At 43.0% G+C, this 60,948-nt stretch overlaps 1 protein-coding gene across 5 annotated transcripts; it reads right to left on the bottom strand.

The window, feature by feature from the left end:
* Nucleotides 1–1,668: 1,668 nt before the first annotated feature.
* On the bottom strand, nt 1,669–36,415 carry NFYA (nuclear transcription factor Y subunit alpha). Of its 5 annotated transcripts, XM_082247793.1 has the most exons (12): nt 35,969–36,269; nt 33,819–33,836; nt 20,495–20,594; nt 19,946–20,029; nt 9,572–9,715; nt 9,315–9,446; nt 9,090–9,195; nt 8,727–8,893; nt 8,473–8,646; nt 6,709–6,822; nt 2,431–2,471; nt 1,669–2,350 (listed from the first exon to the last, which is right to left on the bottom strand). In XM_082247793.1, the coding sequence occupies exons 3-11, from the start codon at nt 20,567–20,569 to the stop codon at nt 2,454–2,456; spliced, it is 1,014 nt and encodes a 337-aa protein (XP_082103919.1). In that variant the 5' UTR covers nt 20,570–20,594; nt 33,819–33,836; nt 35,969–36,269; the 3' UTR covers nt 1,669–2,350; nt 2,431–2,453. The 5 variants fall into 5 exon arrangements, with proteins under 5 accessions (XP_082103919.1, XP_082103918.1, XP_082103920.1 ...); XM_082247792.1 differs by lacking the exons at nt 33,819–33,836; nt 35,969–36,269 and adding an exon at nt 36,283–36,415; XM_082247794.1 differs by lacking the exons at nt 33,819–33,836; nt 35,969–36,269 and adding an exon at nt 36,283–36,415 and having other exon boundaries at nt 19,949–20,029.
* Nucleotides 36,416–60,948: the final 24,533 nt, after the last annotated feature.

Below are 60,948 nucleotides of genomic sequence, written 5' to 3'. Positions count from 1 at the left end.
AACCAGGCGGGTGCCAACTCCTGACAGTACCCCTCTCCACCGGGGTGGAAGGGCTGTCGACCAATACGGACGCCGTGACTCATGGTCATTGGCGTTTAAGCGAGACGTTTAACTCGCAGGGTCAGTCCCCGTCCAGTGGGACTATGTCGCGGCCGACCCAGCGCGGAGCTATGGCCTGCATGCGCTCGTAGGCTGAACTGGGGTGACCACTGGATCTCAACATCCAGCCCGTCGCCCAGTTCCAGCTTTCTTGCTTGAAGATCTCACAGGAACACTGGAGAAAAAAGCTGTCTAAAAAATCTAAGAAAAAAATCCTGCCAGGACCGAAGATCCTAGCAAGGCATCTAGGTCCTTACTCCTAACTAGACAGAAAAAAAAACTGATTTTCTGTAGCAGGAAGTGAGAGGATATACCCTCTGGGACTGCCCCTAGGGTGTGGCCAGAACGTTTTCTTTCCTGTCTAGTCCTACTCCTGTAGAGGGCAGTATAACCCGAGTTGTTATTAATCAACGAGGACTACGTCTGTCAATGAGCGACAGAGAAAATCAGTTTACAAGGAAAAAATGCCAGGAACAGAGATCCCAGCAAGGAGCTAGGTCCTTACTCCTGACTAGGCAGAAAAAAAAAAAAATTAATCCTAGAGCAGGCAGTGGGAGTATACCACCTGGGACTGCCCCATGGGTGTAGTTAAAGTTCTGTTACTTTAACCCTTTTCCGCCTAGTGTCCTACTCCTAAGAAGCGCAGCCCATTCGACTAATGAAGATACTGTATGTCCGTGAATGATCGAAAAATAAAAATTTAGTGCGACAGTGCTGAAAGCGCCTGTGTATTGGTGAAAGTGCCTGGTATTAAAATGGTTAATAGGATTCTTAGTGAAATGCAGAGATGAAAATTCTAAAAAAAAATAATTCTTACTGTAAAAAATAATATAATATAAATAGGTACTAAAATTTTTTTTAGGTACAGTTGATCCAGGGAATATCCGATTGCCTCTCGGGGGATCAGGAAGGACTTTTTTCCCCTGCTGTAGCAAATTGGATCATGCTTTGCTAGGGTTTATTTTCACCTTCCTCTGGATCAACAGCGGGTATAGGATTGTGTATATGGGATTGTATGGTTGGGTTTTCAATACTATTTTTTTTTGGTTGAACCGGATGGACTTGTCTTTTTTCAACCTGACTAACTATGCAAATTAGTGGTTATAAAAGAGTTAACTACTTCATGACATTTAGGTTTTCTCTATTATGAAGTACAAGGTAGGTTATGCCTATCAATTTATAGGTAAACACTATAATATATATATATATATATATCTAAAAAAAAATTCAAATTAAAATCAACCAATTGTTTTATTAGCTGGGCAAGGTACACAGTACTTACAAATACAGCTAATTAAAAAAAATCTGAAATACTGTATCATAAAACAAAACAAATTATGTACAAATAGTTTCTTAAGTAACAAATTCACAAGTTTATGCCTGTTCTAGTTCTCAAGACATAAACAAAAGTCAGAAATATAACATTCCCGCATGCAAATAGCAATGCCTGTGAGTATATTAAAAAAATGCTGTTATAGTAGATTCATTGTACTTTTTCAGTGAAGGGTTAATATCGAACAGAAAGGTAATGGCATTTTATGCCAGGTTTTCTCTCTCCCCCCCCCCCCCACCCATTCTGCTCCCCCACAAAAATTTAAACATCAAAATATTATACTACCTCTGTAACCCAAATAAGTCCCTAAAGCGAATGAGACTTGAGAAATATATAAAACAAGACCTAGAATCAATATAAATTTGATAAGTTATGCAATATATGAAAAGTCTCTTTCCACCATTTTCTTCACACAAAAGAAGAATATGAAGAACAGTAAACCAGAAAAGCAGACCACTACAATGCATATTTCCAAATGAGGAGTCCAGCTTCTTGTATGATCTGAAGAAAGACAGAGCCAGCACTTCACCTCAGTGTAAAACCACATTGAGTCTTTTAAATACTGACCAAACTTTTTTTTTTTTTTTCTTCTTTCTTCTTTTTAAGCACTTTCCTTAAAAAATATGTTTTTTTTAAATGTCCCAGAATGACTGCAAACCCTTTTCTTTTCTGCTCTACTTGTATATAAATCTGGATGAAAAGGAGAGAAGTCGTGATTTATCAAGAAAAGGATTGGCTAGGGTTTTCTTGGTGGTAGGTGCACTTTAAGAACAAGTCCATTATGGTAATGCTGGGTTGAGGCATGTTAAAAATTTGAAGTCGTCTTGGAGTTGTAAGGTGGCATCATTTTTGTTGTGTTTAGGACACTGCCAGAATTGTTGTATCATCTGTGTAAGCATCTCTTCCCTGAGATGAATCCTGAAAGGATAAAACAATAAGACAATGTGCTTGTTCGCCCACACACATGCAACAAAGCCATATTCAGGAACCCTTCTTACCGTTTTAACAGCTCTGCCTTTTATTAATGAAATTCCACTTCCTGGGAAAAAAAAAAAAAAAAAAGGGTGGTTGGGAATGTTTTTTCCTCATTGACTTACATACTTCAAATCAACATTAAATCATAGATCAGGGCTCAAAATTTCAAGTCCTGAGTTACTAGCCCGGCCTTAAGGGTTACTTGCCACCAGTTGCCCCACCCAACCCCTACCCTCCCTCCCCTCAAATGATCTCATGAGAGGACACTGGTAAATGTTTTATGCAAAATTAAGTTACAAAATTAATGAACAACAAAACAACTTTATCAATGCCCATGAATGCAGCCCATAAGCGTATCCTCACCAGTGCAGGGGATCAGAGAGAGAAGAGGAAGAGGAGAGCCGACCAGATCATCACACAGAGCAGGGATTGCCCTCTGTTACAGCTTTGATTTGAATCACCTGACGCTCGCAGTCACAAAGTCCCGCCTCCTATGATCGACATCACACATCAGCATTTGACCAGCATGCTGTCTATTAAAGAAGCCAGTCCAGGAGACGGGATTTTGTGTGACTGTAAATGCGGGGCAAGTCAAATCAAAGCGGTCACAGTGGGCGATTCCCACTCTGTGTGATGACCTGGCCGGCTCTCCTCTTCCCCTGGGTGATCGCTGGGAGAACAGCTCCCATTCAACCCCGCCTGCCAGAGGCGCTCGCCTCCCCCCTCTGAGGCAGTCCCACACTCATCCTCAATCTTTTTCCACTTGCCAAATATGAGTGGAAGCAGGAAAGTGGACATCGGAAAAAACAGGGAATCCCCCCCCCCTTAGTGATATGGGGGGGGGGGGGGGGAGACAATAGCGTACTTAAAAGGATAGGTTCACCTTTAGTATATTTGGGGTGTAACATGTTACTATATCATCTGCTGCCACTCCGACCTGATTTCCCATTGTGACAGCACAGAGCTCTGTGAATGAACTACAAACTACCATCAGACATTGCAGCTAATGACTTGTAGTTCTCAATGAATTACTAGGGCTCTGGTGAGCGTTCTAGTAGTTCACCGACCTCCCTGCACCTCAGAAACTGCCCGTCTGTATCAGAGGTACAGGCAAAGAGCTCTACTGACAGTCTCCAGGATCCGGACATTGCACCCATGATCTGTTAATCAAGGGTGCAATGCGTGTGTGTGTATATATAACACAAAACACATACACACAAACACCATTGCCTTCCTTGAAGGAGAATGTATGTATGTAGCTGGCAGTTATGGTACAACCCCCAAAGCCAAAAAAGTTGGGACTGTAAAATCTACATAAAAAAACAGAATGCAATGATTTGCAAATCTCAAACTTCTATTGTGAATAAAATACAAACATATTAGAATGTTTACAAAAAAAAGAAAAAAAAAAAAAAGAAAAAAAATAAGGTAAAAACGTCTCAAGAAAGTTGGGGCAGGGCCATGTTTACCAGTGTTAGCATCCCCTCGGATATAGAAATCAAACTGCTCAAAAGTCCTGGATATTCTTGGTCATTTTTTTAATTTCAAGATGCGCCAATATTTTCAACCAGTGAAAAGTGTGGACTTCAGGCAGCCCAGTTAAGCACCTGGTCTCTTCTACAATGAAGCCATGCTGTTGTCATAGATGCAGTAAGCAGTTTAGTATCGTTCTGCTGAAATATGCAAGGCTTTCCCTGAAAGAGACACCTGGATGGGAGCATATGCTACTCTAAAACCTAGGTAAGTCTTTAAGCATTGATGGTGCATTTCCAGATGTGCAAGCTGCCTGTTCCATACACATTAAAGCCCCCAAATACACCATTAGAGATGCAGGCTTTTGAACTAAGCACCAAATAAGCTGGAAGGTCCCTCTTCCCTTCAGTCCAGAGAATGCGGCACCCATGGTTGCCAAAAGAACGTCAAATTTCAATTTGTCTGACCACAGAACAGTTTTCCATGTTGCGACAGAAAATTTTAAAATGAGCTTTGGCCAAAGAAGAGGGCGCTGCTTCTGGATCATGTCCAGATACGGCTTCTTTGCATTATATAGCTTTAACATGCATTTCTGGACAGCAATGCAAACTTAGTTCACAGACAGGGATGTTTAGACCTATTCCTGAGCAGTTATGTCCTTTACAAACTCAGGCCCGTTTTTAACTGCAGTGCTATCTCAGGTCCTAAAGATCAGACATTGGATTTTGTGTTTTGGCCTCATCTATAGCGCAAGGAGATTCTCTGAATCTTTTTACCATTTTATATACATAGGTGTGCGCAGCCTATTGCATTAGGGTGTGCACCCCAAAGTTTAAATACACATGCATGTGTTTGCCTACATGTATATGGCCCGGTACATTACTCTCCCTGCTGGCAAAGTGAAATAGAAGTGTGTGGCACTTCTCTTATGGCAGAGCAGGTCCGAGGGAGATCTTTCCCATCTCCTCACTGGCAAACAGAGCGATAATGCTAATGTGCCCTAGGTGATTAGGGTGTGCCCAGGCACATCCGGCACACCCTGTGCGCACACCTATGTTTATATACTGGAGACTATATAAAGTCTTTGCAATTTTACGTTCAGGAACATTTTTTTTGAAATTGCGTAACAATTTTTAGATGCAGCTTTTCACAGACCGGTGAACCTCTTCAATTCAGAGACACTGACTCTCGAAGATGACCCAACCCAACTAGTTGCAAAATATTCTTCCAACTCTTTGTTAGTACTGTTTACTTTGCCAGCCTCAACTGTGAGATGTGTTGCTGCTAAAAATTTAAAAATTTATTTTTTTTTCTTATTTTTTTTTAAATCGCAGATTTTAGGTTTTCTATTGTAAATAAAAAAAATAGGGTTTATAAGATTTTCAAATCTCTGCATTCTGTTTTTAAAGATTTTACACAGCATCCCAATTTTTTTGCAATTGGGGTTGTACAAGAAAAGCTTACATTAGAAATTTAGATCTAACTGGCTAGCGATTCCTATTTCCAAATTGCGTTTTTTTTTTTTTAAGTGCTTCTAAAATATCTCACATTTTATTCAAAAATACTGGTAAGAAAATAAAAATAATTCCAACTCTGTACTGAGGTTTGCACTACTCTGCTCTCTGCACACATTAAGAGCCGGATCACACTGGGGCGACTTGTCAGGCGACCTGGTCGCCTGACAAGTCGCCGTGGGTCGCCTGCCATAGATTAGCACAGGACCCGTTCTAATAGGAGCGACACAAGTCGCTCCAACTTAGAAAAAAGGGTCCTGTACTACTTTGGGGCGACCTGGAGCGACCTGCATTGACTTCAATGATATGAAGTCTGTGCATGCCGCTCCGAGGTCGCGGTGGGCGCTGTGCACCGCGACTTCACAGGTCGCCCCGGCAAGTCGGGTCACTCCTATGTGAACTGGCTCTTAAGCTGTATGAAACTCAAAGCCAAGGTATCCAAATCCATCAAAACAATATATTGCTTTGTATTGTGCGTTATGTTGATCTGTGGGATAGTAAGGCCGTTTCTGTGAAAATAAGGTATAAAAAAAACAAAAACAAACTCAAAGCCAAAAAAGTAATGTATTGCAGCGTACCAGTTCTTAGATACGGTGTATGCATTTGTTTTTTTAGGTCTTCTCAACCCCCAACCCCATTTTCGCCTACTGAACTGGTCAGCTAACACCTCCTGTATTAGAATGCCCCATGCTGGACGAAGGAGCACATGTGCACCTTTGGACAGAAGCATTGTCAGTCTAGGGTGAGGGTAGCGTTAGATGTACCAGCACATGTAGATACACTAACATATTGAAGCCAAACTCAAGCCCACACTGCAGTTACACATGTAGCTAGAGTTATTTTTTTTCTCTTTTGGGATAAAGGTTTTACATGAATTAAAGCTGATCATTGTAAGCAAATGGTTGGTAAATGGTCTCAACACTCTAAACGGATACATCTGTAGGAGAGCTTGTTCTGCTAAAATAACAGATTTACTGGCTGGATCACGAGATGAAAACAAAAAGTCTAAAAAATACTAATGCAGTCGTCACATCTAAGAATTGGTAAGCTGCAATATAATAAAGGTAAAAAAGTAGTGTAGAACATCAGATGTGTTCTTTGACTTTTTACAGAAAAGCAGCCATAACTACACTGATGAAATTTGATATCCAAGCACTTTTTATTCATTGTCTCCCACAGAGAACACTCTTTATGCAGATAGCATTTGGCAAGTAAAAGTTACAAAGAAGCAGAATTAATACTTAAGAGGAAAAACAAGCTAAAGTGAATGTTAGGCAAAAAAAATAAATAAATAAATAATTCTAATTTGAGTACCTGTACATTTACTTGTAAGTGGTGTTCTTCTTTTTCTTTAGGGGAGAAAAAACGTCCACCGTCTCCTCTCTTTCTAGCCATAGCATGTCGATGTCGTGACTCATGCAAGTATTTCTGAGATTTGAATATGAAGGCAAATGCAAACATTAGATTCACAACAGATACCTGACAGCACTCTGTATTGTACCTATTTCCTTTTGGCTAGGTTATGGTATTAAAAAAATCTGTACTAACTGAAATACGGGAGGCTGCCATTACTACTCTCCAAGAAAAGCAATTAAATGTTAAATGCATGCACAGTATCTACTGACCTACTTTTTTTCAGGAAACCAGCAGTTTCAGAAAATTAGTTCAAAAGTGGCAGAACGAAAAAAAGAAGAAATGATTACCGATGCTTTACTATAAGGCCCCTTTCATACAGGCAATCCAGTTGGATCCGCCTGTCAAGCTTTTCAGGCCGACCTAATCGAACCCTACACACATTACTATGAACTGGCTAGTGTAAAACAGAGTTATATCCATTAACATCCACCTTCAATCCAATCCATTAAAAAAAAAAAAAAAAATTACATAAACACGAGGGGGATCCCTCCAGAGGGCAGGGCAGTCAGGTGTAAAATAGACAGTCCATTTGTTTCCAGCCGCCAATAGAGTAGAATGGGCTGTGTCCATGTCCGCATAAACTGAGTGGACGCAGACCTGGCATCTGTCCACTCTGCACAACAGGGGAATCAGCGAACAGATCCCCTACTGAGCAAAGCTGATTCCACCCCATGTGAAAGTGGCATTAAAGCGGAACTTCACCCAAAAAAAAAAAAAAAAAAAAAAGAAAGAGAGGGGGGGGGGGGTTGGAGCAGATATCTGGTTTTGAAAAGGTACCCACTCCCACTTCTGGTCAGTTTGCTGCGGCGATCGGTGTGGAAGTTCAGGCACCCCCCCCCCCCATAGCCTTCTGGGACTTATTGCAGCTCCCAAAAGACTGCAGGACCACTCACAAAGCACAGGCCAGCTTGTGCATGCGCAGTAGGAAACCCGCTGTGAAGCCACAAGGCTTCTTTACCGGTTTGCTTTACTTAAGATGCCGGTGCCTGGACCCGAAGCTAGTTTAAGAATCGGCTCGGGTGAGCACATCACTGGATCCCTGGTCAGGCACATCTCCTTATATTAAAAGTCAGCAGGTACAGTATTTGTAGCTGCTAAGTTTACATTTTTTTTTTGGGGGGGGGGGGGGGGGAGACTGGAGCTCCTCTTTAAATCAGAGATGATGTATTCTCCCTAACTGCCATTTTCCTGCTTCGTTTTATTATCCCCATCTGTAATAATTTTTGAGTGCCCCACAAAAAAAAAAAAACCATTATGTATGCCACTGCCTACTAGAACATTGTAAAACAAGTGACCAGAAGCTGCAGTACATAGTTCCTACTGCTCTCATATTTGCAGAGCACAACTGCCAACTCAAAATCATCAGGATGAAGGAGCCTTTACAGGTAGAGCATGGAAACTAGTGTCTATTAAAACCAGGGAACTGCAATAGAGCACGCTACAGCTTGTAGTCACAAATGCATGCATCAGTTACCACATCTTATTTTAAACAGTGCAATGAAAATACTTGCGAAACTCAGTAAGTTAGAATTTAAACAGAACAGTTATCCCCCCCCCCCCTCTAGTTTACATATGTTAAATACAATTATGATGAACCTGCATTTGTCAGATCCACTGAATTTGTGCCACACAATTTAACACATCTCAAAGCAGGACACTCACTCTCCTCTCTTTGGGGATTTTACCCTCTGCCTCCAATTTGGCTCTTGCCTGCCTTCTCTTTAATATTCGGTGATATTGTTTGGCATTGACATACAAAGGTTCTTCCTCCAGCATTTCAGCTCCAGGAAGTGGTATTCTTTGCAGCGCTGGAACTGAGCCTGCACCAGGTACCATCTAGTTAAGGGAGGATACAATGTAAGGTAGGAAATGCCACTTTTGATAAATTTACACTGTACACAACACTTTTTACTTACCATTACCATACCCCCTGAGTTCATAACATTTCCTGTCACAGGCAGGGTGACAGTAACTGTCCCTTGATTGCTATTGGTTGTATTGGTGTTTGCTCCAGCTTGAACAATCTGAGCCCCCGCCAGGCTAGCAGCAGGTATGGTGATCATTCCAGTAACAGGCACTGTAACTTTAGTAAATAAAACAAGTATGGGAAAGAGAAAAGGAGAGAAGTTACTTCCAGAAACTGCAAAAATAGAGTAGGTGTTATTACCTATTATGCAAATGAGAAATGAGGATGAAAAGCAGGCAGGATACTACAGAGATGGGTAAAGCTTGATTTGGCACAACAAAGAATTGCAAGTCCTGGGCAAGTACAAACCTACCTTGCTGTAGAATTGTTCCATCTGCATTTACTGGTTGGTAAACGATAGTTTGTCCTTCAGCTGTCTGTGCCACCTGTTGACCCTGAACAGCAATCTGTTGCTGACTCTAACAATTGGAAAGAAAAAAAAAAAAAAAAAAAAAAAAAAAAACAACAAATCAAGCCATGTAAAATAAATTTCAAATAAAAAAGCAAAACATTTTCCACAAATGTCTGCACCTCATACCTGACTCTGGCCTGCAGTGACTGCTGTCTGTGGTTGCTGAATAATTATTTGTTGAGTTTGCCCCTGCTGTGTTTGAACCTGCACCGCTTGCCCTCCCTGGATCTGGATCTGCCCAGGCTGCACCAGCTGTATCTGTAACATAAGACAATTGAACACTATGACAAACACTGAACTAAAAATCAAGTAAGCACAACATTGTGGGGGGACAAAAAAAATTTCCACAAACAAACCCAAAATAAAGAAGGTGGAACACTAACCTGTTGAAGTCCTTGGGATCCAGACACCGGAACTTGCATAAGAGTTTGACCTTGCCCACTCATAGCTTGTACCATAATAGGCTGCCCTGTTGATGTAATTAGCTGTCCTCCACTGACTTGAACCATGAGTGGCTGGCCTTGTACCTAAACAGTGGGTGGAAAATAAAAAGGGGGTCATATAAAGAGACAATGCTATATGCATACTCCTGTATGCTATGAAACTATAAACAAAATGTGTTAAAAAGGGGTTTTCCAGCTGCAGTTAAAACATTGCAGTATGAGGAATTGCTACATTCTTAATATTGCCATGTCATGCCATGCCAACCGTCTGGGTTTTTTTTTTTCTTTTTTTAAACACCCAAGCAGCTTTTAAATCTAAAAATGATGATATGGCCAAGACAAATGACCACAAGAAGTTTTAACTCCTTGATCTTTTTCAACAGAAATTGCTAACTGTAGGTTGTAGTAATCTGGTTAAAATTTCCAATGGCCTACGTAATTTAATTGTACATCAGCTTTCAACATGTAGCCTGCATTTTCCCTCAAATTTTCGCAGCAGTTTTAAATTTAGTCCCCCTGACAACTTGAAATGAACCCCTTTACACCTAAGGGTAAAACCAACGTTTATGCCTAAGCACAATTTTGAAATTTTGACATGTGCATCCAGGTGGATTATACCATTTTTTTTTTTTCCCCCCAGGAAAAATTGGGCTCTCGTTTGGTGGTAAATGGTAATGGATATCTCCTGATTTTTTTTATTATAGGAAAACCAGCCCAAAAAAAGTAAAAATATATTTCTTAAATTTAGCTGTATAATTTCTTGTTACTACCATAACCTACTGCCAAACAACAACCCAAAATAAATTTTCCTGCTCCGGTCGAGCACAAAGATACCACATATGTAGGTTATTTGTGGTCTGTACCCGTAGTACAACCCAAAAACAATAGTGCGCATTTTGCTCATCCTACCTAAAAACACAACGACACCCAAAAACCCTTGGTCCTGCCCTAGCTATTTTTTTTTCTTTTTTTCCACAAGAGGGAGAGGGCGAGACACGCGCACACACACATATATTATATATATATATATATATATATATATATATATATATATATATATATATATATATATATTTGTCGTCTCCATTCATAGACCGAGAAACACAAGGGTGGGCTTAACTGTGACTGATCAGAAAGTGGCAACTGACAGTCGCCAGCTGTCTGCCAAAGGAGCCAGTGAAAATCGAGCAAACGGCGGTGTTTGATCGTTCGGTTCTCAGTGTTAGAGCTGGCGGGGGGACCTGTGCTGCATCCACCTAGGTAAGTATAACTCTGCAATTAAAAAAAAAAATACCCATACTTCGCTTTTAAAGTGTATGTAAACCTTTACAATGAACATCTCTTATCTGCTCCATTTAGTTTGCTATACCTGTTGCTTTTTCCATAAATGGTGTAAGTTCCTGTGCTTTCCGTCTGTGCACAAGGGGGATTTATGAAGGCAAGTGAGGAAAGGGGTGTGGAAAGATCCTTTTTTGGTAATGCATCTTAAATTACATAGGTATATCTTAACATGTACTTTGGAATTAAGAAATAAAAACACCAACGTGTTATCATATCAAAAAGACGGTTAGCGCCGGTTCACACTACCGCGACGCTACTTTAGGTGGCGACCTCCGAGGTCGCGGTGCGAGCAGCGCGCCGCGACCTCGGAGCGGCCGCCACGGACTTCATAACATTGAAGTCTATGGCGGTCGCCTCCTGGTCGCCCCAAAGAAGCTCCGGACCCTTTTTCTAGGTCGGAGCGACTTGTGTCGCTCCCATTAGAACGGGTCCGTAGCTTCCCTATGGGAGGCGACCTGCGGCGACCTGTGAGGCGACCAGGTCGCCTCACAGGTCGCCCTAGTGTGAACCGGCACTTAAGGGCACACTATATTTTCAGCACGTCAACAGTTATTTTTCTGTACTTGCAAAGTGTTTAGGGATAAAACATGTATGTGCATATATTGCAGAGGTGTAAGAAATAGTTTTTAGGTGCTCATCCGCACCCACACGCCTGTCAAATTAGGATGAGCAGCTGTGTCTCCATTGAGTTACATGGGTGTGCCTGTATGCAGCGCCAGCTGTATTAACACGGTGTACAGGCAACAGCACCCATGTGGATGAGGCCTAAAAAGGGATAGCAGATCTATTGGCAGGATCAATAGGTACTAAAAGCGTTAGAGGGGTTTAGAAAAACAAAATAGAAGGTCTGTGTTCATGCTAATGACAGACTGCAGTAGAGCGGCACGATTAATTGTAAAAAAAAAAAAATTGCGATTTCGATTCAACCCCCCCTTACGATCTTAATCCAGCATTTCCACAATTCAGTGCAGAGCTGTTGTCAGCTCAGAGCTGTCAAAAAAAAAAAAAAAAAAAAAAAAACGTAAAATATATTATATATATATATATATATATATATATATATATATATATATATATATATATATATATATATATATATATATATATATTACACACACACACACACACACCACACATACATACATACATACACCACGCATACATACATACATACATATATACACACACACATACATACATACATACATACATACATACACACACCACGCATACATACATACATATATACACACACATACATACATACACACACCACGCATACATACATACATATATACACACACGCATACATACATACATATATACACACACACACATACATACATACATACATATGCACACATACACACCGGCAAACGTTTATCAACATTGCTCAGAGCCGAGAAATAAATGAACATTGTATCGTTTGGTTCTTTTAGATCAGAGGGATGAAAATTTTATTTTTTTTAGCAGAAACCCTAGAGAATAAAATGGCGGCACTTGCAATATTTTAGGTCACACTGTATTTGTGCAGCGGTCTTTCAAATGAAATTTTTTGGGGAAAAAAAAAATACGCTTCAATGAAGAAAAAGAAAAAAAAAAAAAGTTAACCCAATTATTTTGTAGAAAGATGATGTTACACCGAGAATCGGGATCTTTATTCTAAGCAAAAAAATTGGGATTCTCATTTTATCCAGACTTGTGCAGCTTTAGACTGCAGTATATTTCATATTTGACCCTGTGCTTATATTGCAGAGGTGTAAGAAATAGTTTTTAGGTGCTCATCTGCACGACTGTCAAATTAGGATGAGCAGTTATGTCCCCATAGACTTATATGGGTGTGCCTGCATGGAACGCCAGCTGCATAATCATGGTATACAGGTATCAGGCATAAAAAGAAGTGGACAAATAGATCCATTGGCAGGATCAACAGGTACTAAAGGTGTTGAAGGGGTTTAGAAAAAATAAAAAAGGTCTTGTGTTAATGCTAGTGACAGACTGGAGTATATTTCAGATTTGACCCTGCAGTGTTATATAGTCATCAAAAGTTTTTTGTACCCGATTTGCAATACTTTACTGTCCTTTCACAATTGGAATAAAATAGATCAGTTATAGCAGCATGGTGCACAAGTCTAAAGACAGTGTGAAAAAAATTCTGTAAATTAAGAATGCTTTCAGGAATAGAAGTGTTAGTTTATTTTTACGAATTAACAAAAAGTAAATGAAAAGAGAAAGAGAAATCCAAATGAATCAATATTTGGTGTAACCCCCCTTTGACTTCAAAAGTAGCATACATTTTTCCAGGTACACTTGCACACCATTTTTGAAGGAACTCGGCAGGTAGGTTGTTCCAGACATCTTGGAGAACAAACCACAGATCTTCTGTGGATGTAGGCTGCCTCAAATCCTTCTGTTTCTTCATGTAATCCTAGACAAACTCAATTAAATCAGGGCTCTGTGGGATTCAAACCATCACTTCCAAGACTTGATCTTTACACCGAAGATAGCTCTTAATAAGGTTTGCTGCATGTTTGGGGTCGTTGTCCTGCTGCAGAAAAAATTTGGTGCCAATCACACACCTCCCTGATGGTATGGCATGATGGATATGTATCTGCCTGTATTTCTTAGCATTGAGGACACCATTGATCCTGACCAAATCTCCAACTCCATTTGCAAAAATGCAGCCTCAAACTTGCAAGGAACCTCCACCATTGCTTCAATGTTGCACGCAGACACTCATTGTACTGCACTCCGGCCCTTCCGCAAACTGTCTCCTGCTACAGCAAATATTTCAAATTTTGACTCATCGGTCCACAGCACCTGCTGGCATTTTTCTGAACCCCATTTACTATGTCTTGTGCATAGATGATTCACTTAGTCTTGTTTCCATGTCCTATGAAGGAAAACAAATGTTTTCTGTGAAAGCTTTACTACTTTGGGCAATATTTCTGGATCTTGAATGACATTGAGGAAGGAAAGGTTTCTTAAAATTGGAACTTCACGGTCAACATTAATTTTAATCCTTATACTTTCCTATCTGTTTACCAAGGCTAACAGCACATTTACTTGATTTTAAAATGTTTCTTCAGTTACTTCCTAGTTGCCATGCCTAGGCAAATTTGGTCATACATCCGAGGAGTCCTTAGGAAGGGAGAAGGAGTTCTTAGCTAAGCACACCTTTCCGCCTGTATGCATGAGCTAGGGGCAGATAGATTCCAGGAAGTAAATGCTACATGAAGCTTTGAAGATTGCCATGTCCAGAAATGCTAAGGGAGTGTTTATAACATAATTTCTTAGCAAAATTAAGAATGGAGACATGGGTAAGAATGCTTTGAATAATACAAATTAAATAGTATTTTTGGTTTGGGTCGAAAATTTGATTGGGTCTTGCATACCTTGTGAGTTGTAGTTACGAAAACTAGGAAATCCAGTGAAAAGGGAAGAGGTTTGATATAAGCATTACCAATAGTTGCAAAAGGAGAATTGTTACGTATTTAGTACGGTCGGAAGATCCCAGAGATGTACAGAAAGGGGTCTGAATCTAAGTAGAGGCTTGGCTGATAAGCAGATAGCTAGCTAGATTACTATTCAAGAAAACAAAGAGCAGCAACAAGCTTTCAGAGTACTGGAAATTATGCTCTTGCCCAGCTCTCTGCCAAGTTATCAATTTTCTTCTGTTTCTAAATAGTAACCGAGGGAGGTTTTTGCCTGCTTTGGGCACAAGGGCAGGATTCATCCCAGGTCTTGGAGCAAATGCATTACTTCTCGTGAATTAAAGTGGTTCTAAAGGCAGAAGTGTTTTACTTTAATGCGTTCTCTGCATTGAGGGGGGGGGGGGGGACCCTTCTGCATGGCAGCACCCCCCTTAAAAACATACCCAGAGCCCGATCTCGATCCAGCAATATGCACAAGAGCAGTGTCTCTCTCTCTCTACCGCACTGGTGTTAATCATTGCCAGTGATCAGGGAGCAGGGCCAAGCCACACTCTGGGTGTCAATGGACAGTTGGACACACAGAGCCTGCGCAGAAGGAAGCACGTATGAGTACCTCATAGCATATGGCTTGCTATGGAAACTCTCAGTGAGGAGGGGGGCACAGGACCTGAAAAAAAAGGAGGAGGAGGAGGATTGGGGCTGCTCTATAACAAAAAAAAAAAAACATTGTACAGAGCAGGACAAAGCTCTTCTCAAATCCGGACCATAGCACGGCCGCCAGCGCAACCCTCAGGAGTAGGACACTAGGGTAAAGCCACCAGCGCCTAGGCAGAAAAACTCAGCACCACCTTTGGGCAGTCCTAGCTGGTATAAGCCCCTCTCTGCTATAGGCAATCCAGTTAGTTACAAAAACAGTGTTCAAAAGAAAATTCCAATGGAGGGGTGGGCGTGGTGCCTGTCAATGAACTCAAAGAGAGGGATTTTACGATAAGTACCAAAAACCCCCGTTTTCTCTTATGTTATTTGACGGACACGGCTCTTCTCAAATCTTGACCATAGGGATGTCCCAAAGCAGTGCCTCAATGAGGGAGGGGTGGGCAAACCAGAAAAAAAGAAAACAACAGGAACAACCAGGCAAACAGAAAAACCAAAAAAAAAAACCTAAAGGGGCAAACAAGGAACAATAAACAGCAGCCTGCAACCATGCAGCCAATACAAGCATCAGAAGAAGCAAACAACTTGGCAAAATTTGCAAGCATTCACAGATGACCAGGCAGCCGCCTTGCATACCTGAGAGGTCTAGACACAGATGCTAGAAACTACCAGAGGAACTAATAGCCCTAGTGGAACGTGCCTAAAGGGAAAGGAAGGAGCTCGCCCCTAAAAGAGTACTCCTGAACAAGCGGCTGCGGATTCAATGGGAAACTGTGGCAAAGAAGTGCACCAGACCTGCCCTGAGGCCATCCATGAACATCAAAAGGAGAAGGCGACCTCCAACAGGAAGTCGCAAAGGACAGGCACTACAGACCCACAGCCCAAATCCAGAAGTGGAATGCAACCTCCGTTGGATGCAACACCTGTGATACAAGGAAGGCAGGCAGGACAACATCCTCATTTAAGAGAAAATCCAACACCAACCCCGGGAGAAAGGAGGGACACAGTTAAAGAACCACCTAAGCCTTGTGTAGAACCAACTAGGGAGGTGTACAGTGTAAGGCCGCCAGCGCATACATCCACATAAGAAGCAGAGGCAAGCAAGAAGGCAACTGCATGAGAAAGAGTAAGCAGGGGAATATTCAGATACTTGCCACAGGAAGGCTTCCATAAAAGCAAAAAATAAATAAAAAATATGGATTGCATATAGCAGAGAGGGGGTTTATACCAGCTAGAATGGCTCATAGGCAGTGCTGAATTCTTTTTCTGAAAAACGTTGTGCCTTTAGAAATACTTTAAGTTGCCTAGTACCAACTCCATGCTTCTTTATTTGGACCACAATCACCTCTGAAATAAATCTTTTACAAAAGACTCACAGTGCTGAGGTCAGCCCAAAGGGATAGGCCTGTAACTGGACGTGATATAGCTCTTTTGCATTGCTGATTGCAAACAGCAAATTTTGGTGTTCATATGGATAGAAGGGTAGATAGGCAATCTTGAGGTGTAAAGTTGACATGAAGACATTTGGAGGTAGCAGGTCACTCACCATGCACACGCTCTTCATCCTGAACCTTCTGTAGCATACTGATTTAATTTCTTTAGGTTGATTATTAACTGGGACTTCCAAGGTTTTTTTTTTTCTGTAGGAAAATTTGAGAGGAGAAATTTTCCCTTTGCGAAAAAAGGCTTCCTGTTGTACTTGTATCTTTTGATGGGAAAGCCCCTCTTTTTCATTCGTTGATCTTTCCAGATATCTGGTCAAAGATTGGACTAACATTAAATGGAAGTCCACAGTTCAGACTGTGACTTACAGACTTCCAGCTCGGCAAATTGAGTTTCCTAAAACAGTGGTGAGGGCAAACATCCTAACACCTTCTGCAGAAGCATCGGTCAAATACCTCTCAGTAGATGAATTAATAGATTCCACTGCATATTCTCTGGCTGATTTTTGTGAGACATAAAGATGTAAATGCTCTATCCAGAAATCAAGGATTCCTGGCAATACAGTATCTAAATACTGAATACTGGATGCAAGCTTTAAAATAAATTTTTACATTGTATCACTGATCTGAGAGTCCACTGTCCTTATTTTCAAAGGAGAATACTTAAAAAGTAATGAATAAGACTTACATAAAAAAAAAAAAACTATCACTTATGGTGAATTCATTGCTGTCATTTAAAACACATGCACTGGGAAGATACACATGTGCTGAAGGTTTGGTGAATGTCAGATTGACCGATTATTATACCCCCTATTGTTAGTCCCCCTCTTAGCTCAGCCTCTTACACACTGTACACATTGTACTGAACCTCAGCCATTCCTGGCAGAAAAAAATGCAAGGATTGGCTGTATATCACTTGCGTGTATTGCAGACAAGCATAGAAATTATTCTAGCTTTATTTTGATTAAGGATGTTTGGCATGTGTATACTTGATTTGCCAGTCAGTAGTTTTGCATGTATATGTGCAAACGTGCACAGATTTTTTTTTTTTTAAACTCGTCTATATGCAGCGCATTTTCAGGCAGCAGTGTGCAAGAGGCCTAAAAAAATTGTACACATGCCACAATTTAGATTTTCCCCCAGTCAACAGATTTTAGTAAATAGTACCGAACTAAAGAACTATGTCCTCTGTACCTGTATTGTTGACTCCTTGGCAACAAAACATGCAATTTAAAAAGGGTGGCCCTAACTTTTTCAAGTGTACAATAAGTCAGCAGCAGAGTGCCCTAATAGTTCCAGATATAGAATGCTTTTATTCTAGGTCCATAAACAGCAGGACTTAGGAGCAATAAAAATGAAACTGTTATGGTCTAGCTTGGGACCTACAATGGTGAAAAAAGCCACTAATGTAGAAATGATCTGAAGAGGTGTGATATAGAGAATGTACTAACAGACATGTCAGGAATTAAATGATGTAAAGTTAAAAACTTACTTGCAAATAGTTCCTTAAACCTGGAAAACCCCTTTAAAATTTGTACACAGCTATGAAATATATATATATTTTTTAGAGACACTCCAGCCACAGAAACAATTACACTACTAACAGTAATGCCGTTACTATTAATTGCACAATAATAGCAATTATTTTTTAACCTCAAAGTTGAAATACGTTTTCCTTCTTCTAGCTGGCAGCCCAGTCCACAGACCCCTTATAAAAATTCCCAAATCCTTAAAGTGATTAGAAAGTCTTTTTTTTCCTAACAAACATTTTATACTTCCCTCTTTTGTACAGTGGTTTTGCACAGGGGAGCCTAGATCCTCCTCTTCTCAGGTCTCTGGCTGGCGCTCCTGGCCTCTTCCTCCTGTTGAGTGCCCCCCACATAGCAAGCTGCTTTCTATGTGGGGGGCACCTGAGCCGAGCTGCAGCTCTGTATCTATTCAGACATGTAGCTGCCATTTGGCCCCACCCCCACTCTCCTGATTGTCTAACTGAGTTTGATTGACAGCAGCAAGAGCCAATGGCACCGCTGCTGTGTCTCAGCGGAGAGGGGGAGAGAGGGAATGAGGGATGGCTGAGGCACTCGTGGACATCGCTGGATAGAGAGGGGGCACAGGTAAGTATTAGGGGGGCTGCTGCACACAGAAGGCTTTTTATCTTAATGCATAGAATGTATTAAGTTAAAAAAAAAAAAAAAAAAACACAACACCTTCTGACTTTACAACACCCTTAAGGTGTTACTACTGTAAATCTTGACAGACAAGTAAGAACACAGAGTTCTGTGTACCACTTGAGCAATAAGCTCCAGTGTGGGACTTGTTTGAATCCTCAATACTGACATTGCTGCCAACCCTGGAGATAATACTCATGGCCAAGAGCTATTACACAACATAGAAGCTGATTAAAGAGGAAGTAAACCCTCCTCTGTAACTTGTACCTATAGGTAAGCCTATGATGAGGCTTACCTATAGATACTGTAAATATCTCCTAAACATGTACCGTTTAGGAGATATTTACCTTACATGCATGCAGCCAGTGACATCACTGGCGCATGCGCTCTGAAGGAACGGCCGCTGGTGCCTCTCCTTCAGAGCCCCGTGACCATCAGGCTCCCACTCACGGGAGTGACGTTACCGCGGCTCCGGCCAATCAGATGGCCGGATGTCGCGATCCCAGAAGACAGGCGACTGAACATGTCACCCGTCATACAGGTAAGCGGGCAGCACGGCGGGGGCTTGTTCTAAAATAAGTATTTCATAATGAGCTAGTATGCGATGCATACTAGCTCATTATGCGTTTCTCTTTCAGGGTGAGAAAAAAAAATTGGGTTTACAACCTCTTTAAAAGGTTCAATTAAAAAAGGTACCAAAAGTAGCTGAACAAAAGTATAGACTGCCGTTCTAGTTACTTTATGTGGGCTCTACCAGGGGATGGTGTTTGTTTTGTGTCTGGAGTTACTCTTTAAAATACAGATTTTTGCATTAAACACAGGATTACATCAAAATGACGGCAAGTTCTACATGGTTTGCATATCAGCCATGCTTCTTTTTCCAATGCTCAGAACAGAAACAAAGCAAGCTGACAATGTAATAAAATGATAAGATGGATACAAATAGCAAAGGCTTAACCCTTTCGTTGCTGGAGACATTTATTTTCCTTTTCACGTGTTAAAAAAAAAGCACATGCATCTTGTCAATTCTACATGAATGTTTCTCTCTCCCAGAGATTTTTACAGGTTGTAGTAGGCATGTCGGCAGCAGCAGCGAAAAGGTGAATAGCAGTGTACAAATACTTTGTAAACATGCTGGTTTAAAAACTTACAATGTCATGCAAGAGATAAACTGCAAATGGCACTTTAGACAATGTAACTGATCCATGCTAACATGACTGATTGGCAATGGCAAGTTCTATACGGTGCCGTTTACATTCACCTGCCAAACACAACTACCTGGAGGGTCTGAACTTGCTGCCCAGAGGCTGCTCCCACTTGAGCCTCAGTCTGTAACTGGACAGCAGTGACAGCACCAGACTAGGAAAAAGGGAAGGAATAGAGAGACAGCCTGACCATGAGAAAGTGCCAGGAGTCACACACTCAAACGATAACACTTTTTTTGTTTTGGGGCCATGTCGACTGGCTTTTTGCTCACTTCAGACAGGTATTGATACCTACGCAAGTCTATAGGAGTACAAAGCAAGCGTGAAGCAGGTCAAAATTTCAATCAAAGATTAAATGCACCCGTCAGAGAATTCTGCATGATCTCAGAAGCGTCTCATTAACGTCAAACCGATGCCAGTGACACGGCCCCAAAGCACACAGGCTCTTATAAAATATTAGTTATTAAAAGTGAGTTTACTAAACAAATTTGGAATGTAAAATGTCAATTAAACTTAGAAATGATGGCTAGTATTATTTAGAAATTTAAACAAAGCATTATGCCAACTGAGAATCATTCTACACATTATTACTTGCATGCAATCCACCTCTAATTCTCACCTGCTGCTGTTGGATTTGCCCAGCCTGCACCACAATCTGCTCTGGTGAGCCATTGCTACTTGCGTACTGCTCCATCTACAAGTATGCAATCTGTCTATGCCTGGAATGATTAAAAAACAAAAAGCAACAGAAATCAAATATTTTGAGAATAAAAACATATAGTACAATTTCATTGTTCTTCCTTTCCCCCCAAACTATTCCCATCCCAAACAGTTCAGACACTTCCCAGCATTCCCCAAAGGCATTTACAGTTCTCAGAAACCTTACATACAGTATCTCACAAAAGTGAGCACACCCCTCACAGTTTTATAAAGAATTTATATATCTTTTCATGTGACAACACTGAAGATATTACACTTTGCTACAATGTACAGTAGTGAGTGTACAGCTTGTATAACAGTGTAAATTTGCTGTCCCCTCAAAATATGCATTCTCTTCTAGCTAACGGGGACATGGCGCTTTAATTTTTTTTTTCCTATTTATTTTATCTATTATTTTTTACAGTTTAACTGTTTTTTTTTTGTTTTTACACAAAGTTGTCACTTAACCGACTGCCCTCCATAGTATTACTGCGGCAGGGTGGCTCGGCTGCGCAAAATCACATAGTGCTACGTGATTTCATGCACAAGGTCTCGGCGGCCCGCTGGAGCCACACTCCCGCGATTGCAGCCAGCCTCTCACAATCGTCAGATAAACTGACAGAAGACCCGCCTGCTTATGTAAACAAAACAGGAGAGTCTTCTGACAGACAGGCAGGGAGAGATCAGAAGTTTCAGCTAAGCTGAAACTCCGATCTCTCTGTGCCGGTCACAGAACCATTCCCCCACAGTGAGTAAGCATTGTTAGGCATACATTAAACCCTTTGATCACCCCCAGTGTTAACCCCCTCCCTGCCAGTGTCATTTATACAGTAACATTGCATATTATTTAGCACTGATTACTGTATTAATGTCACTGGTCCCCAAAAAGTGTCAAAAATGTCAGTTAGGGGTCAGATCTGTCCGCCGAAATGTCGCAGTCCCGCTAAAAAAAAACACTAATCGCCCCCATTACTAATAAAAACAAAAAATAAATAAAAATTCCAAAAATCTATCCCGTAGTTTGTAAACGCTATAACATTTGCACAAACCAATTAAAATATGCTTTTTGGAGTTTTTTTTTTTACCAAAAATATGTAGAAGACAAATTAGCCTAAACTGATAAAATTTGATTTTTAATTTTTGTATTTTATTGGGAATGTTTTATAGCAGAAAGTAAAAAATATGGCGTTTTTTTCTTTTTTTGTTTATAGGGCAAAATCTAAAAACCACAGGAGGTGATTAAATACCACCAAAAGAAAGCTCTATTTGTGGGAAAAAAAAAGAACATCAATTGTATTTGGGTACAGCGTCACACAACCGCGCAATTTTTCGTTAAACAGTGCCAAATCGCAAAAAATGGCCTTGTCATTAAGGGGGTAAAGCCTTCTGCACCTGAAGTGCTTAAATTATATATTGTTCACACATGCCATGGGTCTTTGTGAAATGACACCCCAAAATACATTATGCTGCTTCTCCTGAGTACAGGGATAACACGTGTGAGACTTTTTGGCAGTTTAGCCGCATACAGGCCCCCGAAAACTAATCACCACCTTCAGACTTTCTAAGGGTGTAAATTGTTGATTTCACTCCTCACTACCTATCACAGTTTCAGGAGGCCATGAAATGCCAAGACAGCATAATCCCCCCCCCCCCCAAATGACCCCTTTTTGGAAAGTAGACACCCTAAGCTATTTGCTGAGAAGCATGTTGAGTGTTTTGCAGATCTCACTTTTTGTCACAAAGGTATGAAAATTAAAAAAGAAAAAAAATGCATTTTCCAATTTTTTTTTCTTCATTTTCCAAAATAAACACCATGCCTCACCATTCATCTTAGCAAATACCTTGGGGTGTCTACTTTCCAAAAAGGGGTCATTTGGGGAGATTGTGCTATCTTGGCATTTCATGGCCTCCAAAGCTGTGATAGGTAGGGAGGAGTGAAATCAACAATTTACACCTTTAGAAAGCCTGAAGGCAGTGATTGGTTTTTCGGGGTGTATTTTGGGGTGTCATTTCAAATATATTCATGGCATGTGTGAGCAATATAGCATTTAGTGACAAGTTAAAAAAAATATATGTAATATTCCCAAACCTTGTGGCAAAATATAAAATATTCCATGGACTCATCATGCCTCTCAGAAAATAGCTTGGAGTGTCTACTTTGCAAAATTGGGTCATTTGGGGGGGGGGGGGGGGGTGCCATCTTGAAATTTCAGGGCCTCCAAAACTGATAGGTAGTGAGGAAGTAAAATCATCAATTTACGCCCTTATAAAATCTGAAGGTGGCGATGGGTTTTCGGGGTCCCGTACACAGCTAGGCTACCAAAAAGTCTCAGACATTTGGTATCCCTGTACCTGTAGAAGCAGCAGAATGTATTTTGGGGTGTCATTTTACATATACCCATGGCATGTGTGAGCAATATATCATTTAGTGACAACTTTGTGGAAAAACAAAAAAAAAAAATTGTAATTTTCTTGAAACTTGTGGCAAAATATAAAATATTCCATGGACTCACCATGCCTCTCAGCAAATAGCTTGGGGTGTCTACTTTCCAAAAAGGCGTCATTTGGGGGTTGTTTGAGCAGTCCTGGCATTTTATGCTCAATCTTAGAAGCTTATGCCACACATCACCCACTCTCTTCTAACCACTTGAAGACCAATAAATATATATATTTATATATATTTATTATATTATATATTTTTTTTTTTTTACTAGAAAATTAGCTTGAACCCCCAAATATTAGATATTTTTTTTTAAGCAGAGGCCCTACAGAACAAAATGGTGGGTGTTGCAATTTTTTTTGTCACACGGTACTTGCCCACAGATTTTCCAAACGCAATTTTTGCGAAAATAAAAACACTTTCTTTAAACTGAATGCACAAATACACTTAAGATTTCCTAATTGTTTGGTAAAATTTAAAAGATGATCTTATGCCGAGTACATAGATATCAAACATGACATGCTGTAAATTACACACGGCCGTGCAGCGGCAACAAACTATGTACATTTTAAAAAGCGTTTAAAAATCTTTACAGGTTACCAATTTAGACTTACAGAGGAGGTCTACTGCAAGAATTACTGCCATCGACCTGGCGTTCGCGGCGATACCCCACATGCTGCAATTACTGTTTACATATCACACTAGACCGACGCTTGAAAACACGGGGAGGACAGAGGAAAGGAGGAAGGAAGGAGATAGCAGCTTCCTCCCTTCACATTGATTGACATGGATGAAGAAATCTCTGCCAAAAAAAGCGTTAAAAAAAAAAATATATGGCGAAGCATGGGGGAGATCCTCCCTGTGTCCACACCCCATCCCCTATGCTTCACCATATATGCTTTTTTTTTTCCCCTTTAACTGCGGCGGTGAAATCACCTCCTACAGCGCTGCCATCGTAGATTTCCATATATGCTGAGAGCAAACACTGTTGCTGTTAGAATATATAAATCAGTGTGGCAGTTGATGGGCATACCTGCAAGGCAAACAATGGTTGACAATGAAACATTACATTATAATAGCATAGAATGGAGGTATATGAAAAGCAAAAAATGGTTAACAATGAAAAACCGTAACAATAAAACATTACAGTATAACACTATTATAAAGTAGAGTAAAAGTAGAAAGAGTAGAAAAGTAGAGTAAGAACAGAAAATTAACTCAATAAAATGACAACTATTTCTTGCTTTATTATATATTTTTTGTAACTTTTTTTGTAACTTTAAAACGTTCCAGATTAGGGTCTCTCAAAATGCGATCGCCATCTAACATCTTTCGAGACCCTGTGTAAGTGTGCCCTAGATTGTGCCGTGCTGTACCCCATACTAATATTCCACTAGCATGTGGTAGCGACGGAAACAATCCCTGATACAGAGACCAGGTTGGCCAGGACAGGAGGGACAAAAAAAGCGGGTGTCACGCCTAAATCCGCGTTTGACATACATGACATCTTCTTTGGGGGTGTCTTTGGGTAGGGGGGACTCGGGAGGACATCCGGAAAATGCCTCTCATGCAGCCGGCTCACTGCATCTGGGTTGTGAATTTGACTACAGCACCTCCTGGATACAGAAGGGCTGTGATGATCTGTTCCTAGAATTTTAGGAAGGATCCACTTCTTCCTGACGCTTTGTATAGCACAAGGATTCCCAAACTATAGTCCTGCAGCTGTTGCAGAACTATACATCCCATGAGGCATTGTAAAACTGACATTCACAGACATGACTAGGCATGATGGGAATTGTAGTTCCTGAACAACTGCAGGGCAGTAGTTTGGGAATCCCTGGTATAGCACATAAGCGTTCAGCAGAGCCAATTAAAATAAGTATACAGACACTTTTGTACCAGCATCTGGCCTTACGGGCAATTAAGTACGGTGCCATCATCTGGTCGTTGAAATCCACCCCTCCTATGTTAAGGTTGTATTCGTGGACACAGAGGGGCTTCTCAACACCACCAGTTGCAATTTGTACTGTCATGTCTGCGTGAATGGAGGACAGAACAAAAACATTCCGTGTGTCCTTCCACTTCACTGCAAGCAATCTGTTAGGACCTCAAGCAGGCCCTCTCCCCCCGTCTAAGTCGGGTATATACAAGCCGTTGGGGGAAGCCCCGGCAATTAGATCGCACAGTGCCATATGCGCCAATTGCAAATTTAGAAAAGTGACTAAAAAGTGACACACTTGTGTAGTTGTCCACGTATAAATGGTACCCCTTTCCGAATAAGGATGACACTAAGTCCCAACAACATCGCCGCTGCTCCCTATTAAGTCTGGGCAGTCAGGGGGCTCCAGAGTGCTAACTTTGCCCTCATAAACATGGAAACTACTTGTATAGCCTGTTGCCCTGTCACAGAGCTTATACATCTTGACCCCGTATCTGGCACGCTTGCTGGGGAGAAACTGTTTGAAAGCAAGGTTGCCAGAAAACTTAATCAGGGACTCCTCAATGCAGACAGCTTGTTGAGGCATATACAAGGCTGCAAACTTCTGTTTGAAGTGGTTTACGAGGGGCCGAATTTTGTGTAGCCGGTCATATCCAGGGTCCCCCCCGAGGATGACAAGAGTTCATTGTCACTGAAGTGCATGAACCGCAGGATTTGCTTGCATCTCCTCCTGGCCATGGCAGCAGAGAACAACGGGAATTTGGTGAATTGGGTCAGTGGATAAATAGGACTGCAACTCACTCTTTTTAGTAATACCCATGAGGAGGGATAGTTACATAGTTAGTGAGGTTGAAAAAAGACATCAGTCCATCCAGTTCAACCTAAGAAAGGTTTTAAGTTCAGAAATAGTGATACATTTCCATGTGAATAATCTGGCAAGGGAAAAATTTAGATGTGCGGCGATGAATTGATCAGCATATAAATTGCTTTGGTCCACAATAGATCTGTACAGATCTTCCATGAAAAACCGCTCCTAAAAGTCAGGGGAAGTAAAATTGCCTGTTTCCACCTGAATTCTGGGTTGGCCAGTGAATGGGGGGAGGGAAGGGGGTGAGTACGGGTGCTGCAGAAGTGGTGGGCTCCCAAATAGGATTTGCCAGCGCATAAGGAAGGACACCGTCTTCGAATTCTTGGTGGCTGTGGGACACTACTTGTGCTAACCACCACACCAGCTTGAACTGCACTTATTGGACTCGAGTATAGTTCTGATCAGATCAAAGATATTGATCCGTTCAGACACTATACTAGCAATAGAGTGTGTATGTGTGTGTCACTGGCAATCAAAGGGTTAAATTATATTACTAAATATGTTGCTGGGATCTGACGCTGTCCTAGATTGACGCTAACTAGCGTTAATGCTAACTGATGTCACCTATGACACTAATATAGTGATCAGCAATAAAAAAAGTGACACTGACAGGGCAATAAAGGGGTAAACTGGGGGTGATCAGGGGGTTAAATCTTTATTGGGGAGGGATGGAGGGTACCCTAAACCTATTTGGGACAGAAACTAACGGTCTCTAACGCTAAATTAAGTCACAAGGCACACTATTACAGTAATCAGTAAAAAAAGCTATATAGTGTGCACTGTGACAGGGAGTGAAAGGGTTAACTAGGGGGTGATCAAGGGGTAAAATGTGCCTGTGTGTACTGGTGTTAGTGTAGTAATTGGTGTACTTACAGTTAGATGCCCTCTCCTCAAGCTGGAACCGAAAACGGCTCCACGAGGGGAGAGAGAGAGAGAGAGCATAATTTCCTGTGCCTGTGTTTACAAAAAACAGGCACAGGACGGTCTGGCATTAGCCAGAACCAATCACCAGGACCTGATGACTGATCATGGGGACAGAGGGCACACTTTCACAGGCCCCCCCCCCGAGCCCCGCCTGCGACTGACGTCGGTTAGAGCAGGAGGAGCTGCCTGCCACAGTAAAACTGCGGCGGCCGATCCGGAGCAGGTTAATGTCTAAACCGCTAGCAACAAAAGTGAGTACACTCCTAAATGAAAATGTCCAAATTGGGCCCAAAGCATCAATATTTTTTGTGTCCACCATTATTTTCCAGAACTGCCTCAACCCTCTTGGGCATGGAGTTCACCAGAGCTTCACAGGCTGCCACTGGAGTCCTCTTCCACTCCTCCATGACGACATCATGGAGCTGGTGGATGTTAGAGACCTTGCGCTCCTCCACGTTCCAGTAGAGGATGCCCCATAGATGATCAATAGGGTTTAGGTCTGGAGACATGTTTGGCCAGTCCATCACCTTTACCCCGAGCTTCTTTAGCAAGGCACTGGTCGTCTTGGAGGTGTGTTTGGGGATGTTATGTTTGAATATTGCCCTGCGGCCCAGTCTCCAAAGGGAGGGAGGGATCCTGCTCTGCTTCAATATGTCACAGTACATGCTGGCATGCATGGTTGCCTCAATGAACTGTAGTTCTCTAGTGCCGGGAGCACTCATGCAGCCCCAGACCATGACACTCCCACCACCATGCTTGACTGTAGGCAAGACGCACTTGTCTTTGTACTCCTCACCTGGTTGCCGCCACACACGCTTGACACCATCTGAACCAAAATAAGTTTAGCTTGGTCTAATCAGACCACAGGACATGATTCCAGTAATCCATGTCCTTAGTCTGCTAGTATTCAGCAAACTGTTTGCGGGCTTTCTTGTGCATCATCTTCAGAAGAGGCTTCCCTCTGGGACGATAGCCATGCAGACCATTTTGATGCAGTGTGCAGCCTATGGTCTGAGCACTGACAGGCTGACCCCCCACCCCTTCAACCTCTGCAGCAATGCTGGCGGCACTCATTTGTCTATTTCCCAAAGACAACCTCTGGCCATAACGCGGAGCATGTGCACTCAACTTCTTTGGTTGACCATGGTTAGGCCTGTTCTGAGTGGAACCTGCCCTGTTAAACCGCTGTATGGTCTTGCCAAACCGTGATGCAGCTCAGTTTCAGGGTCTTGACAATCTTCTTATAGCCGAGGCCATCTTTATGTAGAGCAACAATTCTTTTTTTTTCAGATCCTCAGGGAGTTCTTTACCATGAAATGCCATGTTGATTTTCCAGTGACCAGTATGAGAGAGGGAGAGCGATAACACCAAATTTAACACACCTGCTCCCCATTCACGCCTGAGAACTAGTCACATGACATTGGGGAGGGTAAATGGCTAATTGGGCACAATTTGGACATTTTCATCTAGGGGTGTACTCACTTTTATTGCCATTAGGTTATTTTGAGAGAACAACACATTTACACTGTTATACAAGCTGTACACTCACTACTTTACATTGTAGCAAAGTGTCATTTCTTCAGTGTTGTCGCAAGAAAAGATATAATAAAATATTTACAAAAATGTGAGGAGTGTACTCACTTTTGTGAGATACTGTATATCAGGGATTGTTTAATGTACAATATATTTGTAAAGTGCTGCGTTAATTGACGGCGCTATACAAATACTTGTAATAAGTTAAATAAATAATAAGTTAAATAAATATATCAAATCAATCACAGCTCATGCACACTGCCCATAATTTCAAACTTGTATATACATTCTCACAAAAGGGTGATGGCCATATTTAGCATCCGCCTCCCATTACCTGTTATGGGAGCCTACTCTAATGTAAATAAGTTGAAATTCAAAGGTTTTCCAATAAACACATTTTCTCAAAATTATTAAATACTTCAATACATAGTATTGCACCAATTCAAAATGGAAAAGGATTTTGACATCAGGGTGTGTAATACAAGTGAAGCTGGAGCAGACCGAACCAAAAATCTAACAGATTCCTCCATTTATTGTATTCTGGCAGCCAGCATCAGTAGTGCCACAGGTGATACACAGGTTTCATCTGTGTATCACTTGTGGCCAGTCACTTCACTGGGTATATGGAAGGGTTTACAACCACTTTCAGGAATAACACAAAAAAAAAGTGCGTTTGTTTTAGGCTGCATTTAACCTGACAATTAGCAACCCTCGATTTTCAGCAGCGAGAATCTGCAGATTCTGTCTGGATCAACAGGTTTGTGTGAAAAGACACTCCGCCAATACAAAACAATGACTGCAGGACATCTGCTGTCCAGCAACAACTGTAGGTGTGAACAAGCTCATGATGTGACATTATTCATTCTCAAAGATCACACCAAAACCTCTAGAGTCAAGTTTCAACTACTGTTATCTGCATAGAGCTCAGCCTTAAAGTAAAGTAGAACTGTGTGTTCAATACAAAATGCTGACAGTACAGTACAACCTCAGCATTTAAAGCAGAGGTTGCACCAAGTAAATATACTGAACAAAATTATAAAATGCAACACTTGTTTTTGCCCCCATTATGAGCTGAACTCAAAGATCTAAGAAAACCGGGATTCATCCGCGAAGAGAACACCTCTTTAAAGTGGCAGACGCCATCGAATGTGACATTTTCCCACTCAAGTTGGTTACGGCGATGAACTGCAGTCAGGTCAAGACCCCGATGAGGACGACGAGCATGCAGATGAGCTTCCCTGAGATGGTTTCTGACAGTTTGTGCAGAAATTCTTTGGTTATGCAAACCGATTGTTGCAGCAGCTGTCCGGGTGGCTGGTCTCAGACGATCTTGGAGGTGAAGATGCTGGATATGGAAGTCCTGGGCTGGTGTGGCTATACGTGGTCTGCGGTTGTGAGGCCGGTTGGAAGTACTGCCAAATTCTCTGAAACGCCTTTGGAGACGACTTATGGTAGAGAAATGAACATTCAATTCACGGGTAAGAGCTCTGGTAGACAATCCTGCAGTCAGCATGCCAACTGCACGCTCCCTAAAAACTTGTGACATCTGTGGCATTGTGCTGTGTGATAAAACGGCACATTTTAGAGTGGCCTTTTATTGTGGCCGGCCTAAGACACATCTGTGCAATAATCATGCTGTCTTATTTAGCATCTTGATATGCCACTCCTGTGAGGTGGATGGATTATCTCAGCAAAGGAGAAGTGCTCACTAACACAGATTTGTGAATAATATTTGAGAGAAATAGGCCTTTTGTGTACATAGAAAAAGTCTTAGATCTTTGAGTTCAGCTCATGAAAAATGGGGGTAAAAACAAAAGTGTTGCGTTTATAATTGTGTTCAGTGTAGATACCCAACATGTCAAACCTTACATTTGCATGTGCCTGTGAAATGGCGAAAAACTTCAGTACCCTATATTTTCCATAGGCAACGCTTTTACATTTGTGTTTACATTTATACATGTAGGGATTTTACATGCTTGGGTGTAACTAATTTTTCACAATTAAAAAAAAGTCCCCCATGTGATGATTTTGAGGACAGGTTCTCTTTAATGAGACATCCAGGGTCTAAAAGACTTTGGATTTCTCCCCTGTGCTCCTCTGAATGTAATGCAGTGTAGATACATTCTTTTTCCGGCCTTGATGGCTGGGAAAACGGTCAATGAGGACACAGAAGTGACATCATTTATGTCACTTCCGGGTCAGGAACAAGGAGGGGAGGAGAGCAGACGTGGGTCTTCTCTCCTCCCTCCACTCGTCCTGGTGGCACCCGCTAGGCCAATCCCGGGCCACAGATGGGCAAGCAGAGCCCGGGATACATAGTGGGGGGGGGGGGGGGGAAACACGTGCGGGGTGTGTGGAAGCATTCGGGTGACATCACATTTTTGTTCATGAGAAATTTATCTCTTTAAAATCCTATGGAACTTCTTATACCAATGCGCTGTGGATGTGGTGCGTTTTGAAAGTCATTTACGCTGCATGTTACAAAAAAGTGCACTTACTTATTGAAATGCATGGAAAACACATCAAACACAGGTGCATGATGGCCGTCAGGCAACCAGAAAACACACCAAAAACATATATGCATTTTTACTACGTTTTTTTCAATGGAGCAGTGTGAAAGAACCCTTAGCCCCCGTTCACATCGGCATGATTTGACAGGTTAAATCGCAGTCCAATTCGGGCAATGGGAATGTCCCAATCGGTGCAACGCCACACCGTTTTCTAAAAGTAGTTTCTGCACTACTTTTGGTGACTTCAATAGACATCTGTGCATGAACTCGCACAGAGGTCTTTCAAGTCACCCCTGAAGTCGGACTGAAATGTAGCTTTGAAATTGTGTGAGTTTAGATGAAGTCGCATGATTTCAAAGCAGTGTTCAGTGTGAATGAAGGTAAGGGCTCTTTCACACAGTCTGTCCGTCAGACAGACTTCATTAATCTCAGCGGGGGAATCGATCCGCCAATCCCCCACTGAGCAGAAGAATGAAAGCTGTGTCTCCGCGCTGTGTGCGGAGACACAGCTGTCAGGTCCCCATGCATCTCTATGGGGGAATCGGATGGGAACGGACCGTCGATCCGTTCTCATCCAATCCGATGGACGGGTGGAAAATAGGGTTTCCATCCGTCCAGATTTGACAGGTTGGATGTCAGCGGACATGTCTCATCACACACGGAGGCAAGTACATTAGGGACCAGGGAGTGGGGAGGGTGTAGAGCAGGGATCCTCAAACTACAACCCTCCAGGTGTTGCGGAACTACACATCCCATGAGGCATTGTAAAACTGACATTCACAGACATGACAAAGCATCATGGGAATTGTAGTTCCTGAACAACTGGAGGGCCATAGCTTGAAGTCCCCTGGTGTAAAATGTTAGATCACCTTTTCATTTTTTTGAGAAGGTGAACTAACCCTTTAAAAAACGAAGAGGCGGACTATTACCCTCTGAAAAGCAATCAACTGTGGATCGCTTTCCAGATTGGTGGCAAGCACTGCCTTTCGTGGCTTTGAAACATCACTGCTTTTAGTTGGTCACATTAGGGCTCTTTCACATGGGCGTATCAATTCGGTCACATTTTTTGCACTGAGAAAAAAAAAAAAACTGTAGAAGACACAGGGTGTCCCTAAAAGTCTCCAAACATAGGGAAAATTATTATTATACATTTGTTATACTTACAGATAACCTAAAAATGCTGCAGTTGTAAATAAAGGTACATTTAGCTACAATTTTTCAACCGTTGGAACACTATAGCAGTGATAGCGAACCTTGGCACCCCAGAGGTTTTGGAAATACATTTCCCATGATGCTCCACTACACTGCAGAGTGCATGAGCATTATGGGAAATGTAGTTCCAAAACCTCTGGGGTGCCAAGGTTCGCTATCACTGCTCTATAGATTCAGAATACATCAGTTTGCACAGCTGTCTTCCGTTCAGTTTACATCCATTTTTTTTTTTTTTTGCTGTTGTTACAGAAACCAATCAGAGGTGACTAAAGTATAAAGAAAAAAGGTTTCTTGGCTAAAAACCAACATAAAAGTAACCAGCATAAACAGACCGAATCTGTTAACGTCCCTTCAGATCCCTCGAAGAGCCGGTTCACACTGAGGCGACACGGCTTCGGGGGGCGACTTGCAGGGACTTAACATAATGGAAGTCTATGCAATTCGCTCCGAGGTCGCCCCAAAGTAGTACAGGACCCTTTTTCTTAGAACGGGTCCTGTACTACTCAATGGACCGCGACTTGTCAGGCTGACAAGTCGCCTGACAAGTCGCGGCAGTGTGAATGGGTTCTAAATGGAAAATTATGCAGTCTTGTCTAGTTTAGAAACAAAAACACACACACCTGAATAGAGACAGATGATCTGATTACATGCGCCTGCCCATAGACATGCTTTGCAGTTCAGTCTGGATCTGTGTGAAAAATTACAGGATTTCCACAGGGCCTCTCCTATCCTCTGGAACTCCCTACCCCAATCTGTCCCGACTATTTCCTACTCTATCCATTTTTAGAGGATCCCTAAAAACCTCTCTACAGAGAAGTCGATCCTGCCTCAACCTTACAACTGTACTTTTATTTCTCCATTAGCTCATCCCCCACAATTACCTTTTTGTATCTCCTGAACCTCCATGAGATTGTAAGCTCTAAACATGGGGATTCCCAAACTACAGCCCTCCAGCTGTTGCAGAACTACACATCCCATGAGGCATTGTAAAACTCTGACATTCACAGACATGACTAGGCATGATGGGAATTGTAGTTCCTGAACAACTGGAGGGCCATAGTTTGGAGGGCCCTCTAAACCCTACTGTATTAAATTGTAATTTTACCATCTGCCCTCACCTTGTAAAGCGCTGCGTAAACTGTTTGCGCTTTACAAATCCTGTATAATAACTGCCAGATGGATCTAGACTGAGGCCTAGTTAACATCTATGCAGGTTGCCATTGATGCATTTTCCCAGGGGTCTGTTGTCTTGAAAGAAATAAAAAAAAAAAAAAAAACATTGAAGATGCAAGCACTGCTTTCCATTGAAGTATATGGAACCAAAACCACAACCTGTTGTGGGAAAAAAAAAAATAAAAATGTCTGACACTTCCCAAAAAACGCACCAGTATGAAAGGCACAGATGTGAACCAAAAGAAGCCATGTTAAAAGGACTGTAATGCATTTCTGCAAACTCATAGAAAAGAGTATAGGTGTGAGCCAGGCCTGAACACCCTGAAGTGTCCCATCGGTCATATCTTGGACTGGATTGAACCTTTGAGGCACAGTCACGTGATGCTGGTCCTTACCGAGGCGTAACGCACAATTTCTTGTCTCGTCTTTCTCCTAGCAACAAAAACGCTCAAGCATGACAAATACCCAAACAAAACAAATATTAAAAATGCTCCAAAAACACTTGAAGAAGCTGAGGTGTGACCCCAGCCTAAGAGAAAACAGATTGTGTCATGTTCCTGCAGGGAAGGATGCAGCCAGGAGCATGTACTGGGAGACAAGGAGACAGGTCAGGCCAGACCCCCGAATACCTATAGGGATACATACAGGTCTAGTCCCATACACCTCATACGTATAGGGATACATACAGGTCTAGTCCCATATACCTCATACGTATAGGGATACATACAGGTCTAGTCCCTTATACTTCATACGTATAGGGATACATACAGGTCTAGTTCCATATACCTCATACGTATAGGGATACATGCAGGTCTAGTCCCATATACTTCATACGTATAGGGATACATACAGGTCTAGTCCCATATACTTCATACGTATAGGGATACATACAAGTCTAGTCCCATATACCTCATACGTATAGGGATACATGCAGGTCTAGTCCCATATACCTCATACGTATAGGGATACATACAGGTCTAGTCCCTTATACTTCATACGTATAGGGATACATACAGGTCTAGTTCCATATACCTCATACGTATAGGGATACATGCAGGTCTAGTCCCATATACTTCATACGTATAGGGATACATACAGGTCTAGTCCCATATACTTCATACGTATAGGGATACATACAAGTCTAGTCCCATATACCTCATACGTATAGGGATACATGCAGGTCTAGTCCCATATACCTCATACGTATAGGGATACATACAGGTCTAGTCCCTTATACTTCATACGTATAGGGATACATACAGGTCTAGTTCCATATACCTCATACGTATAGGGATACATGCAGGTCTAGTCCCATATACTTCATACGTATAGGGATACATGCAGGTCTAGTCCCATATACTTCATACGTATAGGGATACATACAAGTCTAGTCCCATATACCTCATACGTATAGGGATACATGCAGGTCTAGTCCCATATACCTCATACGTATAGGGATACATACAGGTCTAGTCCCTTATACTTCATACGTATAGGGATACATACAGGTCTAGTTCCATATACCTCATACGTATAGGGATACATGCAGGTCTAGTCCCATATACTTCATACGTATAGGGATACATACAGGTCTAGTCCCATATACTTCATACGTATAGGGATACATACAAGTCTAGTCCCATATACCTCATACGTATAGGGATACATGCAGGTCTAGTCCCATATACCTCATACGTATAGGGATACATGCAGGTCTAGTCCCATATACCTCATACGTATAGGGATACATGCAGGTCTAGTCCCATATACCTCATACGTATAGGGATACATGCAGGTCTAGTCCCATATACCTCATACGTATAGGGATACATACAGGTCTAGTCCCTTATACTTCATACGTATAGGGATACATGCAGGTCTAGTCCCATACACCTCATACGTATAGGGATACATACAAGTCTAGTCCCATATACTTCATACGTATAGGGATACATACAGGTCTAGTCCCATATACCTCATACGTATAGGGATACATACAGGTCTAGTCCCATATACCTCATACGTATAGGGATACATACAGGTCTAGTCCCATATACTTCATACGTATAGGGATACATGCAGGTCTAGTCCCATATACTTCATACGTATAGGGATACATACAGGTCTAGTCCCATATACTTCATACGTATAGGGATACATACAAGTCTAGTCCCATATACTTCATACGTATAGGGATACATACAAGTCTAGTCCCATATACTTCATACGTATAGGGATACATACAAGTCTAGTCCCATATACTTCATACGTATAGGGATACATACAGGTCTAGTCCCATATACCTCATACGTATAGGGATACATACAGGTCTAGTCCCATATACCTCATACGTATAGGGATACATACAGGTCTAGTCCCATATACCTCATACGTATAGGGATACATGCAGGTCTAGTCCCATATACTTCATACGTATAGGGATACATACAAGTCTAGTCCCATATACTTCATACGTATAGGGATACATACAGGTCTAGTCCCATATACTTCATACGTATAGGGATACATACAGGTCTAGTCCCATATACCTCATACGTATAGGGATACATACAAGTCTAGTCCCATATACTTCATACGTATAGGGATACATACAGGTCTAGTCCCATATACCTCATACGTATAGGGATACATACAGGTCTAGTCCCATATACTTCATACGTATAGGGATACATACAGGTCTAGTCCCATATACCTCATACGTATAGGGATACATACAGGTCTAGTCCCATATACCTCATACGTATAGGGATACATGCAGGTCTAGTCCCATAGACTGGACTTGTAGTCTAGCCATGTCTCTGTTCACTTCCCCGGAGCTCCCATTCCATGCAGGGACATCACTCAGCTCTTCATTGTATTGTCTGCTCTCTCGCTCTCCCATAGCCCGCTCGGCTAACATGACTCCACGTCTGTGCTGTGTACACTGAACACGGCTTTTGTCATGCTTCGGCCGAATGTTTCTCCCCTAGTCATCCCGGATTGGCTATTTATGTTATTGCCATATACATGGGTGTTATTGGCTGTGCGGCTCAGGTCATGTATCTCCCTCCCCGTTGTGTTATTGGCTCTCTCCCCCGGTCCTACTCACCACTTCTCCCGGTCTCGGTTCTTCTCTCCGCTCTGATTGGTTCCAGAACCGGAGCACAGAGTCCAATCAGCGCTTTAGACACAAAATGGCGGAAGGACAAAGGCGCCGAAAGGCTACCCCGACTACGCAAGCGCGGCTAGCTACGCCCCCGAAACGGCGCAAGCGCGACAAGAGCGAGCCAGACGATCAGCCCACTTCTTCTTTTGCGCATGCGTGCTAGGGTATTACTGCTGCAAAATCTATAATGGCATTCAGGGAGGCGCGTTGTACATGTTGTGTTACCGCCCTATGCAAGAAAAAAAACAAAACAGAAGTAGGCGACAGTCATGAATGTTTGGAAGGGTAGGCTCGGAGCGATGTCATGGCTGTTATTTTGTGGACGAGAAGCCATTCTTGTGTGAAGAATACAAATGACTGAGGGTGCGCCTTCTTTTTGCTTTGTGCGATTTACAGTGATTTTCTAAGGTCTTTATTCTAGGTGGAGCTAAATACGAAGAGGGAAGATTTGCTATTATAGTTAGAACACTTATGCTAATGGTATGTAACAAATGTGCAATACCAAAAAAACAATCTGCCATAAAACATCAAAATGAATAACCAGAAAACAAAAAGTATATATCAAATGTGCACAACATTAATAATAACGTGCTTAAAGTGGAGTTCCACCCTAATTTTATACTTACCTCCATCTTCTCGCTCCGGGTCACCTGAAAAACAAATGGCTAATCGCATTTTTATTTTTTTTTTTACTTACCTCGTAGCGAAGAAAATATACTTACCTTACTTCCTCCTTCCTCGGCCGCGGCCCTTCGTCACTTCCTGGCTCTGCAATGATTCCTGGGAGCTGAACGTCATCGCTCCCAGGAATCATTGCACCGGCCCGACGTCAGTTCCGGGGCGCGCGCGTCATCCCCTTCTAAACAGCTTCTGGGCGTGCCCAGAAGCTGTGGAGGGATGACGCGCGCGCCCCGGAAGTGACAGCGGGGCCGGCGCAGGGCATCGTGGGACCGAAGAAGGCGGAAGAGGACGCAGAAGAGGATCGCGCTGGCTTCAAGCTGCCCACATCTGAGATGGCAGCGCTGGACAAGACTTTTTCAAGGTAAGTATTTGTCCTAACAGGTAAGTGCAACCCGGGACAGATCAGAGGCTAGCCATTGTGGAATGCACTAGCCCTGACTGTCCCGGGGGTATTTAAAAAAAAAAAATTCCAGGGTGGAACTCCGCTTTAAAGAGGAAGTAAACCCTCCTCTGACACTTTTACCTATGGGTAAGCCTATGATAAGGCTTACCTATAGGTACTGTAAATATCTCCTAAACATGTACCATTTAGGAGATATTTACCTTACATGCAGCCAGTGACGTCACTGGCGCATGCGCTCTGAAGGAACGGCCTCTGGTGCCGTTCCTTCAGAGTCCCGTGACGTGACCGTCGGCTCCCGCGTGCGTGCGCGGGAGTGACGTCACCGCGGCTCCGGTCAATCAGCTGGCCGGATACCGTGATCCCGGAAGACGGGCGACTGAACATGTCGCCCGTCATACAGGTGAGTGAGCGGCACGGCGGGGGCTCGTTCTAAGGTAAGTATTTCATAATGAGCTAGTATGCGATGCATACTAGCTCATTATGTCTTTGTCTTTCAGGTTGTAAAAAAACAAACAAACATTTAAACGAGTTTACAACCTCTTTAAACATGAAAGTAAATAAGGTGTGTTATAGTATAACAAAGTCTATTGATGAAATCCTGTCAAATCACAAAAAATCCTTGAGACAAGTGAGTGAAGAAGCTGCAAATTCCACACATATGAGCAGTATCCATGTATCACTTGCCCCCCCCCAATGTAGTTGCACTCACCAGATGGATCTCCCCATTCAAGGGGTAGCCCGCATTCACAGTACCAATGACTGTCTGTGGCTTTTTCCAATAATGCCTCTGTTTCCTTAAAGAGGTTGTAAACCTCCAAAAAAATCTGAAAGACAAAGGCATAATGAGCTGGTATGCATCGCATACTAGCTCATTATGAAATACTTACCTTAGAACAAAGCCCCCGAACCGCAGCCCGTACACTGCTGCCACGGCCGACATGTTAACCCATCTTCCTTCCCAGTTTGTGTCCTCTGGCCATCTGATTGGCCGAAGCTGCGATGACGTCACTTCCGCGCATTCGCACAGGAGCCGGTGTTCCTTTAGAGTCCATGTGCCAGTGATATCACTGGCTGCATGCAAAGTAAATATCTCCTAAACTGTGCATGTTTAGGAGATATATACAGTACCTATAGGTAAGCCTTATCATAGCTTTACTTCCTTTTTAGCGTACTTTGCCTCAGTGGTAAAAAGTAAAAGTAATAGGAGCCTCCATAGTGTGAATACTGTAAAACGTATTTATTTAAAAGATAATAATTGCACTTACATCAAGATAAAATTAATCTGTGTTCATATATTATGAAAAGACCAGGAAGTCCGGAGCTCTCTGTGTTCCTTAGACTCAAACTGGATGTGATGCAATGACTCTCTAGCTCCACCTTACGGCCACTTCGGATGACGTCTTGAGTGACGAAACCTGTAAGGTGGAGCTAGAACGTCATTGCGTCACTTCCGTTTTGAGTCTGTGGAGCACAAGGAGCTTTAGACTTCCTGGTCTTTTCATATATACGAACGCAGATTAGTTTTATCTTGATGTAAGTGTAATATTTATCTTTTAACCACTTGCCTTCTGTGCACTTAAACACCCTTCCCATCCAGGCCAATTTTCAGCTTTCAGCGCTGTCACACTTTGAATGACAATTGCGCGGTCATGCTACACTGTACCCATATGAAATCTTTATCATTTTTTTCACACAAATAGAGCTTTCTTTTGATGGTATTTAATCACCGCTGGGTTTTTTATTTTTTACAAAAAAAAAGAAAAAAGACAGAAAATTTTGAAAAAAAAAAAAAGTTTTTCTTATTTTCTGCGAGGAAATTTTGAGAATAAATTTTTCTCCTTTACTGATGTGCGCTGATGAGGCGGCACTGATGGGCACTGATAGGCTGCACTGATGGGCACTGATGAGGTGGCACTTATGGGCACTGATGAGGTGGCACTTATGGGCACTGATGAGGAGGTACTAATATGCGGCACTGATGAGCACTGATAGGCGGCATTGATAGGCGGCACTGAGAGGCAGCACTGATAGGCGGCACTGCTGGGCACTGAGAGGTGGCACTGCTGGGCACTGAGAGGCGGCACTGATGGGCACTGATAGGCGGCACTGATGGGCATTGGCGGATGGCACTGGACACTGACGGGTGGCACTGATGAGCGGCACTGATGGGCAGCACCATCAGTGCCCACACTCAGTGCCCATAGTGCTGCCAGTCAGTGCTCATCAGTGCTTAGATGAGCAGGCACTGATGGGCACTGACTAGCAGCACTATGGGCACTGATTGTGGGCATTGATGGGGGGCACTGATGGGGGGGCACTGTGTGTGTGTTTTTACCTTTAGTAATCAGGGCACTGGTGATCAGTGCCCTGATTACATTCTCCTGTGTCCCCGGCGCTGTGAGGCTCCCCCTCCTTCCTCACACTGCAGGCTCTGTGTGAGGAAGGAGCGCCGGCGATGAGAGATGATCTCATATGTTTACATATGAGATCATCGCTCATTGGACGGCCCGATCACGTGGTGAATGGCCGCTGTGATTGGCCATTCACCACGTTCTGTGATCGGCCGTGTCCAAGGGACACGGCCGACACAGATTTCCCCCGCAGCGTGCTCGCGGGAGCGTGCGGGGGGCGTGTCACTGGGAGGCCGTTTAAAAACGGCCTCCCGAAAATTCGAGTCCGCGCTGCAGCCGTATATAGGCTGTAGCGCGGATGGGGGAAGGTTAAATAGATACGGTTTACGGTATTCACACTATGAAGTCTTTTGTAATAGTATCCGATTTGTCTGCCGCAATATGGCAGTCCCGCTATAAGTCGCTGATCACCGCCATTACTAGTTAAAAAATAAAAATTCCATACCTATATCCCATAGTTTGTAGACACTATAACTTTTGCGCAAACCAATCAATATACTTTTTTTGGGAATTTTCTTTTACCAAAAATATGCAGCAGAATACATATTGGTCTAAAATGATGTTGAAATTTGATTTTTTTTTACATTTTCTTTATTGGATATGTATTTTCAAAATTGTTGATCTTTTTTTGTTTATCGCAAAAAAAAAAAAAAAAAACACAGAGGAGATCAAGTAACACACAAAGGAAGCGCTATTTGTGGGGGGAAAAAAAGACATAAAATTCTCTGGGGTACAGTGTCGCATGACCACGCAATTGTCAGTTACTGTAACAAAGTGCCGTATCAAAAAAAATGTCCTGGTCATCAAAGGGGTAAATCTTCTGGAGCTGAAGTGGGTAACATTACATTGGCGCCTGCAGCAGATCGCACAAGTAGTGCATTTTGAGCGTGATGAAGGAAATGCGCACCGCATTCTGATGTGAACCAGCCCTAACACATTATAACCTTCCCCACTGTATTTACCTCCGTGGTTGATGACTGAGCTATTAGTGCCCATGCAGCTGGTGTAGCAGTCTAGGGATTTAAAAACCCCAATCATCTCCCTTTTCTCTGTTCAGCACTTCAAGGACAGACTAGATTAATGACCAATTTAGAATTGCTCCGATACATGCCCGAAGTGCTGGAGAAAGAAGACATACAGTAGATGAGTGGGGTTTTTTAATTCCCTGGACTGCTACACCAGCTGCATGGGCAAACCTTTTTATAAATATGAAGCAGTCACAAGACCATCATCCGTGTTATGTATATAGAGATAGAGAAACAGTTGTGTTGGACTATACAGGCCAGAAAGGAGTACTGAACACCATTTGATAAAATAAAATGTATTAGACAATTGAAAAAATTGTAAAAAAAGAAATGCTAAATATGCATTGTGTATACATTCAGTAACGCTTTATATGTATACATGTGGCCAGGATTATGATTTTACAACATGTACTCTGAGAGTGGTTCATATAAAACCGATGCGTTTCGCTAAGACTTAGCTTCCTCAGGGTTTAGGGAACCAGAGTTGTACCTCTCTATAACAGAAAAACATAGTGTTACTTTCCATACTATCTAATATTTTATACATTTATACTGTAGATATTTAGAGATAGTAATCACATACAGTCAGGTCCATAAATATTGGGACATCGACACAATTCTAATCTTTTTGGCTCTATACACCACCACAATGGATTTGAAATGAAACAAGATGTGCTTTAACTGCAGACTTTCAGCTTTAATTTGAGGGTATTTACATCCAAATCAGGTAAAAGGTGTAGGAATTACAACAGTTTGTATATGTGCCTCCCACTTTTTAAGGGACCTAAAGTAATGGGACATTTGGCTGCTCAGCTGTTCCATGGCCAAGTGTGTGTTATTCCCTCATTATCCCATTTACAAGGAGCAGATAAAAGACCCAGAGTTCATTTCAAGTGTGCTATTTGCATTTGGAATCTGTTGCTGTCAACTCTCAATATGAGATCTAAAGAGCTGTCACTATCTGTGAAGCAAGCCATCATTAGGCTGAAAAAACAAAACAAACCCATCAGAGAGATAGCAAAAACATTAGGTGTGGCCAAATCAACTGTTTGGAACACCCTTAAAAAGAAAGAACGCACCGGTGAGCTCAGCAACACCAAAAGACCCGGAAAACCACGGAAAACAACTGTGGTGGATGACCCAAGAATTCTTTCCCTGGTAAAGAAAACACCCTTCACAACAGTTGGCCAGATCAAGAACACTCTCCAGGAGGTAGGTGTATGTGTGTCAAAGTTAACAATCAAGAGAAGACTTCACCAGAGTGAATACAGAGGGTTCACCACAAGATGTAAATCATTGGTGAGCCTCAAAAACAGTAAGGCCAGATTAGAGTTTGCCAAACAACATCTAAAAAAGCCTTCACAGTTCTGGAACAACATCCTATGGACAGATGAGACCAAGATCAACTTGTACCAGAGTGATGGGAAGAGAAGAGTATGGAGAAGGAGAGGAACTGCTCATGATCCAAAGCATACCACCTCATCAATGAAGCATGGTGGTGGTAGTGTCATGGCGTGGGCATGTATGGCTGCCAATGGAACTGGTTCTCTTGTATTTATTGATGATGTGACTGCTGACAAAAGAAGCAGGATGAATTCTGAAGTGTTTCGGGCAATATTATCTGCTCATATTCAGCCAAATGCTTCAGAACTCATTGGACAGCGCTTCACAGTGGAGATGGACAATGACCCAAAGCATACTGAAAAAGCAAAGAGTTTTTTAAGGGAAAGAAGTGGAATGTTATGCAATGGCCAAGTCACCTGACCTGAAACTGAAGGGAAAATGCCCCAAGAACAAGCAGGAACTGAAGACAGTTGCAGTAGAGGCCTGGCAGAGCATCACCAGGGATGAAACCCAGCGTCTGGTGATGTCTATGCGATCTAGACTTCAGGCTGTAATTGACTGCAAAGGATTTGCAACCAAGTATTAAAAAGTGAAAGTTTGATTTATGATTGTTAATCTGTCCCATTACTTTTGGTCCCTTAAAAAGTGGGAGGCACATATACAAACTGTTGTAATTCCTACACCATTCACTTGATTTGGATGTAAATACCCTCAAATTAAAGCTGAAAGTCTGCAGTTAAAGCACATCATGTTTGTTTCATTTCAATTCCATTGTGGTGGTGTAAAGAGCCAAAAATATTAGAATTGTGTGGATGTCCCAATATTTATGGACCTGACTGTAGCTTGTATACAATCCTATAGATAGTATGTAATCGTATGTCACCCACCTCAGGGCCAGCTACATATGAGCATTTCCTATATACCCCAACAGCCGAGGGGGTGCTGATACATATGTAGCTGGCCCTGAGGTGGGTGGCATACGAATACATACTATCTATAGGATTGTATACAAACTATGTGATTACTATCTATAAATATCTATATGTATAAAATATTAGATAGTATGGAAAGTAACAATATGTTTTTCTGTTATAGAGAGGTACAAATCTGATTCCCTATTCCCCTAAGAAGCTAAGTCTTAGCGAAACGCGTCGGTTTTATATGAACCACTGTCAGAGTGTCACTGCCACATGTATTGTATACTTATAAAGCGTTACTGAATGTATACACAACGCATATTTAGCAGTGTTCAAGTACTCCTTTCTGGCCTGTATAGTCCAACAGAACTGTTTATCTCAGCTGCATGGGCACTGACAGCTCATTACCCACAGAGGTAAGTACAGTGGTGACTGAGGGGTAGGGCGTAGAGTGTTAGTCCACTATTTCATTTTTTCCCCCTTCATCTTCTAGGACAGCTACAGCTGTGTCCAAAAGTTTTCAGAATTACACAAATATTCATGTTCACAAGGCCTGCGCCTCAGTTTTTATGATAGCAATTTGCATATACTCCAGAATGTTATGAAAAGTGGTCAGATGATCTGTAGGTAATTGCAAAGTCCTTCTTTGCCATTAAAATGAACTTAAATCCCATAAAAAAACACTGCATTTGTGAAGAAAGCTTCAGCAATAGCCCACCTTACGCCAGGACTGTCTCATACAGTTGATTCCGCTGTGGGATCGGGGCACCACCAGTGCAGAGCTTGCTCATGGCAGCAGGCAGGTGTGAGTGCATCGGCACGCACAGTGAGGAGAAGACTTTTGGACAAAATTTGACAAACTCAACTTGGATGCCAAATTTGGCCAAAGCTTTTTCTAAATATGGCCATAGAACACTGTCGAACGCTTTATGTATATCAAGGCTTAACATCATGACTGGGTTTTTCAATAGGTTTGCATCTTGGACTACATTGCAGGCCAATCTTATGTTATCAGTAATCTGTCTTGAGTTTATAAACCCGGTTTGGTCCGGGGAGATCAAGGAAGTGATAACTCCCTGATGACAAGTGCTTAGCTAGTATCCTACCGAACAGCTTCAGATCATTGTTAATCACCAAAATCGGGCGATAATTCTGAGGGAAATTGTGATTTTTTTTTATGTTTGGGTATAAGGGTCATGTTTGCTAGCAGCATGTCATCAGGGAATTGATGGCCTTCCAATATGAAATTAAACAGTTTGGATAGGTGGGGGGGCAAGGATATCTTTAAATTTCTTATAACAAAGAACGGAGAACCCATCCGGGCCTGGGGCTTTGGAAGTCTGCAAGGATGCTATGATTTTGGAAATTTCCTCGAATGTACAAGGAGCATTCAGGGCGCCAAGTTGTGATTCTGTCAGTTGGGGAAGCGGGAGGTCCTCCAACCAATCAAATGAGGCCGGACATGGCAGGGCCATGGGGGGGGAGAGAAGTTTCCTATAGAAATCTGAGAATATCTGAAGGGCATCCTGTGGATGGGTCACTGCCTGACCCGCTGCATTTCTAAGTTTGTATACATGTGGCGGCTGGAGGGACTGATGTAGTTTCTTTGTAAACATGGAAGAGACCATATTGCTGTATAGTAAGAAATGGGCTTTCAACCACCTAGAGATTTTTCTGTATCTTCCGAGAGTAGGGTTTCTAGAGCAGCGCGTTGCCTCCTTTGAGAACTTTAGAATGACAAAATGCATCAGGAGGGGCTAGCCGAGCGTCTTACGTCACACCCGGAAGTCTAAGCACGGCCATCTTTTTGGTTTGCGGAAGGAACACTGCGGGACAGACTCAGGCTGATTACTATCTGCTGTGATATGTGCTTGTTATACATCAAATGGGTGAGTGCATAATTGTGTGTATATACCCAAATAAAGGTTGTTTAAAGATAATGCACTATGGGCCTGTCCCTTTTGTTTAATATCACCCAATACATGTGAGATGCGGCACCTATGGGAGTCTGAATAGGATTGTACAACAACATCTTGAAGCGGAAGCGCTGGGAGCTGTACGATTCTGTGAAAGGTTGCAGTGGTCCTTAACCACTCACTGCTCCAGATCCACTTTTGTCCGGTAAGAGGCAGTATATGGTGCCTGGGAATTCACTCTGTCTTTGTCGGTTTATCACCTGGGTGGATGTCCTATTAGTACCTCCCACATCTTGTATTGCTGCATTGACATACTATTGCTATCAAGATTCTCCAGTTTTCTACGCATATTGAGCAATTGATTGCATGTGGACTGTTGGGACTTATTCTTCACTAGTTTTAGCGCAACTCTATTTTTGATATATACAGATTTACATACCAGTGTTTTGAGTTTGCTGCTATAAAGGCGCTGGTATTTATTGCATTTTATATTTGTGTAAGTATATCTTGGGAGTGAGATTTGCTATGTATATGATATAATCTGTCCAAATCTTGGGTGAGGGAGCAGATCTCTTGAAGCTTTTGCTTCTTTCTTTGGGATGCAAGGTAAATAAAGTGTCGTCCTCGTAGGACAGCCTTATAGGCTGCCCAAAGTGATGTCGGGGAGATGTTGTCAGTGTTGTTAAGTTGAAAATACTCCTGCTGGTGGGAGTTGTTGAGGCATCAGTATTATTATTATACAGAATTTATATAACGCCAACAGTTTGCGCAGCGCTTTACAATGTGGGGGAAGACAATACAGTTATAGTACAATTAAATACAGGAGGAATCAGAGGGCCCTGCTCGTTAGAGCTTACAGTCTAGAAAGAAGTGAATCATTCATGCACCAGCTTGCCACACCTGGGTTGAGTCCTATATGTGATGTGTGAAAAGGTACAAAAGGTACAAATGTGTATTCGGGCTTTGGAGGAGTTTGCCACCATTATCGGGGAGCAAAAAATGTAGTTCAGTCTAGAATAGCTATTATGGACTGGGGAATAGTATGTGTATTCTCGTGCCCCTATGTTATGTGCCCTCCAGGAGTCGATAAGCTGGGAAGAATCTAACAATTTTTTGAGGGTCTTAGGGAAGGCATTTGTATGACTGGTCACACGGCTTCTGTCTAGCCTGGGGTGTGCCACAAGGTGGAAGTCTCCTCCAACCACCACATGTGGAGAGTGGCAACTATCTAGGACCGCAAAGAAGGTCTTAAAAAACATGGCCTGCGATTTGTTTGGCGCATATACAACCGCCAACGTAATGCCTTTACCATGTAGGGTGCCCTTCAATATCAAGAACCTACTGTCTGGATCCCTATAAGTATGTTGAACCTCAAATTGTAACAGATGTTTTGTAAAAATGGCCACCCCCCTAGACCTGGACCCATAGGTTGTGAAAAAAAATTGTCTATAGTATTTATCAAAGTATACGGGGTGAGAACTGTTCGAAAAATGGGTCTCCTGTAATAGGAGTATATCAGCACCCAGTCTGTAAGCCTGAAATGCTTTTTTACATTTTTGGGGAGAATTGAAACCCTTAACATTGTGGGTGATTATTTGCAGATCCATGCTAACAAATTAGTTTGTCTATGAACCGACACAGAGTCCAGGTCCAGAGAGGCACCCACACCGAGCCACCCCAACGATACACTAGAGCCAGCTGGTGAATGGTAGGTCTTGAGAACCCAACATGATAGTAATCTAGTGAGAAGGCTAATACATGAGAATTGATAGCGCATTAAAAGACCAAATATAAAACAAACATTTTCAACAACCTGAGAAACGGGGTCGGAGGACAAAGGTGCCCCTGGCCAAAGACATTCTGGAAGCTGGACTACGTAGTCCATTACTCTGCAAAGACTCTCATTGTGCAGAACTCCCGAGCAACGTGTCTAGCGAGTCATTGAGTACAGTTAGGCACTCCAGTGAGTAGTGAAAATGATGGTATCCACTCAAGGTACAGTGGCGAAAGTTTGTATTAATGTGCATAAAGAAGCCAAGGAAAGATGGAAAAATCTCCAAAAGGCATCAAATTACAGATTAGACATTCTTATAATATGTGTAAAACGTGAACTTAAAACCCGCGCTAAAATTATACTAATATAGAAAAGTGCTACCTGAAACTGCTGCCCACTTAGGTAAAAATCCAAGATGAGATTAAAATATTATATGACAGCGCTACCAGGAAAGTGATAATTAAATGTAATCCTCAAATAGTGATCAATCCATGTCCATGGTTGTTAAGGCTTGATTACCTATAACATCTGGTGAGTGGATCCCCAAAAGGGGCCGTTTGGAGCACTTTTTACCACAGTGTGAAGCACCTTTTGTCCAGCACCGCATTTGAATGCACTAATGGACTTATAATTTTGGACTGCACTTTACTTTACACTGAATCACTTTAACACTTAGCATTGTTTATTGCACTTTATATTGTGATACATATTAATTTTTATGGTCATATTTTAGCACAAAGCATTTTGCACTTTGCATTGTGATATATATTAATTTTTATTGTCATATTTATTATCAAGTGCACTTTATATTGATCACTATTTGAGGATTACATTTATTTATCACTTTCCTGGTAGCACTGTCATGTAATATTTTCTTCTTCTTTTCATTCTTATAATATGTCAACAAAAGTTAGATTTTATTTCCATCATTTACACTTTCAAAATAACAGAAAACAAAAAAATGGCGTCTGCAAAAGTTTGGGCACCCTGCAGAATTTATAGCATGCACTGCCCCCTTTGCAAGGCTGAGACCTGCCAGTGTCATGGATTGTCCTCAATCATCGTCTGGGAAGACCAGGTGATGTCAATCTCAAAGGTTTTATATGCCCAGACTCATCTGACCTTGCCCCAACAATCAGCACCATGGGATCTTCTAAGCAGTTGTCTAGAAACTGGAAACTGAAAATAGTTGACACTCACAAAGCTGGAGAAGGCTATAAGAAGATAGTAAAGCATTTTCAGATGTCAATATCCTCTGTTCGGGATGTAATTAAGAAATGGCAGTCATCAGGAACAGTGGAAGTTAAAGCAAGATCTGGAAGACCAAGAAAAATATCAGACAGAACAGCTCGCAGGATTGTGAGAAAAACAATTCAAAACCCACGTTTGACTGCACGATCCCTCCAGAAAGATCTGGCAGACACTGGAGTTGTGGTACACTATTCCACTATAAAGAGATACTTCAACAAATATGGTCTTCATGGAAGAGTCATCAGAAGAAAACCTCTTCTAAGTCCTCACTACAAAAATCAGCCTTTTCAAATGAACATATAGACAAGCCTGATGCATTTTGGAAACAAGTTTTGTGGACCGATGAGGTTAAAATTTAACTTTTTGGCCAGAATGAGCAAAGGTACGTTTGGAGAAGAAGGGGCACAGAATTTAATGAAAAGAACCTCTGTCCAACTGTTAAGCATGGGGGTGGATCAATCATGCTTTGGGGTTGTATTGCAGCCAGTGGCACAGGGAACATCTCACGAGTAGAAGGAAAAATGGATTCAATAAAATTTCAGCAAATTTTGGACGGTAACTTGATGGCATCTGTGAAAAAGCTGAAGTTAAAGAGAGGATGGCTTCTACAAATGGATAATGATCCTAAACACACCTCAAAATCTACGGGGGATTGCATCAAGAGGCGGAAACTGAAGGTTTTGCCATGGCCTTCACAATCTCCTGACCTCAACATAATTGAAAATCTATGGATAGACCTTAAAAGAGCAGTGTGTGACAGACAGCCCAGAAATCTCAAAGAACTGGAAGACTTTTGTAAGGAAGAATGGGCAAAAATACCTCAAACAAGAATTGAAAGACTCTTGGCTGGCTACAAAAAGCGTTTACAAGCTGTGATACTTGCCAAAGGGGGCAGTACAAGATATTAATTCTGCAGGTTGCCCAAACTTTTGCAGACGCCATTTTTTTGTTTTCTGTTACTTTGAAAGTGTAAATGATGGAAATAAAATCTAACTTTTGTTGACATATAAAAATGTCTAATCTGTAATTTGATGCCTTTTGGAGATTTTTCCATCTTTCCTTGGCTTCTTTATGCACATTAATATAAATTTTTACCTGGGGTACCCAAACTTTCGATCCCCACTGTACCTACAACACTCAGATGTGTCTGTAAAGAGGGGGGCAAACAAACGGGTGGTACTGTATCGCCAACCTAACTGGTAATTAACCAGTGATAATGTGTATGCCAACACCGTTTTAATTGTCTCATTGTCCGGTCAAAGGAAACATTAAATTGCTTAAATATTGAGAACATGAAACCGACGTAGCAGTCTCGGAAAATTCAAGTCTATGGGCCTCCGGCTTCAGGGCATTGTCTGAGGCGAGTTCTACTTGGCGAGGGGGTGGCCCAAACTGCAGAGGGACGGGTAGCCGATGGGATCCTCGGTAGCTCCTCTGCTGCTAGTAGGACAAGCTTTAACAGAAGCTCTCTCCCCTCCTGCACATTAAACACCTTCGGGACCTGCAGCTTAAAGGGGAACCCTCACCTATAGCGAATCCTGGCCTGTTAGAGAACCGAGGTGATCTTCATCTTGCGTCTTTTTTCCAGTGTGGTCGGGGAAATATCTGGATAAAGTTGGATCACAGTGCCATCCAGCTGAATATGGTGGTTGGATCGGGATGCCCACAGGATCTCTTCCTTAATAAGGAAGTCCTTAAGGCAAAGGCACTATGTCCCTAGGTGGCTTGTCAGGTGGGGGTTTAAGGCAAGATGGATCCTTTCATATACAAAGGAGGAGAGAGAGGCTTCAGGGAGCAGAGAGAGGAACAGTTTTTGTATGGCTTCTTGCAGGTCAGTGACGGTCTCCGGAACCCCATGGATTCTAAGGTTATTACATCTGTTTCTGTTGTCCAAGTCTTACAAGTGGGCCTGGAGTTGGACTACAGTCTCTGATAGGGATTCATGTTCTTTCCGCAGATCAGAATATGCGAGATGCAGTTCGTCATGCTTGGTCTTGAGTATATCCGTGCTGAGAGCAGCCAGTTCCTTCATTTATTTGCCATTTTCTCATATATAGCAGTGAGACTGTCATCTAGGTCTGCTTTGGTAAGTTGCAGTCCATACTCCCTGTCTGCAGAATGTGCCGGAGAGGCAGCGGGATCCGAGACCTTCGCGTTGGGAGGATCTGCCTTGGCGCCTCTTGGTGCATGTTTGTTTGTTCCTGTACACAGAGGAGGTATGTAGTAAGTGACCTTTGAGCGGTCTTCTGGTTCTGGGGTGTCGGCATGCACTGAACTTTCCCACAGGGGTGTGTGAGAAAATAGGATAAAAATAAGTGCTATATAGCCCTGGGGTGTCGACAGATTGGCCGGTACCTACGGAGCTCTGACTAAGGACTTCCTTCCAGTTTTGCACCGCGCATACGCCCCCCACTGCAAAATTTTTAATGATCAGCTTGGACCAATGGTGCTTTACCATTGGTCCAAGGCTCCAAGCTGTCCATTGAGTTAAGTGCCTCCGACAAGAAATCAGAAGCACTGTGAGCTCATCCTCTGTCTGCTGCAAACAGATTCTGATAGGCATGCTCAAGGAGCCCCGTATCTCCGGAACCATAGGTACTAGGAGCTCGATCATTTTTTTTTTTTATGTTCATGGCAGGGGAGGCTCTGCTCTTCCTGGCACAGACATATTGAAGCCATCCTAAAAAAATCTTTTATATCTGTGTAATAGTAGTGTAAATGGAACATCGCTCACTAATTTTCCAAATCCTCCTTTGTAGTACAACACAAATTTAGTAGACCCCTTTAAACTCTCTAACGTACAGCGTGACCTTAAGTATGCACATCAGTTATTTTCCGATGATGCATTCAAATTGTTTTACACTAGGGGGGCAGAGTTTGGGCCTCCAAATACTTATTTTTGGCTTGTGAGAGGAAGTTAAAGACTCAGTGGCAAACAGATATACAGTAATACCTTGGTTTGCGAGCATAATTCGTTCCAGCAGCATACTTGTAATCCAAAGCACTCGTATATCAAAGCAAATTTTCCCATAAGAAATAATGAAAACTCAGATACTTTTTTCCACAACCATTTACTGGTATAAATAAAGATATGCTGCTGTCATATCTAAAGTACAGTACTGTACAGTATAAGCATGCCATCCCCTCTTTTAATAACATTATGTGTCCCTGTGTCTGTACTGTATATAAAAGATGCTGACTTCTCCTGTATCAGAGCATCTGCCGGTGCTCACGGGACTCCTCGGCTCTCTGCTTCTCTCCTCCCCTCCTCCCCGGATGATGTCAGCAGGAGTGCTCGGCCCCACCCGCCAGGGAGAGCAGAGAGACGAGGAGTCACATGAGCGCCGAGAGACACTATGATACAGTAGAAATCAGCATCTTTTACATACAGTACAGGCACAGGGACACAATGTTATGTAACAGAGGGGATGGCATGCTTATACTGTACTAAATAACTTTACCATTGTGAGTCTAATACTGCTCGTATATCAATACAAGACAGCGCTTGTGGGGGGGGGGGGGGGGTGGGCGTGAAGACGCACTATAGGTGAGCTCCTCCGGAGGACCCTTTCATTCACTACTACCAGCGCTTTATTATACCGTGAATCTCTTCATTCACTATGGGTAAATGCACCAGACGGTCCCTACCCAACCTTTCCTGGTGGCGGAACCAGAGGAATCACTAGACACAGGGGATCTGGCCTGTTCGCCTCGTATAGGTGGCTCCGCCTCCCGCCAACGTCCTCCTTCGTGCCACAGCTCCCCGGCTTCCTCGTATGGCTCGGGCAGAGAGGGCTGCTCTCTGCAGAGATCGGAGGTGGCTGCATTGGTCAGTGGTCTCCCTACTAAAATAGAACTTGCCCCTATGCTCCACTGCCTTGAAAAAGCCATTAAAAAAGAGGTTTCAGCAGTACGCTCTTACCTATTTCAAGTTTTGCATAGAGTGGAGGAGACAGAGTCAGGTAGACCACCACACATCGGCCATAAGGGACCTACAGCAGCACTCCAGACGTATGGCAATTGCTCACAGGATGGCTTTAAACAAAATATAGGATCAAGGGAACAGGAATTGGAGGAACAACATCCGGATCCGCGGCCTCCCTGAAGCGACTAAAGATGATGATTTACTAGCCACCATCTGTGGCATATTTAACAAACTGCTGGGTAACCCCTTGGATCATCCTATCAAGATAGACAGAGCCCACTGAGCCCTCAGGCCGGGGAATATATCTTCTGATCTGCCCCGTAATGTGATCTGGCGGGTCCATTTCTTTGAAGAAAAGAAATAAATTATGGCCAAGGCTAGGGAGGCCACATCTCTGGACTTTGATGGAGCAGTGCTCTCATTCTTCCGTGATCTAGCTAGGGAAACTCTGGAACGCTGCCGGCCCTCTGCCCTTTAACGGAGAAACTCCACCAAAATGCTCTATCCTACCGCTGGGGGTTCCCGGCTTGCCTCATCGCTTCCAGAGACGGCCGCACTGCCAGTCTGCGGTTCCCTGAAGATTTGGAGAAGTTCTGCATGGACCTCAACATCTCACCTCCAGAACTCTTAGGTTGGCAAGATGACATCCCCGTGTTTGAAACCCTCCTGGAGCAGCAATGGCATAAGGTCCCCAAGAAACACCGAACGGCCACCCCATCCTCTGCTCACAAGAATGGGTGACTGCACCTGAACAACAATTTTGTTCTCCTCCCGCACTCTGCGACGGTGTTTACACTTTTTCACTGACACCCACTCTTTCAACACAGTCAGGTTTTGTTTTTTCTTCTTCTTTAACATTCCCAAGGTTTGATTACTGTTATTACTGTCAACCCAGGTTCACCTACAGAGGTGGCTTGTCATGCCTGTTCTAGCATGAGCTAATACTCTATTCCATTTTTCCTTTACATTGCTGGTTTATTATTATTAAGATGTTATATGCAAGGTCTCCTTCGGGGGGCGTACCTGCATGATTTTCATATACCCCCTTAGAGGTAGAGCTCGCCATCCTCCTCGCCTCCCCCCTACATCCGTCGCTTCAGCGGGGGATGGGGCGGACCTGCTGGTTGGCGATTCCCTGCCTTTGCACGGCTATTGTTTGCATGCCCTTCATGGTTGTTTTCTTTTTTATTCTTTCTTAATGTCCTACCTCATTTTTATTTATGACTGTCTATGTTTATATTTCAATGTTTTTATTGAAGTTTTTTGGTAAAGAAAAGTGTTAACAGTGCACTAGGAGCCAACGTGGCTCAATTATTTCTTACGTATACAGTAAATATCTCAGAAAACAAGACATACATTGGTGCCAATGCAAAAAAAGAAAAAAAAACACACAGAAGCAAAATGGGCAGTCAATAAGACTGCAAACTAAAACGTAAACTTAAGTTAGGCATCCAACCAACAGTGTGAAAGCACATCGACACATAGACAGACAGACAGCGACCCCGCTATTACATCCTACAGGACCGCCGGTCCGGGCCCGACCCTCCAATGGCGCCCCTACGGGAACTCACTGCGCCCTTCCAGAGGGGACGAACCCCAACCCCAACCCCCGTATCAAATCCTCCACTAGTGGGGGGCACAGCCTGTCTTCCAGGCACTGTCAAAAAAAAAAAAAAAAATACCAGAAATTAAGAGAAAAAAGAAAAGATAGATAGAGGGAAAGGGACCAGACTGGGGGAAAAGGAGGAAACCGCAGAGGAGAGCAGCAGGAATGGAAGAGTGAAAGAGAAGAAAGAAAGAGACATCGGCGGCTATGGGGAAAATAGAAAGTCGAGGGTCGACATCTAGGCCCCGCCCGCCCCACCGGGGGAAATTCCCCCCGCAACAACTCATCCAAGGCTACCAAGGCACCCAAGCACCCCTATGAGGGGCCCACCAGGTATCTTATCCAGGGGTCCCAAATCTTGTCAAACATGCGCATCCTATCATTCAATATTGCCACCATCCGTTCATTTAACATGATCCAGGTCAGTTTGGCTTTCAAGAGCTCAAATGGCACCACTGGGGTTCGCCACGAGCGGGCTATGGCTATTTTAGCGGCTGTGAACACAAAGGCAATGAGGCGCTTAGCGGGCTTAGTTGCTCCCTCCACTGGTTTACCCAGAAGAGCATTATGGGGGTCTTTCTCTAAATTGACTTGAGTCAAGGAGTAAACAAAATTGTAGACTCGGATCCAAAATCGGCGGACTTTCGGGCAAGTCCACCACGTGTGGAGCACCGTGCCCGCCTGGCCACATCCCCGAAAACAATTGGGGGATGCAGTGCTCACCGCCGCTGCCAACCTGACCGGAACCATGTACCAACGCAAAAACACCTTAAAGTTTGCTTCTATCAAGGAAGTATTAAGTATAGATCTAGAGTTAAACTGTGCTAAACACTCCACTCCGCCCTGTCCAGAGACTCTCCCAGATCCTCCTCCCAGCGTAACATGTATGGTAGTTTATTATCATCTCCGTGGAGTATATTATAAATCGTAGATATGTAGCTTTTTTGCTTATCTATTGTGCGGCAAAGATACTCCATTGGTGTGGAGGTAGTGATATCGCTTTTTCGCCTAAGGGAGGCTGCGAAATGGGAGATCTGGGCGTAGCGAAAGTACTCCCCCTCTGGGAGGGAATACTTCTCTTGAAGTTCGGACCTGGTAAGTAGTCCTCGGTGGTCGCATAAGTCCGCCAACCTGAGAAGCCCCTTGTTTGTCCACCAGTCAAACATTGCCGGGGTCAGACCCGGCGGAAACAAAGGGTTGCCCAGTAGGGGCGCCAGTGGAGCGTGGAGGGACTTAAAGGAGCGCCTGCCCGACAGCCTATCCCAAACCCCCAGGGAGTGGGAGAGGGCAGGACAGAGCACCCCCGGTCTGTCCCTAGCTCTTAACCACAGCACGTGGTGGACCGGAACCCCCAAGTGGGCCGCCTCCATTGACTGTCTATGTTTAATTGCTTCTTTCTCTCTTTGTCGTTTCCTTCTTAGCTTCTCTCTCCCCCCTTTTCTTCTCCTCCTCTCTTTCCTCTCCCTCCCTAGGTACCCAGCTCCCCTTTGGCATAGAGGGCACATTCGACATTTGGATTTCCACCTGAGTTACCCATGGCATCCATCAACTTGATCTCGATTAATGTTCAGGGCATATATGCCACAGGTAAGAGGCATGCCCTTTATAGAGAACTCCACAGATTAAATTGTAACATTGCTTTTTTGCAAGAACACGCATCTTACGCATACTACGTCCACCAAACTGCTCTCCCCTAATTTTCCTGATTGGCACTACAGTCTCTCTGACATTCGTCATGCCAAGGGAGTAGCCATAGGGTTTCGCAGGGGGACCTCATTCAAATGTGAATGCACCCAGATCGATATTTATGGTAGATACTTGTTTTTGAGGGGCACTCTGGGCAATACACCTTGTACATTGGCAAATGTCTATGCCCCTAAACATAAACAAGTTGGCTTCCTGTCTGATGTCTTACGTAAGCTTAAAGACTTTGCAGTCGGCTGCCTCATCCTAATACCCCCTTAGAGCCCACTATTGACACTTTCACGGGTAAAACGTCTATTTATCACAAACGCCTCACGTTCTTACACAAACGCTTGCACGAATTTCAGCTCATGGACACATGCCGAATATCACACCCCCTTGACAAAGACTATTCTTTTTTCTCGCCCCGATATCACATGTATTCTAGAATTGATTATTCTTTCATCGATCATTTTCATTTACATCTCCTATCCCACGCCTCTATAGACTCCTTCTCTTTTTGTGATCATGGCATGCCCCGATCAGTCTGACCTTGAAGATTCCCTCGCTGCCGATAAGGCAAAACAACTGAAAACTGAACTACACCTCATTACTGGACCCTGTAGATAAGACCCATATTGAGAATGTTCTCTCCTCTTACTTTACTGATAATGTCTCTGAGAATTCCTCCCCTGCTGTGATTTGGGACACGCACAGGGCTTCCATTTGTGGCACCATCATAGAACTTGGCTCCCGGAAAAAAAGGGAATGGATTTGCCATAGGCAGACCCTCCTCTCTGAGATCCAAGCTCTAGAGCGGAAACATAAAGCCTCACTGTCCCACACCATTTTTCACTCCCTGACGCAGAAAAGGGAGGAATTTAAAACTTTATACCACCTGGAACAAAAAAGTACGTTCCGCCAAATTTCTCAAAAGATCTATGAATGGGGGGACAAACCTAGCAGATTTCTCGCTAGATCTCTGCACCATAAGAAAACGGCCTCCTTCATATCAAAAATTAAAAGCTCCAAGGATGCACTGGTATACGAGACTAAAGCTATTACTACTGAATTTTAAAAGTTTTACCAGACGTTATATCACGTAAATCACTCAGTGGGCAACAATGGCAACGAGGAAATCTTTGATCCACGACTACTTAGTTAACGCTAACCTCCCAAAACTCTTCCCATCTATCTTACAACCCCTAGAGAAACAGATCAATCTGGAAGAGCTTTGGAAAGCCCTGCACTCGATGGCCTCTGGTAAGGCCCCAGGTCCAGATAGCCTCACCGTCGCATACTACCGTGCCTTTCAAGACAAACTACGCCAACACACTAGGGGGCAAGCTTAGGCCAGAAACTATACATGCTCACATCACGGTCCTCCCCAAATCGGGCAAAGATCCCAGTCTATGTGGCAGCTACAGGTCAATTTCCATTCTCAATATTAATGCCAAATTTTATGCCAAAGTACTGGCCACTAGACTGCTCCCACTGCTTCCTCAAAAGTGTCTCTGGCGACCAAACAAGGTTTATCCCTGGGAGAGAAGCTAAGGAGAACGCTAGTCGCACAATCTCACTGATCTCTCATGCTAGGATATCCTCCCAGTCCACTCTCTTATTATCTACAGCAGCCCTCTACGATACACCCACAGCCCAAATACTAATCAACGGCACCTTGAGTGACCCTTTCACTTTACATAACCGTACCAGGCAAGGGTGTCCTCTCTCTCCCCCCAACCTTTTTTGGCATACATTCGCACAAACCCTAACATACATGGTATCCAAATTGATGGCATAGAACATAAATATGCCGCTTACGCGGACAATATCCTTTTCTATATTCAACAACCCCTTATTACTCTACCTAACCTATTATCCACCTTTGAAGAATATGGCAAAATCTCCAACTTCAAAATTAATTACTCTAAATCGGAGATCCTAAACTCTTCACTATCCCACCATGAGCTTAGTAACATACGCCCTTTTTTTCCATTCTCTTGGCAACCCTCTACCCTGAAATACTTAGGAATACAATTAGGGGCAGATCTGTCCAAGCTTTTTCAATATAACTATCTCCCACTACTCAATTCTATCAGACAGGATCTCAACAAATGGACCCACCTTGCTACCTCATGGTTGGGAAGGATCAATGTTCTCAAGATGAACATATTGCCCAGGGTGCTCTTCCTCTTTCAAATGGTTCCCTTCAACATTCCATCTGGTTTCTTTAGTACCTTAAAATCTCTAACCAGAGTGAAATGGGATGGTGGCCTCACCTTTCCAGACGATTATCATTATCAATATTATCATGCTATTATACTGGAAAGGATTTCAGCATGGAAATATCACTCTTCTTCTAAAACCTGCGTACAGTTAGAATATGTAATAAGTGGGTTGGATCTTTTTACTAAGATTTTGATTCCATCTGAGCTTTGTCCACTTTCGCACAAAGCATCTCCTCTGACCAAATCGACTCTCAATATTTGGGATATCCTGCATAAGAAATACGGATGGAAATACAAATCACCGCTAGCTAATGCCTATTCTGGGTCACTCCTATTTCCCACCTGGTCAACAGGACTCTAAATTCCGCACGTGGCTGCCAACTCCTTCTACACCATATCATATCTTCTCAGGGTATCGTAAACCTGGACAAAATTATTCACGCCCTCAATTCGACCTTCATGGACCACTGGCACTACGCTCAACTAAACCAGTTTGTTAACTCTTTACCCTCTACGTACTCTATCCTCACTTACACCGATTGAAGATACTTTGAAATCGGATCAACCTTCTCATAGACTTAGATCTTTATTATACAAAGCGTTACAATCTCTGGATAAGAATCCTACTCCCTCTTTTATACGCCAGTTGGAACAAGATCTACAAACGCAACTTTCTGACACCCAGATCTCAAAAGTACTACAACTGACTCATACCTCCTCTATCTCCTCCAAAGCAGCTGAAACTAATTACAAATTACTAACTAGGTGGCATCATTCCCCTACCAAACTACATAAGATATTCCCCTGCTGCTCCAACCTCTGCTGGAGGGGCTGTGGGGGTATAGCTACTCATGCACACTTCTGGTCTTCATGTCCACTTATTAGGCCATATTGGTCCACTGTTTTGCAGGTGATTGAGTCTATCCAGAGCTACCCAATTAGGGAAGACCCATGGGAAATGTTATTCCACTGTACCCCCCCCCCTCTCTCCCCCTCCTTCTCCCTATATTCCCCCCACTGATTTTCCAACCTTCCTTCCTCCTCCTTTCACTTTATACTTCTTCTTTATGTTCATTGTTTTTAAAACCCAATGGCGGTTTACATGGACATTGTGTGTTATCTATTTGATAGAATACTCTTGACACACAACTTGAATTTTCTTCTTACTGAAAGTATACAATTATACTATTGTTATTGTTATATTCTATATTTTTTCAATAAAAATTAATTGAAGGCAAAAGGCAAAAAGACAAAATGTAAAGAAAAAATGTTGCTCACCCTTAAAACACTCGTAAATCAGGCAGTGGCATACCAACGGGGGGTGCAGGAGGGCGGCACGCCCCATGTTACACACACTGGGGGGGGGGGGGGGAGGGTGTCAGGCCGTCACCGCTCAGGGGTGCCTGCCAGCGCAGCTGGGTCGGCCCGAATCTCCAGGTGAAGGCAGCTGCAGTAGCTACTCCTTCAGTCTGCGCTGCACACCCGCGCTGCTCACAGAGGGCAGGAAGAAGGTGTGTGCCCAAGCAGCTTCCCTGTATGCCTGGATAGGAGGAGCGGTGGGGGGGGGGGGGGCAATTGCATATGGAGGAATTGATCTTTCCATATTCCTCCTGCAGCCACGAAATGCCTGATTCTCCTCCTCTCCCTCCTGCAGGTATTCAGCGGCTGCAGGAGTAATGTGGAAAGATCAAGACTTCTATATGCAGCTGCCCCCACTGCTCCTCCTATCCAACTTCCTTTGCTGGCCCCCAGTGCTGTCCAGCCCCCCCCCCCCAGTGCTCCCTGATCCCCCTCCTCAGTGATCTCCAGTCCCCCCTCCCCCCGTGCTCTCCATCCCCCTGGTTTTGCCTGCCCCCCCCAGTGTTCTCCACCCCCCGTGCTCTCCAACCCCCCTGCAATGCTTTCCATACCCCCCCTAATGCTCTAGAGTCCCCCCCCCCCTCGTGCCCTTTAGCTCCTCCAGTGCCGTCTGCTTCCCATGTGCTTTCCTGCCCCCCTAGTGCTCTTCTGTCTTTTATCATGTCTGCAGTCTCTGACCATTTCTTGTATCATGTCCACTGTCTCTAACCATCTCCTGTATCATGTTTGCGGTCTCTAACCATCTCCTGTATCATATTTGTGGTCTCTGCCCACCTCTGTATCATGTCTGCAGTCTCCGACTATCTCTTTTATCTTGTTTGCGGTCTCTAAACATCTCTTGTATCATGTCCGCAGTCTATGACCATCTCCTGTATCATGTCCACAGTCTCTCAACATCTCTTGTACCATCTCCGCAGTCTCTGACCATCTCCTGTATCATGTCTGCGGTCTCTGACCATCTCCTGTATCATGTCCGCAGTCTCTAAACATCTCCTGTATCATGTCCACAGTCTCTCAACATCTCTTGTATCTTGTCCGCAGTCTCGGATCATCTACTGTATCACATCTGCAGTCTCTGACCATCCCTTGTATAACGTCCGCAGTCTCTGACCATCTCTTGTATCACGTCTGCAGTCTCTGACCATCTCTCGTATCACGTCCGCAGTCTCTATCGCTTGTATTATGTCCGCAGCCTCTGGCTATCTCTTGTATCATGTCTGCAGTCTCTGACCAACTCCTGTGTCACGTCTGCAGTCTCTGACCAACTCCTGTATCATGTCTGCAGTCTCTGACTATCTCCTGTATCATGTCTGCAGTCTCTATCTCCTGTATCATGTCCGCAGTCTCTGACTATCTCCTGTATCATGTTCACAGTCTCTGACCATCTCCTGTAGCATGTCTCCAATCTCTTACTCAAACTTAAACACATTGCTAATAGTATTAGCGATCTGTTTATGCCGAAGGTAGGACTGTGTAGGGGAGGTAGAGAGTGTAAAAGGGGGCACTGTGATTAGAGGGACGGGGGGGGGAGAGACTGCAAGGGACACTGTGATGGGGGGGGGATGGGCTGTGAAATGTGTGCAATATTCTTGAAAACATTACAAATCTTTGTGGATGTTTTTACATTTTAAAGTTTGGGGGGGGTGCCAGATATAGGATCCACCTCGGGTGACAAATGCTTTAGGTACGCCACTGAAACCAGGTTACTTGCAAACCAAAGTATTTCTGTACCATCATTGGAGGATGTTATAAAGAGCCAGCTTTCAGGGGTCCTTTCAGCAGGTAATAAACTGATTCAATTTGAATATCTGCAGAGAATATATTCTACTCAAAGCAAACTGTAGAAAATGGGGAGACTGCCATCTGCGGATTGCCAGAGGTGTCACTCTGTCCCGGAATACTTCCTTCATATGATATGTGCATGCCCAAGTGTGCAGAGGTTTTGGTCTGCAATCAATAAATTTATAGAAGAGAAGTTAGCACTTCCCAATATTTGCACCCCTAGCCGTTACATATTGGAGATTTTGCTAGGGAGGAGCTTCAGGAATCACAAAAATCATTACTTATTGTTTTTCATGCAAAAAAA

This window comes from Pelophylax lessonae, assembly GCF_965119305.1.
Source record: "Pelophylax lessonae genome assembly, chromosome: 2".
In the NCBI taxonomy this organism is placed as follows: Eukaryota; Metazoa; Chordata; class Amphibia; order Anura; family Ranidae; genus Pelophylax; species Pelophylax lessonae.
Note: the sequence above shows the minus strand (reverse complement) of the source record. Positions and strands in the feature narration are given on the sequence as shown.

What these genes read in the sequence shown, in the direction of transcription:
- NFYA (XM_082247792.1), bottom strand. Translation starts at nt 20,569, where the DNA reads ATGGAGCAGTACGCAAGTAGCAATGGCTCACCAGAGCAGATTGTGGTG. An exon ending in GGCAAATCCAACAGCAGCAG is followed by an intron (nt 20,030 to 20,494) that starts GTGAGAATTAGA and finishes CCTTTTTCCTAG; the next exon opens with TCTGGTGCTGTCACTGCTGT. An exon ending in AAATCCCCAAAGAGAGGAGA is followed by an intron (nt 6,823 to 8,472) that starts GTGAGTGTCCTG and finishes TTCAAATCTCAG; the next exon opens with AAATACTTGCATGAGTCACG.